Source organism: Carettochelys insculpta, chromosome 2 (assembly GCF_033958435.1).
Source record: "Carettochelys insculpta isolate YL-2023 chromosome 2, ASM3395843v1, whole genome shotgun sequence".
Lineage (NCBI taxonomy): Eukaryota > Metazoa > Chordata > Testudines > Carettochelyidae > Carettochelys > Carettochelys insculpta.
Genome location: NC_134138.1, coordinates 76,124,745 through 76,196,833, shown reverse-complemented (window position 1 = coordinate 76,196,833; position 72,089 = coordinate 76,124,745). Strand labels below are relative to the sequence as shown.

The window sequence follows — 72,089 nt, the reverse complement described above, 5'->3', positions numbered from 1 at the left end:
AGTCTTACACATTCTGCATCACAAAGAGAACGCTAGGACATTGAGTGGGAAAATACGTTATCAGAGGTGACTAGAGCAGGAATTCAAGGGGGCCATCAGTCATATGTCCCTGCCCTGCTCCCTTCCCAAAATAGCTCTTCACATGCCCCACACCTCCCTGCACATGTCCCTCCCCTTCCCCCTCCTGCTCCACCTATGCCCCACCCTCCCCCTCCTCCATTTAACTCCTACTCTACTCCCACTTCTAGTGAGTGCAGGGGCAGTCCCCCCATCCCCCAGAGTGGCACAGCTCAAGAGTAATGCAAGGAAGGAAGTTTACATGGCTCTAGGGTTGCACCACTCTGGGGGAGAGTCAGGACTGCCCTCACATGCACCAGAAGCTGTATGGCTCTGGCCATGAGTGCAGAGGCGTGGGTGACCATGCTGGGAGGGGGGCTGCATGTGAGCCCCCAGGCAACCCTTGCACTGCCTTATTCCTCCTCTTCATTTTACATAGAAGGATATTTTTATTTTGAACTGGATAAACACATATTATTTCCAGGATGTAATAAAATAACCACATAATTTAAGGTTACAACTTTTGTCTCTGACGTGCAAGCTGTGGCCACATTTATCAATTGCCTGGGTGACCTACCTAACTACTTGGGTTAAATGCACTGGTTTCATTAAAAACCCAATAATATTATAAACATGTGAGGTTTTTCCATTGAAGTCATCTTTGTGTTTTGAGACACGTTGCTTTTATTGCATCTTACACTCCAAATTAATTCTGATTGTCTTTGATGTGGATGACAGATTGTAGACTAAAAAATCAATTATTGCTTAGAGAAAGACGTGGTTTGGAAAGATTTATTGAAGCACAGGAGGTTATTTGGTGTGCAAGGAGTAGTTCAGTGCAGTCTGTTTTGGAAGGAAATCTATATAAACCTATAGGTACTGTACTAATGCTCTGCTATAGGGGACCTCAAGCAGTTGTCCTACAGTGACGGCTCAGACTAACTTTCAGCAGTACTAGGATTCTCAGATTCCAATATTTTGACCTTAAAAAGACACAGTTACACCTTTCCACTATGTTGTAGGCCTTCTGCGGACTATTAAAATAAACCTGAGTAGTGTTAGTCTCTTGCAAACTTGCAAGCTTTCTCTCCTGAATGTCATCAGCCTGTGGTGATAGTCAAAGTGTTGCTTATTCTCCTTTAACTGATCTGTCTTCAGAAGAGATCTGCTTTACAAAGGTTTCTAACAGATCACTGTAAATATGGAATCATTTTACTATCCATAGGTTTCTTGGATACATTGTGGTACACATTTTTTCTTTTCTTTTTTCTTTTTTTTTTCGTATGAAAGGCTAGTATGGAAAACTTAGCATGCGTTTGTCTTCCCAGTTCTACTCGTTCTCTGTTGTACTATCAGTGCACAGAGAATTTCTCCAGTAACTGTTTTGTTTTTCCTACTGTGTCATGTTTACTATGGCAACTTCATTTGCATTTCAAGGACTAAAATCTCTGCTCAGCTAATACAGCATACCTCTATTCAGTGAGTTTGAAGGAGAAAGACTGGAAAATCTTCATACACCTTCCTGCATTCTTTGTCAAGTGTTTCATTATTAATTTGTTTGAAGTGTTGAATCTTCATAGTGCCCTCCATCCTCCTCACTTTGGTTTCCAGTTTGCCTTGAAAGATGCCAACAGCATTCTTTCTTTGCACGAGAATATTCTAGACAGTACCGGTGGCACCTCTGAAGAGATCTTTCCCTTCCTGTTCTGCTTTCAGGACATCACCATTTGGACAAAATAGCATGCAACGATGTCGATGTGAGAAACTTACTCTGAATCAGCATTGCCTTCTCTTTTAGGCAGGGCCAGCACAGAGTCCTGGCCATTTTGCTGTATATCTGGCTTGACCACAGAGGATGGTTTCCCCGGTCTTTCTATTTAGGTACTCAGAGAGCCCCCATGGCTATTGCATGTGTGAAACTGTGCCGGACTTTGCTTAGATTTCAGTCAGATAGGCTAGCCACTGCACTTCATGTTTCTGATGTTACATGTATGACATCACCATGTGGTATAGGTAGGCAAATTTAACTTCGAAATGTGCTAATTATTCAAATCTCTGGGAGATTCTTATGCTCTGAACCTAACTAGGGAATTAATACTGATTTTGGAAGGTGTTCAATGGCTGGGAGATATTTAATTAGACTTTCCATTTCTCCAAAGCTGAGTCCTTGACTCTTTCCAACCAAATTATGATAGCTCTTTGTCACCCTAAGACAGGAGACACTATGTATCCTTCATAAATAGTCTTCTCAGTGGGGGCAAGGGGAGACAAATTTTAAAGACCTACCATGATCTTTGAGTGAACCTCGAAACATTTACTACTGACAAGTGTCTGTATGAAAATGACATTGGAAGGGGTGTCTGAACTGAGGATACATTAAGTGCATGCATACCCTTAAAGCAATATGTATCTCTCAAAACTGATGTCATAAAACTGGTGTTGTAGACCTCCATATTTATTGTGTTAACACTTTCCATACCAGCTGGGCACAGTTTAAACACAGAGCTATTTTTCTAACCTCCAGCCTTGAAATGACCTACACTTAATCTGAGTTATTTTCTTCCCATCAATAACAAAGGTCTGTAGGCCACATTTTCTCATATGTTACAGTTGTTCAGCTTTCAGGTCTTCAACTTTTTCACTGGTGTTTATAATTCCATTGCCAGAGAGTTGCATAATTTAATCAGGTCTGTAGTGCAATGTAGTAATTCAGCATGTTGATTTTTGCAAAAGGAAGACTGGAACCCAGCTCATTTTACCCAGGGTAACAGAATACGTTCTACAAATATGTTAGAAGCAAGAGGAAGACCAAGAAAAGGACAGGAGCATTACTCAATGAAGAGGGAAAAACTTTTATGGAAAATGTGGAAATGGCTGAGGTGCTCAATGACTTCTTTGTTTCAGTTCTCAGCATGAAGGTTGGTAGTGACAGGATGCCTCGCATAGAGAATACTGGTGAAAATGAGGTAGGTTCAAAAGTTAAAGTAGGAAAAGAACAAGTTACAATTACTTAGATGTCTTCAAGTCACCAGAGCGTGATGAGATGCATCCTAAAATACTCAAGGAGCTGGTTGAGGAGATAGCTGAAACATTAGCTATTACCTTTGAAAATTCATGGAACATGGGAGAGATTCCCGAACACTGGAAAAGGGTAAGAGTGCCCATCTATAAAAAGAGAAATAAGAGCAACCCAGGAAATAACAGACCAGCTACCTTAACTTCTGTGCCAAGAAAGATAATGGAGCAAATAATTAAGCAATCAGTTTCCAAACATCTAGAAGATAATGAGGAGATGAGTAATAGCGTGGATTTGTAAAGAATAAATCATCTCAAATCAAACTGATAGCTTTTTTTGACAGGATAACAAGCTTTGTGGCTAAGGGGGAAGCAATCGATGTGGCACACATGGACTTTAGCACTGCATTTGATACAGTCTTGCATGGGCTTTTCATTAAGAAACAGATGAAATACAAGATAGGTGGAGCATAAGGTGTGTGCGTAACTGTCTGGATACCCATTACCAGGGAGTAGTTCTCAGTAGTTAAAAGTCATGCTGGAAGGGCGGAACATGTAGGGTTCTGCAGGATCTTTTTGGGGACTGATTCTGGGGCCAAGTATATTCATCAATTTTATATATATATATATATAAAGTTTGTGGCGCGCCAGTGTGGAGCACTTGTCTAAATGATGCTTTATCCTATCATGAGTGCAGGGGACTGGATCTGATGATTCGCTCGATTCCTTCCAGTTCTATGAGTCATGATTTCTTAGTTCTGCGGTGCTAACTGGAGCAAGAAAGGGTGAAAATTTAGTTTTGTTACAAAGGAAGCAAATTATTTGCAAAAACTCCCTAGTCATTTTTAGAGTAGATGTTAATGATACTCAGTTATGTTTGTTTGTACTTTAACATTTTGATTCACGAGTGTGGTATATTTAATGTTTAGTACCTAGAATTTGATAAGTAAACTGAAGATAAATAGAGTACATACTATATTAGATAGATTTAAAATATCCCCTTAGTTTATTATAATTTATTTTAGTGCAGTAGCGTTATAACAAATATGTCCAGTGCACAGGTCAAATTGAGATCAGGGATATATAAAATATGTTGATTTTTTTCTTTAATCTAGAGATTGAGAAGAAACTGATTAGTTCAAATATAAACAAGACAAAAGTAAAACTGAGGTTCAGATCCTGCCAAGGTTTATGCAGTCCCTCTGTAACTTCCCTGAGGGGGTCCCATTGACATTATATAAAACTTCCTAGGTTGACTATACTCTTGGAATATGCAAGGGTTTCATCCATTTCTAGCAAAGACTGAACAGAGAAGATGACAACTTCTGAGCCACCAAATCATAACTTTAATGGTGAAGATTATGGGTGGAGTGGGGTACTTTTGGAGTATCATAAAGGGAACACTGGCAATTGTGGGAATGAGTCCTCCAGGCAGAAGAAAAGAGGTGATGTGGGTAGCAATGTCCAAACCTGAGCTTCAGAGGGGGAAAAAGCAGGCTCAAGAAATGAACAAGTGTTTGGTTAAGTATTTATTTCATCTGACTTACTTCTAGTCACAGCATTATATGAAGAGCTAATACAGTGAGCCCAGACATCACTGTCTGGAAGAGAAAGACCTTGTTCTGTTAATAAACAATGGAGATTCCTGCAAGGAGAACAAATATAAAGGAGCTTTTCCATTTATCGGGACTTTGGTGGGATCAGGCCCTCATTTCACCTCTCTCATTCCCTCATACTATACTGTGAGATATTATGTGGTTCTTTACAAGAAGAATTTTTTTCCATTTGATGGGGAACTCAAAATCACCCTATTTATTGTCGAATGATAGCCTAGAATTTAAGGATTGAGTCATTAGTCGTTCTACATTGTGAAAGAAATTGCATAGAAAATACATTCTGGGAAAAACAGATCAGCATACAGGATGGAAGTAATAGGATTTTGACTTCTGGCATGGATGCCGAATATAGAAAGTAAGTTCTTGTCATTGCAGTCATGAAAAGGTCATTCTGAGAACGACGACTTAAAAGTGCAAGATAAAAAAATAAACAGTTTGGAACTTTTTTCCAGTATGTTCTGAGAGCCACTGGTGAATATAAAGTTTGTAGCTGCATAGCAGAAGTGAAACCTGTCAAAAATATTTAGTTTTAGTGTCCCTTTTTTGGAAGCTTTCCTGTATAAATTGAAACCAGATTTAATATGAAAGCTTCTAAGAAACCCATAATAAGCACTCACAGAAATAGGTGAAAAAGCTTAAAATGGCGTGGAATTAATCTTGCTAGCATAGAATGTATTGTCATTAACTGCACTTTTATGAGAAGGAAAGCATGTGGAATGGTGAGAATATAGCATTGGATCAAAGATGCTGTATTTTATTCTAATATTGACATTTAGTCACTACACAGTCTTGCGCAGGTTACTTAGCATCTGTCCCCTAGTTCATACTATATACTCATTGGGTGTTGTGGAGCTTTATTAATTAGAGTTTGTATAATGCATTGAGATCCTGAGATCAAGTGTGTTATTAAAGAGAAAAAAATTAGTAGTAAAAGGAAGGATGGGTTATTGGGAGAGGAGATAGATTTGCCTTCAACTATTGTTATTTCAAAATAACTTGGCTGTCATCTACACTATACACATGTTATTTTAAAAAACATTAAAAATAGTGAGTGTGTTATTTCAAAATTGGTAAACCTCACTGCAGGGGGAACAATGTCTATTGTGTAATAGGCACTTTAAAGACACGGAATAGCACTATTTCAAAATACACTACAATAGTACTCAATGGCACTATTTTGAAATAGTGTCTGGAAATGCTATCTTGAAATAGCTGGCTATGTCTTTCAAAAGAAGTGCTTTGGAAGAGTGCATCCACACACAAAAAAAAAAGATCAAAAGAGTGATCTGTTGTTTTGAAAGAGAGCATCCACACAGCCCCTGTTCTTTGGAAAGAATAGGTGAGGGATTTTTCAATCAGGTGCCATGAGGACTGTTCTTTCAAAAGAAGGGCCCTGAGGAACATCTACACATGTTTTCTTCCGAAAGAAGATTTCAAAAGAAGGTATTCTTCCTGAAACGGGAGCAGAAATGGGCTTTCAAAAAGAGTGCTGGGTTCTTTCAATTTACTTTCAAAAGAACACTTTTTGTGCGTTTAGACGCTCTGCGGGATCCTTCAAAAGAGCCCTGTTCTTTTGAACAATCTTTCAAAAGAACTTTCTAGTGTAGAAGCAGCCTTTACATGTAGCTGTGTTATTTCGAAATGAGCTATTTCGAAATAACACGGCTTCATACAACGGCTGTGTCTATACTAGGGCTGTGGCCACACTAGCTGCTCATTTCGAAAACGATTTCACAATGAGGGGCAATTTCGAAATGAGCAGGAGAGTGACTACACAGAAATTGCTTGTTTCGAAATCAACTTCAAAATTAAAAGGCATTCATTTCAAAGTTGTTATTCCACTCCCGTGTTGGGATAACACGTCCTTTCTATGTTAATTTCGTAATGAAATGTGTGTAGCTGCTTCCTGGCCGACATTTCGAAATGAAAAGTCCTCCACAGGGCCAGCCCCTCCCTAGAGCACAGAGACACCCTGGCCAGCAGGCAAAGCTCTATGGCTGTCAGCTACGGGTGCCTTAAAGCTGCAGGGACACAGAAACCCCACGCAGGAAGCTGAGCATGTGCTGGCAGATACAGGAGCATGAGGTGGCCAGACAACACTCCAAAGCACCCCCAGAAAGTGATACCCCTCTGTGACTGGACCGATGGCCAGCAGCCAAGACCCCAAGAATCCCCAAGGAGCCAAGGGGTCTGGGCAGCAGGGCTCCCAGGGCTCTGGGCAGCCCCCCAAAGAGGAGGGGTGCCCTTTGGTTGGCAGCTAAGGTCCGGGACCTGCTGGCTGTCGGGGGGGATGAGGACATCCTGCTCAGGATGGAGGGGTGGAAGAGAAACGCGAACGCCTTCACCTTCCTCGCCAGCAACCTTGCCGCAAGGGACCACCCCCACCGGACCCTCAACCAGGTCCACTCCAAAATCAGGGAGCTGCAGCAGGGCTATGCCTGAGCAAGGGACTCAGCCAGGCAGTCAGGGGCAGCGCCAGCCACCTGCCCCTGCTTCAGGGAGCTCCACCAGCTGCTGGGACACAGGAAGACTGTGCCACCTAAGGATACCCTGAATACAGTGGAGCCAGAGGGGCAGGGCAAGGAGCCCCAGCCAGGACCCTTGATGGACCCCCCTACTGCAAGCCCTGAAATACCTTCTGGCACCAGGGACAGCAACAGTGGGAGCGAGGGACCACTGGACATGGCCGAGCCCTCTGAAGGCCCTAGCCAGGCTACCTCCACCCGGGCCTCCCCTGAACCACCCGAGGAGCCCTCAGGTAGGAGCGAGTGTGGGGCGCCCTGGTCATGCAGGGGGGCGGTCCCCAACACAGCTGGCACAGGCCTGAGCACGCAGCCGTGGGCCAGGGACCTGAGGATGGCCATCATCACTGCCAGGGGGGAAGGGACCCACATGGGGCCATGGGCTGCCATGAGGGTCAGAAACCTGGGGGGGCTGGGGCAGCCACTGTAATGGGCCTGCATTGATGGACCCACAGCAGACAGGCCACTCCAGAGCCCCTCACCACTAGAAGGGTGGGATGGCAGTGGGGACAAGGCTGCTGGCCCATGGTACCCGGGCTCATGACTGATGGGGCACCACCCTCCCCCCTTATGTCTTCACAGCCTTGACATCTGCCAGCCACCCCAGCCCCCTGGATGTGCCCGGGAGCCTTGCAGCAGCAGAGAAGGGCAAGGGGGCAATGCCTCCCTGAACCGGGCACCTTGGTGGGAGGAGCTGTTGCAGTAGCTGGGCAGATGATCTGGCGGCAGCCCACACGGCTGCCTGGCAGGAGCAGAACCGCTTGCTGCGGGAATGGCTCTCCATGGAGCGGGCAGCCCTGGATCGGGTGGCCAGGTATCTCAACACCCTGCCCGAGGCCATCGCCAACTGCCTGGCCCAGCCGCCTGCCCCATGGATGGCCTTTCCCGCAGCACCCTCCTCTGCCCCAGCCCCCGCTTCCACCCCAGTCCCCTCCTCTGTCATGCCCCCCCACCCCAGCCTCCCCCTCTTCCCCATCCCCATGTCTTCCCTGCCACCCCTCTCTTCCTCAGCTCCTCCCTGTTCCCCAGCCCCCCCATGCCACTTCCATCCCCCCCAACCCTTGCAGTTCTGCTCCCAGCTGACATGTCTCCAGCCAAGTGGCAGGAGCTGGCGCGCTGACTGTGGCTGGGTAAGCCCTGCCTGTCTGTGGCTCCCCCTCCCCCTGCAAGTCCGAGCCCCTAGATACCCTGGCAAGGCCCTACCTCCCCATTCTACCTGCCCCATCCCGGCCCCTCCGTGGTCCCTGGAGCCAGGGCAGTCACAGCTCCAGAGGCCGTCGTGGCTCCCAACCAGCCACTCTGACGGAGGATTGAGGCCCCCCCGCCTCCCCATGTAAATAGTTCACCCCGTCTCCCTCCATGTAAATAGTCACATGTTCTTTGTTTTCCAAAAATAGCAGTTGAATGTATTTAACGGTGCTTATGTGTCCTGCCTCAGGTGGGAATGGCAAGGGGGGTGCTGGTGGGGCAGGGGTGAGAACGTGGGGGGAGGTTGCGTGGAGTGAGCCAGGCCAGGTCAAGGGGGCCCCGGGGCAAAGGCCTCCCAGAGGGCCTCCCGCACAAGCACTCCGTCCCGGTGCACCTGATGACACGGGACTGCACCTGGCTGTCCATAGTGTGGCACGGCCTCAGCTGCCCAGTGTGCCACACAGAGCTCCTGCTTGCTCGCCACAAGGTTGTGGAGGGCACAGCAGGTGCCCAGGACCGCGGGCACGCTGGGCAGGCCTCTCTCCAGGCGCATCAGGAGGCACCTGAAACGTGTCTTCAGATGGCCGAATGCCCGGTCCATGGTGTTCCTGGCTTAGTCAAGGCAGGCATTGGAGAAGTCCTGGCTCTGATTGGGTGTCCCACACAGGGGCGCATTAGCCAGGCCTGGAGTGGGTAGGCAGCATCGGCGACTATGCACAGTGGGCATGGGCATATCCCCCACCAGCAGCTCCTGCAGGGGCAAGTAGGTGCCCTCTGCCATCCTGCGTCTGAGCCATGAGTTCCGCAGGACGCAGGCATCGTGGGTCCTGCCCAGCCAGCCCACACAGATGTCCGTGAAGCATTCTCAGGCATCCACAAGGGCCTGGAGGATGATGGAGTGGTAGCCCTTTCAGTTGATGTACCGTCCCCAGCTGTGTGGTGGGGCCTGGATGGCGATGTGGGTGCTGTCCAATGCACCGATGCAGCTGGGAAATCCCAGCTGTTGGAAGCCGGCCATAGTAGTGTCCACGTCCCCAGGGCAGATCAAGTGGCGCAGGAGGATCCTGTTGATGGCGGCGACAACATAAGAATATAAGAATGGCCATACTGGGTCAGACCAAAGATCCATCTAGCCCAGTACCCCTTCTGCCGACAGTAGCCAATGCCTGGTGCCCCAGAGGAGGTGAACTGAAGACAATGATCAAGCGATTTGTCTCCTGCCATCCATCTCCTGCCTTCGACAAAAGGCTAGGCACCATACCTTACCCCTTACTAATAGCCATCTATGGACCTAACCTCCAAATATTTATCAAGCTCTTTTTTAAATTCTGTTAGAGTGCTAGCCTTCACAGCGTCCTGTGGTAAGGAGTTCCACAGGTTGACTGTACGCTATGTGAAGAAAAACTTTCTTTTATTAGTTTTCAACCTGCTACCCATTAATTTCATTTGGTGTCCTCTAGTTCTTATATTATGGGAACAAATAAATAACTTTTCTGTATTCACTTTCTCCACACCGTTCATGATTTTATATACCTCTATCATATCGTCCCTCAGTCTCCTCTTTTCTAGACTGATAAGTCCCAGTCTCTCTAGCCTCTCATCATATGGGACCTGTTCCAAACCCTTAATCATTTTAGTTGCCCTTTTCTGAACCTTTTCTAATGCCAGTATATCTTTTTTGAGGTGAGGAGACCACATCTGCATGCAGTACTCAAGATGTGGGCGTACCATAGTTTTATATAGGGGAAGTAAGATATTCTTTGTCTTATTTTCTATCCCCTTTTTAATTATTCCTAACATCCTATTTGCTTTACTAACTGCCGCTGTGCACTGCGTGGATGTTTTCAGAGAACTAGCCACTATAATTCTAAGATCCCTTTCCTGATCTGTTGTAGCTAAATTTGCCCCCATCATATTATATGTATAATTGGGGTTATTTTTCCCAATGTGCATTACCTTACACTTACCCACATTAAATTTCATTTGTCATTTTGCTGCCCAATCACTCAGTTTGCTGAGATCTTTTTGAAGTTCTTCACAGTCTGCTTTGGTTTTGACTATCCTGAACAGTTTGGTGTCATCTGCAAACTTTGCCACCTCACTGCTTACCCCTTTCTCTAGATCATTGATGAATAAGTCAAATAAGATTGGTCCCAGGACTGACCCTTGGGGAATGCCACTAGTTACCCCCTTCGATTGTGAAAATTTACCATTTATTCCTACCCTTTGTTTCCTGTCTTTTACCCAGTTCCCAATCCATGAAAGGATCTTTCATCCTATCCCATGACCACCTAATTTACATAAGAGCCTTTGGTGGGGGACCATGTCAAAGGCTTACTGGAAATCTAAGTATACTATGTCTACTGGATCCTCCCTGTCCACATGCTCCTTAACCCCTTCAAAGAACTCTAATAGATTAGTAAGACACGACTTCCCTTTACAGAAACCATGTTGACTTTTGCTCAACAAATCATGTTCCTCTACATGTCCGACAATTTTATTCTTTACTATTGTTTCTACTAATTTGCCCGGTACTGACGTTAGACTTACCAGTCTATAATTGCCAGGGTCTCCTTTAGAGCCCTTTTTAAATATTGGTGTTATATGAGCTGTCTTCCAGTCATTGGGTACCGAAGCTGATTTAAAGGATAGGTTACAAACCACCGTTAATAGTTCCGCAATTTGACATTTGAGTTCTTTCAGAATCCTTGCGTGAATACCATCCGGTCCCAGAGACTTGTGACTGTTTAGCCTATCAATTAGTTCCAAAACCTCCTCTAATGATACTTCAACCTGGGACAGTTCCTCAGATTTGTCACTGATAAAGGAAGGCTCAGATTTGGGAATCTCTCTAACATCTTCAGCCGTGAAGACTGAAGCAAAGAAATCATTTAGTTTTTCCGCAACCTGTAAAGGGTAGAGGGCACAGGCGCCCGTGAGTGTGTGGTAGCATATGGAGGACACCCTTCCCAGGGACCCCACTTCCTGGAACCCCCCCTCCAGGATTCCATCATGGGTGTGTGGCCCTAGGTGCCTTACCTCAAGGAGGATGACCCTGACGGTGGCCTTCCCCACCCTGAATTGGTGGCCGACCGAGCGGGTGCTGTCCAGGGTGGCCAGCTTCCACAGGGCAATGGCCACTCATTTCTCCAGGGGGAGTGCGGGCCGCATGCAGGTGTCCTGGTGGCGAAGTGCTGATGCCAGCCAATGGCACAGCTCCATGAACGTGGCCTGAGTCATCCGGGAGTTGCGGAGCCACTGGTCATCGTCCCACTCTCCGAGGATGATGTCATCCCACCATTCCCCACTGGTGGAGTACTCCCAGAGGTGACGGCGGGGCTGGAAAAGGGGGTGCTCCAGATGCACCATGGTGTGGGGGGGGGGACCTGCATGAGGCTGACCACATGTTAGGCAGCATGTAGCCTCATATGGCAGGCTCTCAGGATGGCCATCAGGCTGGCCAGGGTGTCCAAGGTGTCCCTGTCAGTGATGTGCTGTGGGTCCATTGCAGGCAGTGGTGTGGTGGCTACCCAAGGCTCTGCCGAGTGCTGTGCTGGAGGTCACGTGCTGCAAGCAGACAGGGTCCTCAGCATGTGCATGGGGGGGTGTGTTTCAGCTGGGCCCCTTAAGTGGGCAGCTGGCCCATGCTCCAGGAAGGGTTTGTCGGCCATTCGACCCTGCCCTCGCTATTTCCTGCCCTGTTATTTCAAAATAAAGCTGTGGCTGTGTAGCCACTCCATTTCAAAATGACGGGGCGTCTTTTCAATGTTGCAGATCACAACGTCAATCCGCGTTTTGTGTGTAGTCACTTCATTTTGAAACAGCTCATTTCGAAGTGACAGCTAGGGATTACCCCTTTCGACACCGAGAGTGGGCACAGCCTAAAAGACTAACTATTTTGAAATAACGTATTTTGAAATAACTCTGTAGCGTAGATGTAGCCTAAGAGTCCTCGATCTAAACAAGAAAGGATTTCATCCTCACAGGAGCCTTAGGGAAGACAGCTTTCACTGTCTTCAAAGCACAGCCTCTCCAATCCTGACAAAGGGCTCCCATCATAGAATGCACCAGAAGGGACCACTGTGATCACAAAGGCCATGTCTGCACTACAGCAATTTTTCAAAAGAAGTTCTTCTGGAAGATCTATTCTGAAAAAACCTTCGTTTCAAAGAGCTCGTCCACACACAAAAAAGCAGATCGAAAGGTCAATCTGCTCTGTTGATGGAGAGCATCCACACAGCCCATGCTCTTTCTACAAAACAGGCCAGGGACCCAAAAATCTGGTACCAAGAGGACTGCTCTTTCAAAAAAAGGGCCTGCAGAGCATATACACCGGCTTTTTTTTTTTTTTAAATAAGCTTTCGAAAGGGGGCAGTGTTCCTGATCCGGGAGTGGAAGACGGCTTCTGGAAGAACAGCCACGTTCTTTTGATTTCAGATAGAAAGAGTACATTTTGTGTGTGGACACTCCACGTGTTCTTTTGAAAAAGGGCCTGATTTTCTGATAGAACTTGTTAGTGTAGATGTGGCCACAGTGTCCAATGTTCCCTACTCTGCACATGTGGTGAGCGGGACATTGCAGTATGGTGATTGGCTCTGAAGCTGCATATGGCTGTTGGAACCTTTAAATGAGACTTCTCCAAGCCACCCACATGGGTGCCATCTTCCTGCTCTGTACATGTGCCCCACCACTTGGTAGGACAAGCATGTGGCAGCAGCAGTGGCAGCTGCTCAGGACCCAGAGCAGCTCTTCTGCTTTCTGCCAGCGTGACAAGAACCAGAGAGAGGGTGAAGGAAAAGCCCTGTAACAGTTGGAAGTCAAATTTCCTATTAGCCAACGAGCATCCCCTTCTTTTCCTTATTTTCCTGCAGGTCAATTTGCCTTTTCTCCCTACATCACACTTACTACAGTGCAACCTGGTTTGCAGATTTCAGTGGGGCACATTCAGATTGCAGCATTCCGCAGCCATCCTTCCTTCAGCACCTCAGGCTCAGACCTGCTTCTGCTGAAAGGATGGGAACAATTCACTTAAAATTTGGCTCTCAGAAAGACTGTGCTTTCCAAATCCTGAGCTCTCACCTGGCCTCGGCATAGGCCCTTTAAAGAAGCAAAGGCAGCTCAGACATTCCTGGGGCTTGGCTAATAAATAACATTCATCTTAAATTAAAATTGCTAAGTTAAATATTTCAGTGAGCCAGCTCAGGTAAGTACAGTGTCAAAAAGGGAAACATTTCATTAATAACAATCTCTCCTCTTGGCTTGTGGCAAGAATAAGAGGCAAGACCACCTTAAGTTACAGGGGAGAAATGGTGTTCTGTTCCAAGGCATCTATCTAAAACTAGAGCTATGAATAACTTGGCATAGAAGGAAGAAAACTGGAAGGACAGCAAAGAATGGGAGAGTGAGACCAGTTCTACAATACCACTTACTTCATTATAACTTATGTTGCTCAGAGGTGTGAAAAACCACCCCTTTGTGTGACATAAGTTACACTGACCTAAACGCTGGCATACAAAACACCACTTTGGCAGGAGAGCTGCTCATGCTGTCAGAGCTACCACCTCATGAGGAGGTGGATTTATTACGCTGGCAGGAAAGCTCTATCCCATCACTGGGTGTCTTCCCAAGATGCACTACAACGGCACTGCTGCTAGTGTAGGCTAGCCCTAAGAAGTGTATTTCTAGTATTTCAAAAAGTCTTGAGGTGAAGGTGATGGAAGGAGCAGAATTTTTAACCTAGGCTGAGTTGAATTTTTTAGTTGCCTCTGAGCCTGGCTGGCTGAATTCCTTGCTTTGTACTATGGTGGAGCGGTGATTTTTCACTGGGGGAGAAAGGTTTTGCAGAAGTCATTTATAACTTGGCATAAGGATGCCACAGAATGTGAGGTTGAAAAAAAATGATGAAATGCTTGTGTGTGTCTTGAGAGTTCTGCTGTGGGTAAGATAGATATGATGGAGATAGCACAACACGATCTATTGCTTTATTGCATTGCTCTGACAGCAAAGTTATATCCTGAGATTAGTGATTAAACAGGATAAAAAGCAGTTTCAAAACACACTGAACAGAGCTTTCCTTGCAGTGTGTCACAGTCAGTTACCAATATATCCTTTTAGCCTTAATTTTCCACACTCCATTTTCAGAGATTGCGTCTGGAATTCAGCTCCTGTTTCAGAAGCAAATAGCTGGTTAGGTCTTGTATGTAACACGCCCAGATGTCCTGTCTTTAAAGGGACAGGCCTGTATTTATGCCCTTCCACAGGTGTCCCTCCTTTGTTCTGAAAAATGGGCCAGTTGTTCCATATTTTCTGCCTCCCTCTCCCATCAATACTAGTAGGTCCTGCTGCTGGCCAGATCCTTGTTTGCCAGCTGCCTGCCCCACCGGCGGGGAGAGGTGGCTGCAGTGGCTGATGATGGGGTTGGGCAAGGCAGGTGGTTTGGCACAGCTGTAGCGTGTGGGGCCAGCCACACCCCCGGCTGGCCCGTCAGTGCAATCCCTGCTGTGGTGTCTCCTCTTGGCCAGCAGGTCCCTTTATCCCTGTCCCCTTTCCTGCCAGCTCTGGCTGGTTGCTGTGGTGATTGGTGAGTGAGGGCTGGTACTGGCCAGTTATGTGTCACCGCTGCTGTCCATTCCTCAGCCCTTTACATGCTTCCCCTCTCTTTGTCCTCTGCCTGCTCGGCCCTTTCACACCCCCAGCCCTGCTGCCCTTCCGTGTCCCTTGCCCTCCCAGCAGGGTGCATTCTGCCTCCAGCACTGCATGAAAAACAAGACGCTGATCGGATCATTCGAGGCACCCACAGCCTGGCTGGCAGACTCCTTCCATCTCCTCCTCCCTCCTGCCTGGACTCGTACACAGGGAAACCTCAATATCCTACAGCCCAGGGCATTGACCCTGAGGAACCAAGTCCTGCACGTGCTAAAACCTCACACAGGGCTGGCATGGGGAAGCTTCTCCATCCTCAGACAAGCTCTGCAGTGGTAGGGAGGAAGCTATTTCCGGTATGTTTGTGCCCTAACCCTGCAGGCTATGCAACAGATGCCCCCTTCCCCAGGGCAATGGCATAGCACCCTCTTCACATGCTAGCCCTGCCCTAGGTCCTGCTCCCAGAGTGTGCAGGGAAGATCTGTCCTCTAGGCCACTCCACTGCTGAGCTATCTCTCTGGCTGGCTTCACTGAAGGCCCTGGAAACGAGAGCGTCCGAGCCCTGGAGCACCAATGTGTCCTTGGGGTTAACCCTTCCTGACCACAGTTTAACCAGGGGACAGGAGGTGGCTGGGTTATATTGCTTGTGCTGCATAGTTCTGATTGATTGCCATTGAACTCACCTGAGTATGAATAATTTTACCAGGTGTCCCATGTTCAGAATAGGAAAATATGGTCACCCTAGCTCTGAGTTATATGTACATATATAACTGGAAATACACATCTCCTAGAGCTGCAAGGGACTTTGAGAGGTCATCTAGTCCAGCCCCCTGCCCTCTTAGGAGGGCCAAGCACCAGCCCTGACATCTATTTGCTCCAACCCCTAAATGGCTTCCCGGAGGATTGAACTCACAAGCCTGGGTTTAGGAGGCTAATGCTCAAACCACTGAGTCTCTCCCAAGTCTTCTGCTGGCTTTGTCAAAATACTCATGGTTTGACTGATCCCATTTTTATGGTTGGGAACAAATTTTCAGTGAGAGATAGTCACAGAGACCTTGGGGGTTGGTTGGACAAGGTTGCTTTCCTCTGTAGCATGGGGCCTGGGTCACTCCCTGGTTTCAGCTAATGTAAATGGTAGATTCTCCATAACTTGACATCTTTAAATCATGTTTTGAGAACTTCCATAATTCAGTCAGAGACGGTGGGGCTATTACAGGAGTGAATGAATGAGGTTCTGCGGCAATGTTCAAAAAGTCAAACCAGATAATCATAATGGTCCCTTCTACCCTTAATGTCTGAGTCAATGAGCCTTGGGGCTTGCTCTTGGACTCCTGACCCCAGCTCTGAAAATTCTGGTTTCTAAAAGCACTGCTCCAACTACCAGGCATGATTGCCCAAGTTATGAGTCTAATGGGGGGCTTTGCCTGGGGAGATGGTGTTATTATGCCAACAGAAAAATTTATTCTGTGCATGTCAGCTTCAAGTGAGCTAGGGGGCTGTGCTGGCACAGCTTTGTCAACCTAGGCTCTGTAGTATAAGCACCTCATCAGCTTTCCAGTAAAAACTGTTTCAAGTCCTCAGGTTTGCATAGAAAAGGCTGAACACATGACCTGTGTGTGTTCTGCAGGCTCAGGCAGTCAAGAGACATAAAAGGACCCAAACTTGATTATTTATTTCTCTTTAATCTTGTTATTTTAAGCTAGTCTTATGATTTTTTTTGTTTGGCTCCTGATGGTGGTCTGCCTGAATTTGGCTGTGCTCCCAGGATGGAGAATTTTGCATTGAGGTAGCATCTCAGAGGCTGTGTCATTTTTGCTCTTCCAGGAAATTGAGGAGGAGGCAGCGGGTGGCAGGAGACTACAGAGTTGGTAGACAGTTGCATAAATTCTAGCTGATGCAAGTGGTGTGTAGACACCATATTTTGTTCCTGGGTCAGTAACAGGTTTCTTTGTACAAAGAAGTATATGGCTGCTTAATGTAAAGGATGCTGATGTTGGGCAGGCACGCCACGTATTTGGGTTTTCACATGGCCCACATTTAATTGATTAAAAGCTGAGTAACTAATAGGGTGTTCTAAGCTCTTCAGAGGGAGTGGCTGGTGAGCACAGTAGAGCTGCTATTTAATATAGATACTAGCTCCATCACAAAGTGCCCTTAAATCTGGCTTCCTCTGATCTCTCCCACCTGCTGAGCTCTGAGCACCTAGACAGGATGTCCACCCTCAGTGGGTGTTACCAGGATCACTGAAGTAGGTTTTGGATGCCTGCTTGTGAATAATTTTCAGCCACTGGGCCTTGGCCAGGTCTAAGTTCATTTTGCACTCAGAGCTGTCCAAAGTGTTGCTGGTCTCCCAGACAGTGTGGAGATCTGCCTGGGTTGAGCTCCCCAGAGAAACTGCCAGGTGTTAGCCCAGCAGCTTCTTTTATATGAGCCTGCTGGGCCCTGATTGGCTTATGCAGAGGCAGACATTCTATTCTGCCTGGAGGACCTCTGGTCTGCTCCTCTCACTTGGATGGTGTGCATCAAGGCTTCTGGCCTGCTGTAGGGGGCACCGGACTTAGTCTACCCCATTACAGTCACAGACCTCAAACTTTAACCACAACTGGAGATTTTTCTTTAATATATGTTTAAGGTACATGGGATTTTTGGAGCCAATGTCTGAATTCCGTGGATGTTGTTATTGCGAATTCCTTAGTGGCTACACTGGGCAGGACACGAACAATGCCTTCTTCCATAAAAGTTGGGTTCTGAGCAGTAGCAGCAGTGGCAGCCCTGAGCCCTCTGCCTGCTCGTTTGCTTGCAGCCAGGCGCTGGAGCATGCAGCTGCTCCATTAAGAAGCAGGTGGTGTTAAAATCATTCCTGCTCCTGATCTTGTACTTCACTGACCCCCTGAAACACCCTCATTTCCAGGGAGTGATCCTTGCCAGGCAGATGTTATAATCTAGGTGTAAATGCAGCTGGGCACTGGGTATTTTTACTACCACTTTGTGTGTCTGTGCTGTGCATCTGGTTAGACAGCACAGAGGTGAAAACCAGAGCAAGGCTGACTTACAGCTAAGGCACTTATTAATGTATCAGTCATGCCAAAGGATCTGCGACATGGTGTGTTAGGTGCTGAACAAGCAGAACATAAACTGTGCCTGCTCTCAAAGAGCACACAAATTTTAGTGGAAGGGCACCATACAGTTTCTGGGAATGCCTGTCAGGCCATTTGCCAAAATTCTGGGTGCTTGAGAGTATATCTCCAGGATGCGAGGGGGAAAGGATCTGTTTCTGTTTCTGTGATCCTTACCCACAGGTCTTTTAATCTGAACCTTTGGCAATAAAACTCAGTATCCTTTTCACTATCAGTCTCAGTGGTGTGATGCTCTGTTGGAGCTGGTCCTGAGATCAATCAGACAAATTGGGGTATGCTGTTCCTTTGAGGATGGCAGGCCTGGTTTTGCTGTGGATGTTTAGTGGATAAGGAGCTGGACATGACAAGGGAATGCTTTCAAAGAACACAGAGATTGGGGGAGCTCCTGTTTTTACCCTCCATGGGCAGAAGGAGTTCAGCCTCTAAGCCCAAGATTTGGCTCAAGCCCTCGCTCTGCCAAATGCCTGGTGTGACCAAGATCCCACCACTTCCAGCTCTGTGCGGTGGGGATGAAACATCCCCATCTCCTGGGTGATTTCAGATGGATCATTTAGTTCTCTGAAGGTAGGGGATGGGCTCCTTTGCACAGCCTTTGGTGCAGGGCGGTCCCATTCCCAACTCCTGCCCATTCACTGCATTCCTTCTCCGCCCATTCAGGTGCGTGACAACCTCAACAGCTGCCGTTGGTGATCCGAATATTTCTGCTCCCTGTGGTTCCCCCACAGCGAGACTGTCAGTGTCATCTATCAGGACCATCCCAACAAGGCACTACCCATCCCACTGCAGCCCCGATCCTCCTTCCACCCAGCCTGTGACAACACTGGCAACAAAGAGAAACCAGATCCAGCACCAGTTCAGACGCAGCACCAGATCCCAACAACAAGGAAATGACGAAGTCAGAGGCACCAGTCATGTTACTGAGAGGGTCAGGCTCAGGGAGTTCTGCGAGTCTCCCCTCCCAGAGCTAGGATCACCTCTCAAACTAAAAAGGATCCTGCCTGGCCAATGCGTAGGTGGGAGTCTTCCAAGGTACTCAAAGAAATGGTGTTGATGAGTCAGTGACATTCCAAGTCGCTCTTCCCACATCCCAGCCCCTATTCTGCCCCATTTCCAGCCAGCACTGGCTGCTTGCTGAAGTGGCTGGTGAGTATGAGCAGGAGGTGGCTGGTTATGTGTCACTATTGCTGAACACCCATTGGGTTTTTCCATGCTTCCCCACCTCACTGTTCTCCCCCTATTGTGCCCATTTACCCTCCTCCCAGTCTTGCTGCTCTACCATATCCTTCTCCCCACTCCTAGTGGTAGGTGGTGAACTAAGCATAGACCAGGTGATTCAGCTCACTGAAAACCTGGCTGGGAGGGTGCATCCTCCCCCCATGGCCTCTGGCTGGTCTGGCACCTCAAAAGCCTCAAGATACTCTCACCCAGGGTGCTAGTCAGGAGCATCCAAGCCCCACATAGCACTGGCATGGGGAAGCTTCTTTGTCCCTCAGCTAGGCACTGGAGTGGCAGGGAGGACGTGATTTCCATCTTGGTTTTGGCCTGGCCATGCAAGTCCCCAGGCAGGGACACTTAACACCCTCTTCACATGCTGCCCCTCAGCTTAGGTCCTGCTCCTCCAGGGAATGCAGAACTACTCTATCCCCAAGGCACCATCCCTGCTAAGCCACCACTCTGGCCTGGTTGGATGAAACCTGTGCAATCAGATCCAATCAGATCCTGGGCCCTGGGGCTCAATGCATCCTTAGGGATTAACCCCATCCTCCCACACTAATGTACATACCTCGGGTTGGCAAATGCCTGTTAAATGACTTCATTGCCACTTGAATGACTCTTGCTCAGGTTGAATGTTCTGCTCATAGGTCTGGGAGGCTATTTCGCTTAACTAGAGCCTCTCTGGAAGAAGCAGAGCCATAGAACAGGGCTAGGAAGAGGTGAGGATGTGGGCATTAAGACCCCCTGGTGCCCCAAATTTTCAGGTGCCCTATACCACTGCATATTCTGTTTATGGGTAAGGATGACGCTGCTTCCCACTATGTCAGTAATAGATGTATCTCAGAGTAAAGCTCACCAGAGCTTTGAATTCACTTAGTCCAGGATTCTGTTAATTTGTAACCAAAGTACCGTTCAGAGTCAGCCAATCCCTTTCTCTAGTCATCAGCCATTTGGATGAGAAGTACTGTCCGACTGTCAGCTGTCAGTGTGCCTGTTCCGTTCCTCCTGTGACAGCCTTTTAGTGAACTTTTGATTTAACTCCACTCCTGTCCCTCATGCGTTGTGTTCCAGAAATGATTAATACCAATGTCTTTTTCCTTTCTGTGCTATTTGCCCTTAGGATTCTCATTGCCCTAACTGGTCATCAAATAAACTGAAAGAGCTGGCTGCTCGGAGTCATTAATTTTCAAAGGCATTGGCTGCATTCTTCTGGCCAAAGTACAGGCTGAGCACTGACATCGCTCCCTCCTTACAATTCCTTCTCACTCTACTCTGCGCTGGTTAGACCTCAGCTGGAGTATTGCGTCCAGTTCTGGGCACCGCAGTTCAGGAAGGATGTGGAGAAATTGGAGAGGGTCCAGAGGAGGGCAACGAGAATGATCAAAGGTCTAGAGAACATGACCTATGAAGAAAGGCTGAAAGAATTGGGCTTATTTAGTTTGGAAAAGAGAAGATTGAGGGTGGACATGATAGCAGTTTTCAGGTATCTAAAAGGGTGTCATAAGGCAGAGGGAGGGAACTTGTTCTTCCTTGCCTCTGAGGATAGAACAAGAGGCAATGGACTTAAATTGCAGCAGGGGAGGTTCAGGTTGGACATTAGGAAAAAGTTCCTAACCGTCAGGGTGATCAAACGCTGGAATGAATTGCCAAGGGAGGTGGTAGAATCTCCACCACTGGAGATATTTAAGAAGAGGTTAGATAGATGGCTTTCAGGGATGGTCTAGAAAGTGCTTGGTCCTGCCATGAGGGCAGGGGGCTGGACTCGATGGCCTCTCGAGGTCCCTTCCAGTCCTACTCTTCTATGATTCTATGATTCCTTTGTAAACTACACAATAAGTTGCTACGTTACATTCATGGACAATCAATGTCTACTTACAGCATGTGCTTTATTAAGCAATTTGTGAAGCCATCTAGAAGAAAGATGATATGAAAAGGTACACTCATTATTTCCATTTTTTTTCTATATTCTGTGCAGTGGAAGGTGCATCAGAGAATGCCTCCTACAGAACACCACAGCACCCGTTCTGTCTACAGCCTAATTTTTTTTAAAAAGGTCAGGTTATTGAAAAATATCTCATTACATCCCTTCATCTGCTTTCCCCTGCACTGCTAAAGGAATCAGATGAAATAGCTATCCACGTGAATAGTCTCAGAGGCATAGCTGTGTTAGTCTGTAGCTTGACAAAACAAAGCAAGCAGTCCTGTAGCACCTCAAAGCTTGTGTTGGAATGTATGAAGGGCTATCCACAGTGATGTGTTAGAATTCTTTGTCCGTACGAGTCACTAAACATGTCAAAGAATTCTTAAACATCACTGTGGATAGTCCTTCATACATTCCAACATAGATTGAATTTTTCCTGTGCAGACCAGATCAAACCCTTTTTCAGTCTTTACCAGAATTCCCATAGGTAGATACCTAAAATTTAAGCATCTGCATTTATATTTCATTAGCTAAATAAGGGGTATGATTTTCAGTGGTGCTGAGTTATAACTCAAGTTTGCACTGGTTATAATACGGTCTTCCACTTAATATTGTTAAAGGAGTTTAATCCCATCTGCCATCAAGAACAAATGCAATTATATAAACCTGATCTTTAGAGGGCTATAGCATACGTGGTTATAATTAATTTTCGTTGTCCCCAGAGTTGACAGGTCAGACCAAATCATGTTATACATGACTGGAACAAGAGAAATTACTAACACGTAACTAAGTGCTCTTTGGAGCACTGGCTGTGCCTATTGACATATGTGAGATAAATGCATTTCCTAGCACGCCAACTCAGAATGACCTGGAGGGCAATGTAAAAAAGCAGGCCCTTAGCACTTTAAAGACTAACAAAATGATTTATTGGGGGATGAGCTTTCATGGGACAAACGCACTTCTTCAGATCTTGGCTTATTCTGGTGCAAAGCACCTGTCAACTAGCTGACAGGGGGGTTTACTTAATCACACCTACTGAGGTGGAGGTGATCACTGAGCTTTTGTTTCTAACAGAGTTGCTAAATGCTGCTGTGAAGAAAATGGGATTCTAATCTAAATTTGTACGTGAAAATGTAAGGCCGGGTAATAAGTTCCTGAGCCACACTTATGCAGCCATGCAGTGGTTCCCAGGTGTATATTTAAGCTCTCTCAACTTGGGTTCCCCCAATCATCCCACCACCAGCATTGCATCTGCTTTAGGAATAACTACTCTGAGTTGTCCTGTGCTTGAGTTTGGGGCAATTGCTGGGGTGTGGGTTGCCCTGGTCAAGCTTCCAGTCCCAAGCCTGTCTCCACTGCCCCCTGTGCATGGGGGTTCCCTGCAGACAGAGACAGGCCATTCATAGGATGGTTTGGAGCAGCCAGTCCAGGTTCCACGCTTTGGGGAGCCCCATAGCAGCTGCCTCAACTATCCTAGGGATGGGGCCCGGGGTGGGATTACCTGGGGGCTTGGCACAGGGCAATAGCAGTGGTTGCTCCCACAGCCTGCTCACCACAGTGGCAGTAACTGGAGTGACTGGGCAGCCTGCTGCATTCAGCCCCACTACTCTCTCCCAGCCCGCTGTGCTCAGTTCACCGCAGAGGCAAGAAGCAGAGCCCAGTGGGCTGGGAGAGGGTGGAGGGGCAGAGTGGAGCAGGCTGCCAGGCCACTTCAGCTCCTGCCCTCATGGTGAGTGCAGGAGGAGGGTTGACCCCTGCTGCAGCCCTGCACCAAGCCCACCACAGTAATCCAGTGGCTCCTGTTGCTCAGGGTAAGGAGCTTTGGGCAAGGGAGTGGAATGGGGTGAAAAAGGAAGGAACAGACCAGGGGTGAGGCTTGTGGGAAGGAATAGAGCAGGGGCTAGGCATGGTGGTACAGGGGTGAATCAGGGGTTGGGGCTTGCTGCATGGGGGCTTGTCCTGGGCTCCATAGCTGGGAAGATCTCAAACTCCAAGTCCTCCTAGGGATGCCTGCAGGTGACCCCGAGCCAGGAGAACCATCAAGCAATGAGGATTCTCTCCCAATATCTTCTGGTGCTCCTGACTGAGTAGTGGAATGCCTGTCACTTCCCAAGGGCTGTGGCTTGCAGCTACAATTTAGAACTCCCGGGTAGCCACGTTAGTTTGTATCCACAAACACAACAAGACATCCCATGGCACCTTATAGACTAATAGATTGGTCTATAAAGTACCACAGGACTTCTTCTTGTTCCTTGGGAAAGTACATTTTCCCCAATAGATAGTGTTGCCACCCCTCTTGTGTACAGGTGTTTTGGGGTAACGTGTTATCTGAAGGGGAAAAAGGACAAACCTCTCTGACACATCTCTGGCACTGGGTGGCTTTAACAATACAGCTGGTTGAACACTTTTCTGCCAGGAAGTGTCATTTGGTCAGAAATCAACATTTTCAGGGGAAATATCAATTTTCTCAAAACTGACCATAGGAAAAAAATGAAATAATTTCATATTGGTTATCTACACACATCATGTCATAGCTGGCCAGAAGAATGGAAATCACTTACCAATAAGTGCTCTTTGGGAGTACTGCCTGTCATGACAGCTTTTACCGGGATCTAAATTAGTTACAGAGAAAAGGCTTTTGCTTTTGCTTTTGCTTTTTTTTTTTTCTTTTTGAGTGGGGATTAGGTTGGGGACAGAAAGTGGAGAGGAGAGGAAAATAGAAAGGGCGGAAAAGAGAAATCCTTTTTTTTTTCAAACTAAATGCCTTCTGCAGTTCTCTTATCCATATATCACTCGGAATCATCAAAGCATTCTACATTTTCAGTTATACAAAACATTTTGGCAGCAAATTCAAGCCATTGCTGACTAGTGACAAAACTGAATCTCTTTTTTCAGATTTTTAGAATTAGTGAAAATGATATACTTGTTATATTTTTGTGTTCCCTTATGCACAAAAACAGCAGTGGCTAATGAGTTACATTCTTTGCAGATTGGCTCTGTGATAGCCTTCTGACTTTGATATTTCTGCTCAGGATGAAGTAGGATTACCCTACTCAAATTTTCCTAAAAGAAGACACCCCTGAGAAGGAGAGTATCTGCCTCAGTATTTACCAACTCAATACAGTGTGAGCTGGTAGATCTTAAACGTCTTATTTTTTGAAAGTTCAAATAGAGTAAGCCTAATTGAAGTAAGAACAGATTTTGCAACTGGGGGGATGGGTGCGGGGCGGTGGGGGCAGAGAGAGAGAGAGAGAGAGAGAGAGAGAGAGAGGCTATGTCTACACTAGTAAGTGTTTTTGAAAAAGCCGGGGCTCTTTTGAAAAATCCCATGGTGTTCTATACACAAAATGTGTTCTTTCGATAGCAAATCAGAACACAGCACTTTTTCCAGCAGCCCTCTTCCTTTCCCAAATGAGGAAGAGCGCCTTTTTCTGAAAGATTATTTTTCAGAGGTTGCACGTTTGATTCCTGCTGATGATGACTCACCCAGGAGTGTCAGCTTTAAGCAAACGCTACAGTAAATTCTGTACTTTTCACTAAAAAACCATTGCTCAGCCTCAGGACTGTCAAGAATCACTCTGCTTGTAAGAGGAGAACGTTTGCTTCCTTCTTAGCAAAGTCACACATCATTGCAAGCAAATAACTGTGTACATAGAAATCTTGGAGATCCATGATAAACATTTAATCTTTCTAATTACCAGATGCTACAGAATTGTGGGATAGCCTAAGGAAGTTCTTGAAGCTGCCAAATTCGGATTTACTTACCATAACAAGGTTCATAGTAATAGAGAGGTAACTATGTCGGTCTGTATTTTAACAAAACAAACCAGCAGTCTTGTAGCACTTCAAAGACTAACAAAATAATTTATTAGGTGATGAGCTTTCGTGGGGAGACCCATTTCTTCAGATTTCTTAATAAATACTGAAACAGATAGGCTGCGTCTACACTACAGTTCTGTTTCGAAAGAACGTCATTTGAAAGAGAACATTGAAACATGGTCTTTCAAAATGGAGTGTCCACACACACCAGCGGGGACCGAAGGTTCGATCCATTATTTTGAAAGGCCCCCAGCACAATTTCAAAAGATCCACACATGCCAGCCCGCTCTTTTGAAAGAGCAGGGGCAGGAAGTACTACAGGCAGGTTGCATGGTGGACAAGCCCTTCTGGGGCCTCCGTCTGCCATCCCCTTAAAGGTCACACCCCTGGACCTCAGCCTGCACGTGCTGACGGCCAGCAACCCTGTCCCCAGGCAAAGCGAGAGTAAGAGAGTGAGAGAGCAAGAGCAAGAGGCATTGGAGGTGGCATCCCACTCCCCCATGGATCCCGAACAGCGCTCCCCATCCATCGCAGCTATGGCCAGCGCTCTGGCCACAGTCCTGGCCACCATGCTGCAGCGGCTCCGGGTGGCCACCACAGTAGCCACTCTCCTGGATGCCATCCTCAGGGCACAATGCCCCCAGTTGGTCCCCTGGGTCATTCGCCAACTGTGGAGCTTCCCCACAAGCAGCAACTGGTGGGACTGGCTGGTGCTGGGGGACTGGGGTGATGACCGGTGGCTACAGAACTTCAGGATGACCAAGGGGACATTCCTGGAGCTGTGCCACTGGCTTGCCCCAGTCCTCCAGCACCAGGACACCTGCCTGAGGACAGCGCTCCCCCCTGCACAAAAGGGTGGTTATCACCCTATGGAAGCTGGCCACCCTGGACAGTTACCCATCTGTCAGACACCAGTTCAGGGTGGGCAAAACCACTATCTGGGCCATCCTCATCGAGGTAAGCCATGCCCACCTCACACGTAGACTGCATGTGGGGGCAGGGGGCAGCCTGGTGACAGGCACCGTTGGGAGAAGGGCGAGCACCGTGGGGCCAAGGACAGGGATGGGCACAGGTGGGCAAGCCGCACCCCACCCCATGCTCATGGGCATGCCCCCATATGCCCTGCAGGTCATCCGGGCAATCAACAAGGTGCTCCTGAGGCAGCTGGTGCATGTTGGGGACCTGAACAATGCCATCTGGGGATTCCAGGAGCTGGGCCTCTCCAACTACTTCGGGGCCCTGGATGGAACCCACTTCACCATCCAGGCCCTGGAGCACAGCTGTGGGGCCTATGTGAACCACAAGGGCTACCACTCTGTGGTCCTGCAGGCTCTCGTCAACACCAACAGCCGGTTCCAGGACACCTATGTGGGCTGGTCAAGCCACACCCAAAATGCAAGGGTCTTCAGAAACTCGGAGCTGGGACATTGTATGGCCAAGGGGACCTTCATCCCCTGGCAGGAGCTCCCCATCAGGAACATGACAATGCCGCTCTGCATTGTGGCAGACGCGGCTTACCCCCTGTAGGCCTGGGTGATGCAGCCATACACTGGGCACACCCAGCCAAGCCAGGATGTTTTTAACGAGCAGCTTAACCACGCCCGGAACACTGTGGAGCAGGCGTTCGGCCACCTCAAGGGGCGTTTTAGATGCCTCTACACCAGCAGGTGGGCCTTCCCAGTGTCCCGGTCCCTCTATAACCTGGTGAAGGCGAAATGCGAGCCCTATATGCAGAGGTGGGCTGCCAAGGCGGGGCGTGGGTAAGAACAGCCCCCTGATGCGCCATGCCACCAGGCCCAGCAGGACGGGGTGCGTGTAAGGGAGGCGCTGTGCCAGGCCTTTGAGTGGGGGACACGGTAATCCTCCCACCCACACCCTGCACACACACTCCCCCCACACCCGGACCCTGCATATACACACACACACCTTGCACACACACGCGCACCCACCAGCACCCATGCATGGGGGACACAGGGTAACCCATGAAAATAAACCTTTTATAAGGGAAAACTGTGCCCCTCATTATTCAGGGGGAACTGTATATACGTGTGCGGGGGAGGGTGAACAGGGAGAACTATATACATGTGTGTGGGGAACTATTTACATGGGAGTGGGGAAGGTGAATGGGGAGAACTATTTACATGGGAGCAGGGAGGGTTGCTGGGGGGACGTGGTGGGGGGGCCTCACCCCTCCAGGACACTCGATGGCTGGGAGCCCCATTGCTCGCACCTGCTGCTTCCTTTCCAGGTCTGGGAACCCCTCCAGGGCAGGGCTGGGGCTGGGGCTGGGACTGGTGGCACAGGGAGGTAGGAGTCTGTCTTGGGCACAGTCCCCATGCCTACACCAGGCTCAGTATGGGGGAGGCCGGGGGCTCGGCCTCCACCTGGCCAGCAGGCTGTGGGCCAGGTGGATGAGTCTGACCAGAAGGAGGTGGGGAGGGATCAGGGCCTCCAGGTTGGCCTCCTTGGCAGGGGCGGGGGGGCTGTGGGATTGGGGCAGGGGGGGAACCGCTGGGGGGGATGCACGGGCGAGGGGGGGGTGTGAGGGACAGTGAGGGGGCGATGGGGGGGGTGTGGGAGTGACCTGTGATGGAGGGGTGGCAGGGGCCAGGTGGCCAACTACGGCCTCGGTGAGGGTGTCCAAGTTGGACCCCACCCAGTCCCATGCCTGCCACTCTATGGCAAGCCACTCCCACATGATGCCCCTCAGCTCCGTCAGGGCAGCTGTGTGGGCTGTGTCCCCTGCCTCTTCCTCCCCGGTCTGGTGTTGCCGGTGGAGGGACCAGTGGTGGCCCTGCGCAGTCCTGGACCGAGGCCTGGGCCGCTCCCCTAATCCTGTGTAGTGGGGCTCCCTGGGCCTGTTGTGGGGCTGGTCCAGCTGCTGGCTGCTGGAGCTGTGGAAACAAAAGGGGGGAGGAACGGGCCATTGGTCCCGGTGAGGGACCCCCTGAACCCACCCCGCCCCCGTCACACCCGCCCCATCGCGGCGGTTCTGCAGGGACCACATCCAGGGTTCCCGGTCTGGGTTGCAAGAGCACTGGCTCTCCTCTGGCTCCCTCGGTCCTTCCACAGCCCAGCAGCCTGTGGTACTGTCCAGCCTGCATGGTGCTGGGTGCCACACGTCAGCCCTGTGAGGCCGGGACAGTAGGGCTATCTGGCCTGCCCATGCCGTGGGGCTGATGACCCTGAGGGTGGGCTGCGGCCGTCCTGGGCAGGACTGCACACCCCCTCCCCTCACCCCACAGCCACCAGCGTGAACGGTACTGGCCTGTGGGTCCCTCCAGGAACTGGGGAAAAGCGTGGTTGCAGAGGGCCCAGCTGGATGGGCCTGAGGGGACGTCGGTGATGAAGGCCCCCTCGCTTGAGCCCTCATCATTGCTGGTGTCCTGGATCCTTGGCGGGGCGTGGCACCTGCAGGTGTCTGGTGGTCCGGGCTGGTCCTCCCCCTCGGTCCCTGTCCCCATCTCCTCCGGCTCAGTCGGGGGTCGGTGATGTCGATGAACACGGCCGGCGGTCCTGCCTGCTTGGGCCCCAGGAGGCAGGTCCAGTTCTTGATAACAGTGGCAGCTGTTGGGCGCTGCCCCTGACTGCCCAGCTGTGTCCCAAGCCCGGCAGTGCGCCTGCTGGAGCTCCTTGACCTTGGACCTCACCTGGTCCGGGGTCCGAGTGGAGTGACCCCAGCCAGTGAGGCCCTTGGCCAGGCGCTCAAAGGCAGGTGCATTTCGGCACTGGACCCCCATCTGCTGAAGGACCTCCTCATCTTCCCATAGGGCAAGGAGGTCCTGCAGCTCGCCCTCTGTCCAGGACGGGGCCCGACGTTTGGGGGCTGGCTCCCCTCTTGGGAGGACTCTGCCCAGTCCCTGGACAGCCCCTGAGGTGGGCAGGAGACCCAGCTGCTGGCCATGGTGCTGGAGGTCCTGCAGCTTCCCCCGGGGAGTGGCTGGAAGCTGTGTGGGCGGCAGCGTGGGCTCCGTGCTGCCTGCACACGCCCAGCTTCCTGCCTGAGGGCTTCTGGGAGCCTGCGTGCTAGGATGCGGCCAGATGCAGGAGCCATAGAGTTCCGCTTTTGCTGTGAGTGTCGCGGTCGCCTGCCAGCTGATCGCGGCCACGGAGGACCCGCACTTTCGAAAGAGCAGGTTGTGGAGCATCTACACTTGCTCTCTTTCGCAATTGTCTTTCGAAAGAGGGCACTTTTCCCATCCGGGGAGCAGAGGACCAACTTCGAGAGAACGGGGAGCTCTTTCAAAGTTAATTTCAAAAGAGCGCTGTGTCCATGTAGACACTCCGCGGCTTCCTTCGAAAGAACTCAGTCTTCCGATCCTAATTTCGAATGTACTTGCTAGTGTAGACACATCCATAGAGACATAAAAATGGTTTTCCTTTTAATGTTATTGTGTGGCATTTCATTGCCTGTGTTAACATTTGTTATTAAAGACTGAACTTGAGCACTTTCTCTGAAGACAGAATAAGTTTCCACCTAAATACTGTTTCAAAGCATATTAAAGCCCACAGTACTGAATTAGCACAGAACACCTATTGCATACGTATATGTGGTTATGCACATGTAAATCTTGATAGATTAAGGAGTAACACGTCTAGATTTCCTAACACAAATGTTACATGATCTTTTGAGTGTTTTGGAGCGAAAATGTGTTTCAACCGTTTTGAAGATGTTGAGAAAATGTTTGCTGTTTGAAGATAGTCATGCAAAAATGTTATCTGAAGTCCCAGTTCAGCAACCTGCTTATGAATATGACTAATTTTTGCTACTATAAGGGTGCATCTACAGCTGCGTTCCTCTTGTGAAAGAGGTATGCAAATGAGGGGAATCAAAAATGCAAATGAGGTGCATATTTACATATTTGGCACCTCATTTGCATTATTTTTTGAAAGAGTTTCTTTCAAAAGAAGAAACCCAGTGTAGATGCTACTGTTCCAAAAGTAAACCCCATCTTCACAAGAATCTTTCTTCCCATTAAATAAAGGGAGGAAGGATTCTTTCGAAGATGGGGTTTACTTTCGAAAGAGCAGTGTTTACACTGGTTTTCTTCTTTCGAAAGAAGCTCTTTAGAAATAAGAATACACAAATGAGGTTACAAATATGCAAATGTGAACCTCATTTGCATTTTTATTTCCCTCATTTGCATATCTCTTTCAAAAGAGGAATGCAAGTGTAGATGCACCATAAGTGTTACTAGAGACAAGCACATGCTTAAATTCCTTACCGATCAGGGCCTGAATTTGCATATCCAATTACTTACATTTACAAAATTAATTTTCAAGTATGTGAAAGGATATTTGCACAACAGACTTACAAATAAATATTGTTTGTACGTACAAATACTGGTATCTGAATTTATGACATTTTGAGAATTAACGTCAATTAGTAAGTTCATTATGACCGCTAAGCATCTGTGATGCAAGGAAAAGGATTGAAACAGGAGAAGATCAGGCCATTATCTGCTTCTTTCACCTATACATCCTTTTTGTACCAAGTAGAATGGCAACAAGAGTTTTGGTAACGTGTGTTTTTAAAAATTCTGATTACAATCTATACAAAAATGTCTCCTGCAAAATAAGCAGGACAATAACTGTTCTTTTTAAATAATAGAATGAAAACGTCATTTTCTGTTCTTATATTTCCCCACATACCAGCTCTCCATTGTTCTGCAAGTACATAATGCCTTTAATCTCACACTTTCAAAAGGATAGGACATTAGTCCTAACCATGGCAATCTCTCTGGCTTGGCATTCATTTTGGGTTTTAAATCAAAATTGCTATCTTTAAAACCCTCATCTAATCTTTCTTTTCTTCCCTGTTTGTCTCAGACTCCTCTCTCAGCATACTCAACCTCATTCCTTGGGGATGGGGGGAGTGGAAATAGGGGAGGACAGAGTGATGGAAACTTCTTCTCTGAAGCCTGTGTTTCCCAAAACCAGCTTCCTGGGTCTGAGACTCCTTTCTTCCTGCCGGCCAAGACCATCCTTATGCAACCTTCTGCCAGGCAGAGCCAGCAGTAGCCAGGGCCAGGTTGACAATATAGGGCAGGGTTGGCCAACCTGTGGCTCTCAAGCTGCATGCAGCTCTTTGATCAATGAAATGTGGGTCCTGCTCAGAACTGTGTGCCTGGACTGCTCACTGCTACTCTGCACACACACCCCAGTGTCTGTGGGGAGAACTGCATGGAGACAGCTATGGTGAGTCCCAGGCATTGGGTTAGAGTAGGGGGGACTGGGTGTGTCTAGCTCTGGGGGAGTGGAGGGGCATTGGGTTAGAGTTGGGGACTGGGAGTGCCTGGGTGTGGAGGAGGGGAGAGAGATGGGGTTAGAGCAGAGAGGCTGGAGAAGCCTGGCTCTGGGAGAGAGGAGGGTGCTTGTGTTAGAGCATGGCGCTGGAGGTGCCTGGCTCTGGGGGAGGCAGTCACCTGCCCCTACTATAGAGAACTCTATAAGAAGGCAGCCCCAGTGAACCCTGTGAGCCGCGAACAGGAGCAGCTAACATAGAGTTTGCCTGGGAGTTCGCCTTTGGGAGGAGCCCCATATCCGTTTTCCCTCTCTTATACTGTGTTTCTCTTGTGCCCTTCAAGGTGGCACTAGAAACAAATAAGGGATCTCTGTAAAGGGAAAAAATGGAGAATGATATGGCTGGTGAAAGGTCTGTTGTTGTGATCTGCATGTCATGCGCCATGTTTGTCTTCCTCCCGAACTATAGAAAGGATTTTCTCTGTACCAAGTGCAAGCTGGTAGCCATTTTAGAAGAGAAGGTTGAAGGACTTGAGGCACAAATATCAACCCTCAGGTCCATCAGAGAGGGTGAAGACTTTCTGGATAGAAGGCAACAGATAATACTGCAGGAACAGCAGGCTACCCAAAACAAGGAGAACTGGAAGCATGTTACCTCCAGTAGGAGAAAACCAGTTCAAGTCTCTCCAGTTCCAGTGGAGTTAAGTGACCATTTTCAGCCTCTCTCCACGGGTGATAGGGCAGAGATAATTGGGGCTGATACAATCCCTGGGAGGTATCTGAAAGAGTACCCATGGTTTAGAAGGCATGGGATGCACAGTCCTAGGGATGGGAGTTCTGTGACCACCACCCCTAAGAAAAAAAGACGAGTGGTTGTGGTCAGGGACTCCCTCCTAAGAGGGACGGAGTCATCCATCTGCCGCCCGGACCTAGAATCCTGGCAAGTTTGCTACTTGCCTGGAGCTAGAATTTGGGATATTACAGAGTCGCTGCCAAAAATTCTTCAACCTGTCGACTATTACCCCTTCCTACTTCTTCATGTAGGAACCAATGATACAGCCAAGAACAACTTTGACGAAATCACGGCAGATTAGGTAACCCTAGGAAGGAAGATCAAGGAATACGGAGCACAAGTGGTCGTCTCATCTTTCCTCCCTGTGGAAGGAAGGAGTCCGTGTAGGGATCGTCGAATCACAGAGGTAAATGTGTGATTGCGTAGGTGGTGTAGCAGGGAAGGATTTGGTTTCTTTGACCATGGGATTCTGTTTTGTGAACAGGGATTGCTGAGAAGAGATGCGATCCACCTCACTAAGAGAGGAAAGAATATCTTTGCAGTCAGGCTTGCAAACCTAGTGAGGAGGGCTTTAAACTAGGTTTGTCGTGGGAAGGTGACACAAGCCCTGAGGTAAGTGGGGAAGGACGAGGGAACAATCAAGTGGGTTTCCTGGGTGAAGAGGGGAAAGTGGTCCAATCAGCCCCTTCTCTAAGATGCTTGTACACTAATGCCAGAAGCCTAGGGAACAAACAGAAAGAATTAGATGCCCTGGCACAATCAAACAAGTATGAGGTGGTTGGAATAATGGAGATTTGGTGGGACGATTTGCATAACTGGAGCGCGGCCATGGAAAGTTATAAATTGTTTAGGAAGGACAGACAGGTGAGTAAAGGAGGAGGAGGTGCACTCTATGTGAGGGAGCAGTATGATTGCTCAGAGCTCCAGTATGAGGAAGGAGAAAATCCAGTTGAGTGTCTTTGGATTAAGCTTAGAGGTGGAAGTAACAGAGGTGATGTTGTAGTTGGTGTCTGTTATAGACTGCCAGATCAGGGACATGAGATAGATGAGGCTTTCTTCAGGCAGCTAAGTGAAGCTTCCAAATCACAGGCCCTGGTTCTCATGGGAGACTTTAATCATCCAGACATTTGTTGGGAGACCAATACATCAGCACACAGACAATACAGGAAGTTCTTGAAGAATGTTGGGGATAACTTCTTGGTACAAGTGCTGAAGGAACTGACCAAGGGCCATGTGCAACTTGACCTGCTGCTCACAAACAGGGAAGAACTAGTAGAAGAAATAGAAGTGGGAAGGAACCTGGGCTGCAGCAACCATGAGATCATAGATTTCATGATATGGACAAAAGTAAGAAAGGTGAGCAGTAACATACAGACCCTTGATTTCAAAAGAGCAGACTTTGACTCCCTGAGAGAATGGATGAGCAGAATCCCTTGGGAAATGAAGATGAAGGGGAAAAGAGTTGAAGAGAACTGGTACTATTTTAAAAAAGTCTTACTGAAGGCACAGGAACAAACAATCTCGCCGCACAGTAAGAAATGCAAACATGGTAGGCTACCATCTTGGCTTAACAGGGAAATCCTTAGTCAGCTTAAATTCAAAAAGGATGCATACAAGAAATGGAAACATGGACAGTTGACTAAGGAGGAGTATAAACATACGGCTGGAGAATGTTGGGGAGTAATCAGGAAAGCGAAAGCACAATTGGAACTGCAGCTGGCAAGGGATGTGAAGAGTAATAAGAAGGGTTTCTACAGGCATGTGGACAATAAACAGGTTATCAGAGAAGGTGTGGGGCCATTACTAGATGAGGGAGGTAACCTAGTGAGAGATGATGCAGGAAAAGCTGAAGTACTCAATGCTTTTTTTGCCTCAGTCTTCGCGGACAAAGTCAACTTCTGCATGATGGTCCTAAACAATGCAGTATGGGAAGGTGGAGGGCAGCCAGCTGTGGGAAAGGAACAAGTTCTGAGCTATCTAGAAAAACTAGGTGTACACAAATCCATGGGTCTGGATTTAATGCACCCCAGGGTACTGAGGGAATTGGCAGAGGTCATTGCTGAACCTTTGGCCATTATCCTTGAAGACTCTTGGAGATCAGGGGAAATACCGGATGACTGGAAGAAGGCAAACATAGTGCCCATCTTTAAAAAAGGAAAGGACAATCCAGGGAACTATAGACCCGTCAGCCTTACCTCAATCCCTGGGAAAATAATGGAGGGAATCCTCAAGGAATCTGTTTTGGAGCACTTGGAAGAGGGGAAAGTGATCAAAAGTAGCCAACATGGATTCACCAGGGGCAAGTCCTGCCTGACAAATCTGATTAGCTTCTATGATGAGGTAACAAGCTCTGTGGACATGGGGAAGTCGGTGGACGTGATATACCTTGACTTCAGCAAGGCTTTTGATATGGTCTCCCACAACATTCTTGTCCATAAGTTAAGGAAATATGGATTGGATCCTTGGACTATAAGATGGATAGAAAGCTGGCTTGATGGTCGGGCCCAACGGGTAGCGGTCAATGGCTCAATATCTGGATGGCTGTCTGTTTCAAGCGGAGTGCCACAAGGCTCGGTTCCGGGACCGGTGTTGTTCAACATCTTTATTAATGACCTGGATGAGGGACTGGGTTGCACCCTCAGCAAGTTTGCGGATGACACAAAACTAGGGGGAGAGGTAGATTCATTGGAGGGTAGAGAGAGAATCCAGAGGGACCTGGATAAATTGGAGGACTGGGCCAAAAGAAATCTGATGCGGTTCAATAAGGAGAAGTGTAGAGTCCTGCACCTGGGGCGGAAGAATCCCAAGCATTGTTACAGGCTGGGGACCGACTGGCTCAGCAGCAGTATGATGGAAAGGGACCTAGGGGTTATGGTGAATGAAAGGCTAGATATGAGTAAACAGTGTGCCCTTGTAGCCAGGAAGGCTAATGGCATAGTAGGGTGCATTAGAAGGAGCATTTTGAGCAGATCTAGAGAAGTAGTTATACCTCTTTATTTGGCACTGGTGAGGCCACATCTGGAATATTGTGTCCAGTTTTGGGCCCCCCAGTATAAAAAGGATGTGGATTTGCTGGAGCAGATTCAGTGAAGGGCAACAAAAATGATTAAGAGTCTGGAGCACAAGACCTATGAGGATAGGCTGAGGGACTGGGCTTGGTTAGTTTACAGAAGAGAAGACTTACAGGTGATTTAATAGCAGCCTTCAACTTCCTGAAGGGGAGCTCTAAAAAGGAGGGTGAGAAACTGTTCTCAGTGGTGTCAGATGGCAGAACAAGGAGTAATGGTCAGAAGTTGAAGGGGGAGAGGTGTAGGTTGGATATCAGGAAAAACTACTTTACCAGGAGGGTGGTGAACATTGGAATGCGTTGCCTAGAGAGGTGGTCGTTTCTCCATTCCTTGAGGTTTTTAAGTTCCGGCTTGACAAGGTCCTGGCTGGGATGACTTAGTGGGGGTTGATCCTGCTTGAAGCAGGGGGCTGGACTAGATGACCTCCTGAGGTCCCTTCCAGCCCTGTGATTCTGTGAACGCCTCCAGCTCCTGTGAGCAAACGACAGCACCAAACACCCCATGCCCTTAGATAGCCCAGAAGAGGCTGTCCCACCAGCACAAGAGCTGGAGCAGCCGAGGTCGGTGACAGGGACACAGGCAGACTTGGACGCAGATGAGCCCAGCCAGGGGACACTCATGATTGCCTTGGATTCAGGCACCTCCACCACGGACATCTCTGGAACTATTTGGGGGACTGTCTGGGGTGTACCCCATGGGTCACACACCCTGAAGTAGAGGGTGTGGGTGCACAGGGGGCACATCACAAGTTCACTAGCACAGCCCAGGTGGGGCCCCAAGATGCAGACCCAACACATGTGCCCAGTGCCCAAGAGCGTGTCCCATCAAGTCCCAGCAGGCAGCCCCCGGGCACAGGCAGCTGCACTGGCCACAGGGCTCCAGGTGGGGGCAGGGTGGCATGCCCGCCCCCTACCAAGTCTGGGAGCAGGTCAGTCACACAGGTAGTGGCCCAACCCAGCCCCCATGACACCGAGGAGTATGCCCCCAGAAGGTGGCCACAGCTGCAGGCATCACCCACCCCCATGGATGATGCTATGGGTTGCATGTGTGCAGGGGCACCCCACAGAGGTCCAGGCTGCACCTGGGCCATCCACCAGCGAGGGAGGGACTGCTCTGTTGCCAGACACCTCCTTGAGCCATTAGCCCATCGGGCTTGGGGTCTAAGGACAGGGCATAGTGGCCAGCCCAGCCCCCAAGGCCTGTGAGGTCAATGTGCGGCAGGGTCCACCATGCAGTCTATGCATTGCTGTGCTCATGGGACAGTCACACCCAATGTGGCGGGGGCAGAGGATATTGCTTGTTGTTGGTGGGGGGCAGTGCTTTAGAGGCCATGGGGTGGGGATGACTTACCATCTAATCCTCTCCTCTTCCATACAGCTGCACCATCAGAGGGCTATGCCAGTGCCACAATGCCACCTTGACCTGCCAGTCCCACCCACCACCCGGAGCCTGCCAGTCCCAGACAGTCACCCACTGCAGCTGGCACCCCAACATTCCAACACCACAGATGCGGGCGCACCACACCATGGGAGAAGAGGCTCCACCTCTACACAGCTAACCCGGTGTACCAAAACCAGCCTCAGGAGTAGATGGTGGACTTGTGAGCATGGTCCCTGCAGCAGCAGGAGCTGTCCCTGGAGCAGTGTGAGTGGTCATGGCACCAGCTCATGGTCGAGGTCTGGCACATTCAGGTCAGCTGGGAGGCAACTCTAGCCCAGCGATACCCATCTACTGCCCTTACAGCCCCTGTTCCACCCTCCCCCCTGGCCTGCCCTCTCCCCAGCTTCCCTGCAGTCCCCTGCCCTCCTGTCCTCCCCAGCCCCTGGTTCTACTGGCTCCATGCCTGAGGCTGTGCTGCAGGGACTGCAATGGGTGATGGCGTGGCCAGCACCAACCTCCCTCACCAGCTTCCCCCACCCGTGCTTCCCCATGCTTCTCCACGATTGTGGCAGGTGCGGTATGTGGCCACCACTTCAGTGATGCAGGTCTCCCCTGTGTCCAGGAGGGTGAGAAGGCAGCAAAACCTTGCCTTTACATGCCCCAAAGTGTACTTTAGATGCTAAAAAGCACAGTCAATGAGGTGACATGCCCATTTTAGGTGCCTGTTGAAGAGTTCCTTGCTCTGGTCCAGGTGGCCAGTGTATGGGCACATCAGCCACAGCATGAGGGGACATGCCGCATCTCCCACCATGCAGAGGGGCATTTTGATGTCCCCTACAACCAAGTTGCATTACGGGATGAACATACCCACCTCCATCCTATGGCACAGGCAAGAGTAATGGAATACCCTAGCATCATGTGCCCAATCAAACCACCCAATGTACACATTATTGAACCAACCACGGCACTCCAGCAGGGCCTGCAGGATGACTGGGGTACCCCTTGCAGTGTATGTTCCATGCCACACCGTGGTCTGGAGCACGGGATTGGTGTGTGGGTCTCATCTGTCATGCCAAAAGAGTTTGGGAATCCCAGGGCATTGGAACCAGCCACCACTGCTTCCTCAGCAGGATTCCATTGATTACCCTCATGACCTGCAAGAGGAGAAGACAAACACACAGGCTAGGGGCTGTGGAAGGCAGGCCCTGGTCCCCAGCAGGTTCTCCTGCCCCGTCCCATTCTCCTTCTCCACTGGCCTCTTCCAAGGCACCCCCCCATATGGCCCATCTGTCCCCACTCCCCCAGCAGCAGGTCTCTGAGAGGGTGAGATGGCACAGTCCCGTGGGGATGGGGCTTCCCCAACTCTCCCTCCAGTCTTCCATCCCCACTTCCGGGGCCTGCCTGCACCAGGACCCCATCTTTCCGCCTCTCTCCTGCCAGGATTGCAGCCTGAGGGTGGCTTGCCTGCATCAGGATGACTCCAGCCATGGATTTCTCCACCCTGAATTGATTCCCGATGGAGCGATAACTGTCTGGGGTAGAGAGCTTCCACAAAGCAAGGGTCACTTGCTTCTCAATGTAGTTGGCTGCATGCAAGTGTCCTGTTGCTGTGGTATAGGGGTAAGCCAGATGCAGAGGTCCTGGAAGGTTTCTCTTTTCATCCTGAGGTTCTGGATTCATTGGTGGTCATCCCAGTCCCCCAATACTAGACAGTCCCACCTCTCTTCACTGGTGTTGAATCATCACAACCGCCTTGTCATCCGCAGGAGCATGGGTAAGTGGTGTCATCATCGGCTGACTCCAGCGGGTCATCCCACAGGCGGGAAAAGAGGGCCAGCAGTAGGTTGATCAGTGTCTGCAGCAGCAGCAGCTGAGCAATCAGGGGCCAGCCCAGGGGCTGCTTGCAGTCCATGCTCTGCTGAGCTGTTGCATTCCTCTCAAGGGCAGGGTGGCTACCCTGCGCTATGCTCTCTGTGCCTCGCAAGGGTAGGCAGGGCTCAGTGTAGCCAGGCACTGGCCATTGTGGGTGGGGAGGTGGGCTTTAAGGGTGCACCTGGCTGGAGGTCCTGGAAGAGACTGCCGGCTATGTGACCCTGCTTACTGGCTTCCAGGGCCCTGTTCTGTCAACTTAGCAGCTGGGCAGCCTAGCCACTCTCTGGTCATGTCTACAGTATCCCAAAACTTCGAAATGGCCATGCAAATGGCCATTTCGAAGTTTCCTAATGCATCACTGAAATACATATTCAGCACCTCAGTAGAATGCCAGCAGCCGTGGCACTTCGAAATTGCCACAACTCGCTGCCACGTGGCTTGTCCAGATGGGGGTCCTTTTCGAAAGGACCCCACCAACTTCAAAATCCCCTTATTCCTATCTGCTTATAGGAATAAGGGGATTTCGACAGTGGTGGGGTCCTTTCAAAAAGGAGCCCTGTCTGGACGAGCCGCAGCAATTTCGAAGTGCCACAGCCACCAGCATTCTAATGAGGTGCTGAATATGTATTTCAGCGCTTCATTAGGAAACTTCGAAATGGCCATTTGCATGGCCATTTCGAAGTTTTGGGATAGTGTAGACATAGCCTCTGTCAACAAAGGGGATTGACAGAGCGATCTGCTTTTGTGTGTGGCCATGACTGGTCAACAGAGGTTTTGCTGGAAGATATCTCCCAAAAGTGACTTCTACTGACAGAGCATGCTAGTGTAACCATAGCTACAGAGATTAGGGCCAAAAAGATCACCAGATCATCTGGTGACATCTGACCTCATATAGAATACAGGCCACCAACATCAACCAGCCACCTACACCTTAACCCAAGAACTGGTATTGGACCAAGGTATTATGATCCTCAGAAGATGAAACTACTGGGTGCCACAGGTAGTAAATAAGGGAATGATGTGGACCAATATTCAAGGGCATTTGATTAAGTGAGATATACCCAGGTGATCCTAGCCAGCAACCCAGATCACACACACCAGCTACGGCCACACTTGGCCAAAATTTCAAAAGGGCCATGCTAATGGCAAAATCGGAGAATACTAAGGAGGTGCTGAAATGAATATTCAGTGCCTCATTAGCATGCTGCCATCCATGGCACTTTGAAAGTGCCACTTTTCACTCACGCATGGCTCGTCTATGTGGGGGCGAAATGCGGCACTTTCAAAGTCCTGCGGCTGGCAGCATGCTAATGAGGCGCTGAATACTCATTTCAGTGCCTCATTAGTATTCTCCAATTTGGCCATTAGTATGGCCATTTCGAAATTTTGGCCGAGTGTGGCCACAGCCACCAAAAAAAGGCAAATTTTGGCTTCCAACCCCACCTTCCTCACACCAGGCCACTGAGAGAGCTAACCATTGTATCAAAGAAGGGATGGGCCTAGAAGATAGAAATATGGAATACCATGCTGCCAGACCTCTCTCCAGTTGCTGTGATCCCTTTATGACACAGAAGTCTAGATGAACTTTAGAAAAAAGAGACTAAGCCTATGTCTACACTAAAGAGCTTAAAGCAGCACAGCTGTACCAATAAAGCTGAGGCACTTTCTCTCGTGTAGCTGCTCCATGGACATAATGAAACCACCCCCAATAAGTCGCAGTAGCTATACTGTGGGGAGAAACTATATGGTGGGGAGAAACCCCACCAACTTAGTGCTATCCACATTGGTGCTTATACTGGTGTAACTTATTTTGCTCAGGAGTGTGCTTTGTTTACACCCCGAGTGACATAAGTTATACTAATCTAAGTTGTAGTGTAAATATAGTGTAAGTGTACAAGTTCCAACAAAATTCAGAAATAGCCACTTGGAATTGTATTTTCTGGCATCATTACCAAAACTTTTCAACTAGTGCACTGGATTTTATAAAAAATCAAATTTTTCATGTTTCTTCTAAGAAGTGTTGTAGCCTTGCTACACAGTGAAGTAAATGTTTTAGGGTCAAGTCTGCAGCTCCTGTACATGAATGCCAATGACTTTCTCAGCCTCCGCAGCGTTATCCACGCTGTTACATCTGCGCATCTTCCCAGAGGAAAAAACAAACCTTCAGAACATTTGCATGATTCTACAGCATGTCTAACATTTGCATATGATACAAAAACTATTAGGTATTGATACTTTCCTCCAATAAGACTCACTCATGTGATTTAAATAAATAATCAAATGAAAACATAAATTTGATTATTAGAATTCTATTTTACAGTTAAGAGCTACATTCATTTTTCATTACAAGGCAGGGCAACGCACATAATGCAGAGACTAACACCTCTATTTAAACAAACATACCTGTATACAGTACACAAGCAAAATGTTAACATGAAAAAAATCTTATAGGGTTAAATTCATTCATTCCTCTCTTTGAGCAGTTCTCCATATGATGCTATGAAGATAGCAAATAACCCTATGTTTATTTTATATAGCTGGAAGATGCTTTACCATTCACTTATAATTCACTCCTTTGACTAGGGCTTTTAGATTGCTTTCCAAACATTTTCATTGTCCTTTTTGCCATAGTTATACATTGTTAATGACTATGTACCTGTTTCAGATTTACCCTATGGCTCTCTAATCCACAATGTGGAACCTAATTGTGTACTTGGAATAGGAAATATGCACTAGTTGCAGGTGCCTGACTTACATCTGCAAATCACAAACATGCAATGCAAATCAAATCACAGAAGTGCAATACTCAAAGGGACCTCAGTAGGTCATTTAGCCCAGTAGCCTATACAGAAAGCAGGACCGAGTAATAAGCAGACTATTACTAACAAGAGTTTGTCTAATCCAGGGGTTCTCAGACTAGGGTCATGACCCCTCTAGAGATCACAAAGTGGGGGTCATGAGCTGTCAGCACCATGGGCCTGAAAGACCCAAGCCTCCATGAAGTTAAATTAACCCACCTGCCATTTTTATCCAGGACTTGGTGGTGATAAGGGACTTCAACTACCCAGACAACTGTTGAGAAAATAATACAGTAGGACACAGATTATCCAAAATATCCTGGGCATGCATTGGAGACATTTTTTTTAATAAAAGGTGGAGAAAGCAACACATGGGGGAGGGCGGGAGTCTGTTTTAAATTTGATTGTAACACATAGGGAGGCACTGGCTGAGAATTAGAAAGTAGACGGCAGCGTGGGTGAAAGTGATCATGAAATGATAGTATTCATGGTTCTAGGGGTTGTAGGAGGGAAACAGCAAGCTAATGATAATGAATTTCAAAAAGAAAGTCTTTAGCAAATTCAGCAAGTTGGTAGGTAAGATTTCATGGAAACAAAAAGTTTGAGGGAGTCGGCCGTTTTTTTTAAACAGACATTATTAAGGGTAGAAGAGCAAACTATCCCACTACATAGGAAAGATAAAAATGTACGATGAGAGACCACCCTTGGCTTAAGCAAGAGTTATTCAATCATCTGAAACTCACAAAAGAATCCTACAAAAAGTGAAAACTATCACATTAAGAAAGATGAATATAAATTACTCAAGCATGTAAAGACAAAATGAAAAAGGTCAAGGCAGAAAAGGAGAGTAACCTACCTAGAAACATAAAGGGCAATAAAATCAAATACATTAGAAACAAGAGAAAGACCAAGGACTAGGTATGTCCACTATGCAGGCTGTGGCCAACTAGCCCCTCCTGTCGAAGGGCTATGGTAATGTGGCACTTTGGAATATGCTACTGAGGCACTGCCGGGAATATGCAGTGACTCATTAGCATAATGGCAGCTGTGTGAACTTTGCAACTGCTGGTTTCAAAAAACACGCTGCCAGATAGGAAGGGGCTTTTGAAATCAGGAGGCCATTTCGAAAGGCCCCTGGATATACAGGTGGTATGCATTTAGAAACCAGCAGTTTTGAGGTGTGTGGCTGTCATTATGCTAATGAGGTAATGCATACTCATGGAAGCACCTCATTAGCATATTCAGAAGTGCCACGTTACCATAGCCCTTCCACAAGGAGGGGCTAGTGTGGCTACAGCCTCAGTGAGGCAGGAAAGACAATATCAGAAAATGTAGAAATGGCCAAAGTACTGAATGTTTTTCTGTTTCCTCTCCAAGTAAGTAGAGATCAGACATCTAACATAGCGACCACCAGGAAAAATGAGGTAGGATCTGAAAGTTTAAAAAGGGAAAGAACAAGTTAAAATTATTTAGACAAGTTAGATATCTTTAAGCTGGCAGGGCCTGATGAAATACATTTTAAAATACTCAAGCAGCAGACGAAGGATATTTCTGAACCATTAGTGATTAGCTTCAACAACTCACAGAAGACAGGAGAAATCCCAGGGGATTGGAAGATGGTAAATATTGTTTCCATCTGTAAAAAGGGAAGTTTGGACAATCTGGGGGATTACAAACGGACCATCTTTACTTCAGTAACCAGAAAGCCAAAGGAAAAAATAATCAAGCAAACCAATTCTCAACGTCTGGGAAAATGAGTAACAGTCAACATGCATTTGTCAGAAATACACCATGTCAAAATAGTTTTCTTTGACAGCTTAATAATCTTTATGGATATGGGGAAACAGTAAATGTATATTTTCAAGTTAGGAAAGCTTTTTTATGCTGTTTTGTGTGATCTTATCATAAGTAAACTAGGAAAATATAGCCTACATGGAGCAGGTGGGTGCATAAGTAGGTGAAAAACTATTTCCAGAGAGTAGTTATCAGTCGTCAAGCTGGAAAGGCACATCAAGCAGTGGCCCACTGGGATCAGTTCTGTGCCTAATTCTGTTCAGTGTCTTCATCAGTGATTTAGATAATGACATAGAGAGGACACTTACAATGTTTGCAGATGACATCAAACCAGAAGAGATTGCAAGAGCTGTGGAGGATAGGATTAAAATTCAAAATAATCTGGATAAACTGGAGAAGTAGCCTGAAGTAAACAGGATGAAATTCCATAAGGACAAATGCAAAGTACTCCACTTAGGAAGACACAATCAATTACACACATCTAAAATGGGAAATGACTGCCTAGGAAGGAATACTGTGGAAAGGATTCTAGGGGCTCATCCTGCATCACAAGCTAAGTATGAGTCAACAGTGTAACGCAGTTGCAAAAGAAAGTGAACAAAATGACGGCTATATTAGCAGGAGTGTTGTAAGCAAGACATGAGAAGTAATTCTACTCTATTTCATGATGATAAGGTCTCAGCTAGAGTAGTGGGGCCAGTTCTGGGTGCCACATTTCAGGAATGATGTGCACAAATTGAAAAAGATCCAGAATAGAGCAACAAAAATTTTGGTCATAGAGACACACTCAAAGTGCTAGATGTAACCAGATATTGTGATCAATATTTTCAAGAATAGGTCCTTAAAATCTGGATAAGTGGCATGTATTTCAAAAATGCTTCACATTCAGCAGTCTGTGGACTCTTCACTCATTTAGGTAACTAAACATGGACATAGGCACCTACACTTAAACACCAGCTATTGAAAATGTTGGCATGTGTACCTATTGGCATGCGTATCTATCTCTACTTGGAGTTAAGAAACTGCTTAATGCACCAACAAAACAAACTTCAATTGAATTGTGTACCATGCAATTGGTACACAATTGTACATGGTACACTATACTGAAGGATCACTTGACTTTGTTATGAGTGATGAAAATGATGAAAGAGTTGACAGTCACCTCCTGTCTAATTCTGCTCCCAATAAACACAACAGCAACACTCTCATTAACTTCAGTGCAGTAAGATTAAGATCCTAGATGGTATGTGTGATGGGGTTCAGGGGTCCCCCTGCACTGCACCCCGTCCGCTGGCAGGAGAGACTCTCACTCAGCAGGTACAACAGCAGGTTTATTAGGCAACAGATGTCCAGTTTTTCACAGAAGCAACAGCATAGCAGCCAGAGACAGTCCTTCCAACCTGTCCTGGGGGGAAGACCCCGAGGGGTGTCCCTCTGGGGTGTAGCTTTCCCCCCTCCTCAGCTGGCTGCCTTCCAGCTCTCCCTTTTCCTCGCCTCTCTGCCGCCCCCGACTCAAAACCCAGCTCAGCTCCTCCCTGCTCTTTGTTCAGGCAGAGGTGTTATCTGCCAGTTGTAGCCCCAGGGTCATCCTTAGCCACTGGGAGCTGCTGCTTGCCTCGGACATCCAGCCTGACTCACCCATGCACTCCCCCCACTCCATCACAGTATGATTGTCTTAGTAACTAAAACACAGGCAGGGGAGACTGAAATCCTGCTGTTTAGTCTCAGCTCTGCCATAAATTTACCTTAGACAAGCCACTTATGCTCTCTTTCCCATGGCTTCCACACCTTTATTGAAAAATCAGTGTTGTATTACTTTTCAATTTACAAGACTGAATTGAGGCTAAATGTATCTGTGACTAGGTGTACAAAGAAACCTCTCTCTATCAGGTGTCATAGTGTGTACTTATAAATACAATTAACTCTCATGGATATTTGTGTCAAATTACTACTGTTTTTTTAGTAACCAATTCCCATATGCATTCCTTGTTTTTAAAAATTTGCTTAAATGGTGTCAAGTAGCAGAGGGGTAGCCGTGTTAGTTTGTATCTCCAAAAACAATGAGAAGTCCTGTGGCATCTTACAGAATAACATACTTTTTTGGAGCAGAAGCTTTTGTGGGCAAAAACCCACTTCACCAGATGCGTATATCAAGTACAGCTAATATAACGTTAATTTAATCCATGCTTGTTTACTCTTTCATGGCTAGGTCTCATGTTAAACTTTTATTATTATTATTATTATTATTATTATTATTACTTTACAGTTTAGTGACCAGTCAAGAATTCTTTGCACTTTTCTAGCATAAAACAAGTTGTGGAGAGACATACTGGAATATCCACAATCAATATACATCTTTTGGAAAATCTCAGATAAAAACAGTAAGCATTATATGTGATTTAACATGTGCTAAAATATATTAAATCTTCAAATCTTGATGTTTTTAAACATTGAAAAGTTTTCACAATACACAGACACAATACAAAATTTTCGGTCTAAAGGCAGATCATGCTTCAGTTGGACCTCCACACTAAAGACTGACATGTTATTTCACACAAAGCAGTTAATGAGAATTTTGATTCCATAGCTCTGCTGTGTTTGGTAGGCTCAGAACTGAGACCATTCATTTTAAAGCAGTAAAATAAGTTAAGATGTCTTCCTTTTGTTTCTGGATCAAACATTTGTAGGTCAAAATAAGAGGTTCTGTCATAACTAGATGCAGTGTAATCACCAAATTATGCTTGATATACCCGAGGTGGTGGCAGATACTTATTGTAGGAAATATTCAACATTATTCTAGTACAAAGTCACCTGCTATGCTATAAAGCTCTCCCCTGCAGCTGAAAGTGGGTATTTTACCAGACGTTCAGCTCCATTGCAAATATGGCTCCAAGCTCTGGCAGTCAAAGTCTTCTTTTTTTGTTGAGTGTGTTTGGGGTATTTCCTTGTCATAAGCAGTTAATGTATTTTAGTTCAAACTATGAGAATTCCTAAATGCTATCAGAAAATGTCTCAAACCACACTGGATATTTGAGTTAGTCCCAGATCATTTGATTCTCCTGTTCCTGGATGACAATAAGATGACATCTCCACGACTAGTCATACTGGTTTGTTTGTCCCATCCACTTCCCTCATGTAAGCAGCATCTTGAACTGTGTTTCTGACTCTGCTGGTGCTCTGCCTGTCCATCCTCATCTTAAACGGAAAGCAAAAGTCCTTGAAACAGCGCTTGAAGTTTTCATCCAAAAAAGCATAAAGGATAGGATTTAAACTACTGTTGGTGTAACCCAAAGCAATACAGAAATAATAGCTGGAGATTGCTGCGGTGCTGTCGGGCACCTCCCCAAGTGCCATAACCAGCACAAAAATGTGAATAGGAGTCCAACAGATAATGAAAACTGCTACAACTACCAGAACCAACCTGGTAATCCGACGAAGGTTTCGGTCTTTTTCTCGAGACCCCGAGAGAAGTCTCACACTCTTCAAGCGCAGGATCATCAAAGTATAGCAAACAATTATAATGAGAACTGGAATAACAAATGCAAAGACGAAGACACAGATTTTCATGAAGATGTCCCACCACATATAATCAGTATCTGGAAACTGCAAAGAACACTCAGTGCTACCAGTATCTATAAGTGGAAGAGGCAAGAAGATGAAGAAAATTGTTTTATTATTAGGCATTCCAACAGCTACCTGCATTACAGTATACGTTTGCAAAAGTAATTAACAGATAATGTGATCCAAATAAATGGATTTATCATTAAATCACTCCAATAATTGCTCTCATTTGTCATTATCTTCCAGGATTAGTTGGAGGAGATTTTGAAAATGTATTATATTACACACCACCATTAGTATATGAGAAAGGCATAAAAGCCTATAGAAGCACAAGAACACAATCTATAGGGATGGGCTGAATAGCTGTTAGGCTCTGGATCTCAGTTTGATGTGAGGCTAGGTTTCACACACTGGCAGAGCCAGATTTTGCAACTGGGGCAGTGGTGATGGTTTGCTGGAGGGGTGGAGGCCTCAAACTCACTGGAAAGCAGCAGCTCCTGTCCCACAGGACCAGCTGGGCTGACTACCACCACAGACCCAAGGGCAAGGTGGGAGGTGGGGCCTGCCCTGCCATGGGAGGAAGGGGTAGGACTTAAGGTAGTCAGCGCTGGTAGACCCCCATGCTCCCTCAGAGCCATGCACAAAGAGGTGGCACAGCACTGCAGCAGCATTTCAAAGAGGCCCGGAGCTCCAGCCACAACTGCTGCTACCTCAGCAGAGGTGGAGGACAGAGCTCAGGGCCCTTTGAAATGCCAGAACCCTGGGCAATTGCCCTCTTCCCTGCATCAACAGGCCTGCACAGGACTATGGCTTGCTCTTTACTCTCACTATTGCAGCCTGGGCAATAGGGTTGCAGCACTGTTTGGCTTTGGCCTTACTACCTCTTCATCATGAAAAAAGGACAGATGGGCCACATGTTAATGAATGGCATTATGACCTGGAACATATCCCCACTGAGGAGGTTTGCCAGGACACCTCTCCATTGTCATGGAAGTTTAGATAGGCCAAATATATATTTATATGCACATAGGAGTCTCAGCACCATACTGCCCTGCAAACACTGTCACAGCAGCTGGCACGGACAGCTGGGCCCAGCTGTATAGGACAGGAACCGTCACTACTCAGTAAGAGTGAAGCAGATTCAATCTCCTGGTTGCCAGACCACAGGAGGTCATTATTGTCTAGTAGCATTACCAACACTTTCAGAGAGCCATCCCCAATGACTCCAAGCTCTCTTTTTTGAGTGGTTAAAGCTAATTTAGACCCCATCATCTTATAGGTATAGTTGGGATTATGTTTCCCAATGTTCATCACTCTGCATCTATCTACATTAAATTTCATCTGCCATTTTGTGGCCTGGTTATCCACTTTTGAGACACCCTTCTGTAGTTCTTCACAGTCTCCCTGGGACTTAACTAGATCATCAAGACTCTTTTGTTCTCCTAACACAGAATCATTCCCAACAGTGTGTTTTCTAATACAGGGTGAACCTCTCTAGTCCGGACCTCTCACATCCAGCAACATCCGTAATCCGGCATGATTTTAGTTAGCCTGACAACCACATCCTAGGTGTGGCTGAGTTTCCTGTGGCCCCACAAAATTTATTTACAGACACCAGTCCTAGCTGTCAGTGTTTTGCACTGTTATTTTGCTGTTGTTTACCCCTAAATATCTTCTAAGAGCCCAGTAAGCAATGAGAGTGTTGGTAATGAGCTAGATTATATTGACCTCCAATGGCACAGTAAATTCTCTCATTTGGCACCGGTTCTTAGGGTACCAGATGGGAGAGCTTCAATCTGTATGAGAAATATGAATTCTTACAAAAGTATTCCACTGTTACATTTTTCTTGAGAAAATGTGACTCTTTTTAAAGTACAAATCAAATGATGCACAGATTAGTAGAGCATGACTCACTAAAGTCTCGCTTTAGGCTGTATTCCAAGTTACAGTTTATATTATTTTAGAAGCAAAAGAAATTAAAGGAATCAAGATCATACACACCTTCTCTGACTTTGGTGCCTCCCAGGACAATGGCGGATATACCAACAGAAGAGGACAGTAACCAGATACAGATATTGATGATCTTTGCCTTCAGAGGAGTGCGGAAGTCCAGGGCCTTCACAGGGTGACACACAGCAATATATCGATCAACGCTCATCATGGTCAATGTGAATATGCTGGTAAACATGTTATAATAGTCTATTGAAATAACTATTTTACACAGCACATCCCCAAATGGCCAAGAGTTCATTAGGTATTCAGTGCTTTGAAAAGGCATAGTAGTGGTAACTAAAGCATCTGCCATGGCCAAATTGAAAATATAAATGTTGGTTGCTGTCTTCATCTTTGTATACCTGAAGTTCAAAAAACAATAAATCTTAATTATCACAACACATTCACACATTAAACCAGTATATTAGGGAAACTATGTTGTAACAATGTTTGGGCCAAAAATGGAAGCATGTTCAAGATAGTGGGATTATATTAAATATATTTCATTTAGTCTCTCGGCTATATTTCTGCTGCTGCATTACCAATTAGATTTATTTGCCAGAGGCAGAAATGGCTTTCTAAGTAATATTAATGGGATCATGTAAATTAGCCAAGCTATTATAATAATGCAAGATTTACTTTCATCCTCTAAAATCCAGCCACAACTAAATGATTATAATTTGCTTCTTTTGCAACTGATGGAAAATTCTAGCAGTTCCTTTCCTTCTGAGCATCTGAGAGTACATTTACACTGCAGTAAAAGATCCTTAGCATGGCTCTGGTTGGCCCAGGTCAGCTGATTTGGCACTGTGGGACTAAATATTGCTATGCAGATAGTCGAGCTTGGGCTAGAGCACAAGTGAGGGCGTTGGGTCTCAGAGCCCAGGCTTCGCCTGGAGCCCAGACACCTACATTGCAATTTTTAGTCCCACAGCCTGAGCTCTGAGAGCCTGACTCACTTGACCTGTGCTCTGAGAATAGGTGTCAGGGTTTTTTATTGCAGTATACATGTGCCCTTTCTGTCTGTTGCTGGATTTTTTAAGAAGTAATTTGTACCATCCTCTTACCAAGCTATGGCATGAATAAATCATTAATCATTACTTTTACAGGGACAAATCATCAGCTGGTGTAAATTAGCATCTCTCCATTGATTTCAGTGGAGCTATGCCCATTTACACCAGCTGAGTGACCCATAGAATGTAGAAAGAGCTGCCGGGTTAATAGGATACTCAAATCCTTAAAAATTGCGTCCATTGAAAGACTATTTTCTCTATATGCATTACATTGGAACTGATATTTTACTACTTTGTGTAGCGCCAATTAAGAAATGTGGCCTGTAATATAGCATGCAAAACTATTTCACACATTTTCAACAGTGGGCCCTTAAACTTTCTGAGGTGACACATAAAACAGAATACTGATTGCTTTTCATCATTGCCGTTGCGAATTTTGCTGACAAACACAAGTCAGGCACTATTATTCTAGGGAAGTTGTGGCTATTCAGGAGACTGGGCCTCAGGATATTGAGCTTTGAACTCTACTGCTTCTCTTGGAGAAAGTACTTTTTCCTCTATAGATCTGAAAATATTATACTCATCCCTCACTGTATGAGCAGAATTGGTTCCCAACTTTCTGCTTGTACATGAGAACTCGTAAGAGGGACACTAAATTACCATTAAAATACATGTAAAAGTCTCTGATTGGTTCCTAGTGTTCCTAACTCGGGGAAGCAGTGGCAGCATATGGCACTGCTTTGAAAACATAAGTGAACCTTGGGGGGTTGCAGAGGGTTAAAGGCTGGGGGCAGTTTGGGACCATGAGCGGGAGAGATGGTTAAAATCTGGTGGGGGCTACAGTGGAGGAGGTAGTGGCTTGTTCCTCCGGGCTGCACCAGTGGTACCTGTGGTGGGTACAGCAGTCAGAGGGTTTGGGCACTAGGCAGGGGTGGGTGTTGGGAGGAAGTGAGGCCAGGGGGTTTGTGGGGAGCTGAGGGCTGGGGGAGTGTTGGAACTGGGCCAGGCAGGGTGTGGGCAGGGAGTTGCCTGAGCGGGAGTGTTGGGCACTGGCCGCACTGGGGCTGCAAATCTTCTGCCCCGCCACCCCCCACCCCCGGCCAGGGACCCTGCAGCTGGAGCAGAGACAACTACTGACTTCAGGTCTCCCCACCCCCTGGCCAGGGACCCCGCAGCTGGAGCTGAGCTAGCTGTGGGTTTGCAGGTCTGCCTGCTCCCCGGCCAGGGATCCCGCGGCTGGCTCAGATAAGTGGGGGAAGTTCTCTTGCATCGTGAACAAAGGTAAGTGTGTGTGTGTCCCTTGTATTAGTGAGTACTTGTAAGCAAAGTACTCGTTAAATGAGGGATGAGTGTGTAATATTCACTACGACTTTTCCTTGTTCAGACTTGTTCTATCCAGATCTTAAATGTCTGTCCAAGCTGGTCTTCACGTGCTTAACTACCTGTGTGAGTGTAGAATTAACTGACTGGTATGTGAAAACCTAGGATCTGAAAGCACTACACTTTTGTGGTGGTAACATTGCCACTTCCTTCTAAAATCTTACACAAAATTGCATGTACAGAGCCTAATAAGGAGCAGCCTTTCATGAGCCCTCTCACACAACTCTCCACAAGCGCTCCCTCTAGGTAAGACTTAGAGTTACGGTAGCAGACGTTGTAAGAACAGTTATCAGGAAAAAAACGAAAGAAACACGGAATGGAGTTAGGTTCATTTTAATTCTGTGACTGTGTGCTGGGTAGATTCAGAAATGCTTCTACTAGAAGCAATGAAGACTGATTTGGAGTCGGCTTCTTGGGAAGACATTTTGACAGACAATTATAGTAGAAGAAACCAGAAGGATGCCATAGTGTGCTGGTTCAGTTTTCAAAAGTCATATATTACTTAGACACTTATTTTGACAAAAGACAAAGGAGTGAATAGATTGCTGGTTGACCAGCTGTCTTCCCCCTTGCCACGCACACCTAGTTTTGTATGACCTCAGACAATGGGAGTCAGTGGAAAGCTGATTTCCCAAGTACCCAGCTTTGTGCAGGCTTCCAATTGTATAGATGGACAGTATTGACTTAAAATGTCACGTTTTCCTTAAAAAAATAAAAAGCAGCCCAGGGATGCTGCCGAAAAGAAAATTATTGATCCAATAGTTTCACTTCACCTGTGACAAAATGCCAGGATCTGTTTTAAAATGTCGAGAACAGAACTAAGAGCAGAGTTGGATTTATTGTCTTTGATCTAAAGTTCTCAAACAGACTTAAGAAAATATTTATAAACTATGGATCATATTTTACCCTCAGTCTTTGTACATACCTCTGCCCTGTCCCCCATTACATCAGTGGAAGCTCTGTATACAGAAAGAAGGTCAAATATAACCCATTATATAACGGGAAATGTAACAAAGTGGCAGTTTTGATAATTGTACATAAAGGGGAAAGGCTCCTCTCCTCACGTGCTAGAAGCTTGTATGGAGATGTGGAAAAATTTCTGCCATTTTATGTTGTAGGTAGATCTTATTGTCTCCAGCTAACACATAAGAAATGGGGCTGGAGCTCTCTGTTACTAATGAACCTGGGAAGAACAGAGGTACCTCACAGAAAAAAAAAACTTCACCTAAAATTTATGTTTGGATATTATTGTTTAAGTTACCAAACCCCAGGAAGTAAGGGTATCTTAAGCACATCAACTTTGTAAGGAGCAGAGTAGAAATGCCATTTGTCCACTAACAGGGTATATGTAAATTCTCAAAATAATCCAAGCAACTTTAGCAGTTGGAAACCCCAGACCTACTGACTTCTAATGACTTTAAAAGAACTTTGGTTTCTAAGACATTCAGGCACTTTTGAAAAACTTACCCCGTTTCTTATTTCTTACCATTGCACTCACTTCTGGAGAGGTATGTAACAGATGTTTAACGAAACGCATTGGCCGTGTCTACACTACACCCAAACTTCAAAATGGGCATGCAAATGGCCATGTCAAAGTTTACTAATGAAGCGCTGAAATACATATTCAGCGCCTCATTAGCGTGTGGGCAGCCGCAGCACTTCGAAATTGACGTGGCTCGCCGCCGCGCAGCTCGTCCCGACGGGGCTCCTTTTCGAAAGGATCCCGCCTACTTCGAATCCCCTTATTCCTATCTGCTCATAGGAATAAGGGGACTTCGAAGTAGGTGGGGTCCTTTCGAAAATGAGCCCCGTCGGGACGAGCCGCGCGGCGGCGAGCCACGTCAATTTCGAAGTGCTGCGGCTGCCCACACGCTAATGAGGCGCTGAATATGTATTTCAGCGCTTCATTAGTAAACTTCGACATGGCCATTTGCATGGCCATTTTGAAGTTTTTGGCTAGTGTAGACATAGCCATAGAGTTATTGAAAAATTGGAATACTTTCCAGAAAAGTATCAATATATATTACTAATATATAGGAATTCTTTGAAAATATTATTGTAAGCAGTGACAAGAAAAATTAGAATTTAGAAATTATAGTACTGCACCAGATTTTAGTCAAAGCTAAGAAGATGGTTCAAAATCAGCTTTCATCCAGGCATAACATTTATAAAACAATATTTTTAGGATGAAATGTTCCCTTTCAGTATGAGGTCAATTTGTTTTGAAAGAATGACAAATATACTATGACAACATTTTACAATCGTGGTTAATATGTGATGTACAAATGCATTAAATAGAATGAGGCATAGCAAAGAGGTGGTATAGGAGGCCAGCTGTTGAAAACACATTTCTATAAACTACAGATGAATGCTATCTTGCCACGTTCCCCTATGTGACATTCCCATGGATAGCAGCAGCAAGTGTTGTTCTAATGAGCCATAACTGGGAAAGGTGCCATAGTTCAAGGATAAACAACACCACCTGATTCAGATTATAGTGAAAGGCTGCAGACATATGGAAGCAGAATGGATCTAATGTTTTTATAGTCTTCAAAGCCAGAAGAAACAACACAGAGGCAGCACAGAGTGTAAAAATCATTATGTCCCAGCCTCCACAGTGACATCTTAGGTCACGTGTTATCACTATATCCTGAACTCATGGAAGTCTAGATTTGTCAGTAGCAGGGATCTCAGAAAACAAATTAACACTTTCATTGTAATCACTATAATTACCAGAAAATTCAAGAGTTGCCTGTCATTGAATTAGCTTTAGTACAATAATTATAATCTGAGGGGTTTTTTTAATAGTTACCCAAAGCCAGATTCCTAGATCTGATTCTAGGAACATAAATAAGTGGCTTGATTTTTCAAGTGTGGTGTGTCCAACAGCTCCCATGGACCCAGCACTTCTGAATAATCAGGCCATTTATTTAGGTGCCTAAATATGGATGTAGAAGCAAAAATTAAGACACTTATTTTTAAAATCTCTGTCATAATGTTTACTTATGTTTATTATAACTACTATTGTAACCAGTTTAATTTTTTATAAACATTTTTATTCAAATATTAAGCTTGAATTGCAAAGGACTTTTAAAATAGATCAGTTCCCTTCCAGTATCAGTGCTAGCCAGTCGTCCGCAAAGAGTCAACCTGGGAACTCCGGATCAAAAAGCACCAAGCTTAGCTATAATTGCTAAAGGACTAGGGCTAATGGTTCATATGGAATAAAGGACTTAAAGCTGTATAGTAAACTCTCAAGATACACGAAATCAAGTTACGCCTATCTCGGGTTAATGCAACTGCCAACTCTGACAGGAGAGGAAAACCACTCCCGTCAGGGGCAGCAGCAACCTGACTCTTGCCACCCCTGACGGGAGCAGTTTCCTGTCAGGGGCAGCAGCCACGAGTCAGGCTACTGTTCCTGACAAAAAGCTGCTTGTGCTGCCGGTTCTCCCAGCTGGGAGAAATGTGCTGCTAGCCTCTGTCTCCATGTCAGGCTCACAGCTACTTGCAGCGGGGTTTCTCAGAAACCGCAGCACAAGCAGTTGTGTGTCCCCCTAGCTGGGAGAAGCCAGGGGCCACATGGCAGCCCAATCACTTCCCCCAGCTGCCTGCTCCCCCAAACCTCCCTCAATTTAGGCAAAATTCAATTCATGTGGCAGTCGCCCAGGACACAACCTCCATGCAAATTGAGGGATTATTGTATATACGGCATGGCCTCATAGGAGGATAAAGAGACACACCATGCCAAAAGGAGTTGCACATATCCCTGGCAATAAAAATTCATCCCATTCAAAGGTCATCAAGAGATACAATTCTCACAATCTTTCCTTATGGGACTCCTGAAGGTTGGGTACAAAGTGGTAACATAGCATTCGTGGATGATATTGGTCAAAACCAGACCTTTCCTAGAGACCAGTTAGACTTCCCCTTCTCGACAGTGTTTGCCAATCTAGTTATTCTGGAACTACCTCTGGAAGGAGGTCCTGACATCCCAAGGGCAGCTGCTTCCCATAGTCACTGAACATTAACTGAGAAATTTTAAAAAATATCCTGCCTTGAGTGAGGAAATTGAAAGGGCATATTTGAATAATTAATTGTAAAGTAAAATGCTGCAGTAGTCCAGAACTGAACATCCACCCCCGTATCCACTCTCTATCACACACCCTGAAATAGCACTGGTAAGAGGTTCTTTCCTCCTGAAATGTCCTGAGCAGGCACAAAGGCTATGGCTGTCTGAGGGATCAATTAGGGTTGGAAAGCATAGTTCAGCAAGTGCACTTAAACTGTATGGGTCTTGGCACAGAGATGAGGAGGGCAATAGTGGATATACAAGGCCTTCACATCCTACATATCCTTGACAAATTGAGAGCTCCTGGGTCTGCTTGGATATGTGTAGTGGGGGGTGGGATTTGACCTCTTGCATGCCTGAGCAGCCTGAGGAGAGCTCTAATTTGTAATGACTTACAATGACTTTTTATGCCCTTACATGTTTGCCAGAACTCAGCATCTTCTGGCCACTCCCGCTTTCCTCCCCAGCACTCTTCTGGATTTAGAATTAAATGTTGCCTTTCCCATTTCTATTCCCGATTAATACTGACTTTGTAGGAATGCCATCCTCCATTTGAGAAGGCAGCACTACATTGCAACTCCCTCCCAATTCCAATTCCCTTAAGAGCGTACTGTAAAATCTTTTCAGTTTTATAATCTGCCTCTCTCATACATGAATCTATATGGAATGCAGTTTCCTTTCAGGAAATTAAGCTTCATTGGGTTTAGTGTGTGCCAAAAATTACTCGATACAGTCAAGATGGGGCTATGGCAGAAAAGGAGGCACAATAATAAGTAGATGAAGTGATAAATATTTGGTCATTACCTTGTTTAGCCACTATATTGCTGGGACTCTGTATAATCTTGCACAGACCTGATGAAACAGGTTTCCTCTAATAGTCAACCAGATCTGGACGAAACTTTCTTCAACAGAGCCTGGTGACTCTTCTCAGCCTGATTCTATGAGCCCGTTGATTATTATTCCCACATCGTTCCAGCACACATAGAAAGGGGACTCCGCCCAGGAATGGCTCCTCACAAATAATTCATTTAGGAAAGAAAAGTTGGACTTCCTAAAGTATCTGTCCATGGGAAACAGCTGTGTGGAACAGTCACAATCAGCTGCTTGTGTGGAATTGAGTTTTCCTGAAGAGCCAAAGACAAGGTGTCATAGATGAAAAAGGAAGGAGAAAGGAGGGAAAGTGTACCAGCTAGTGAGTAGTAGATCATTAATACTGATTTTGAAATGTTTCCAAACTTCTCTGATTAAAGGAGCAAATATTGTCGGAACAAGACCTCCAGATGAGTATTCACATTCCTTGCCAGTTCATGGTACTGTCTGTCCCCACCACCCGAGATTTTCCCTCTCCAGTAGGTGATAGCACCAGGACATATTTTTTGAATCACTCCAGTGACTATTTTGCAGCACTTTCATTAAAGTTATTGAAGACCATCATTCTTATGGTGACAAATGCATTGATGATTTAAGGGGAATGAAGGGTATTTTTGTTTCACTCAACCTGAAAGGTAACATAATGTGCATCACTTAATGACCTGCCTAGCAAACAGCATGTAATGCCCCCGCCCAGCCCTTTTCCACTGTCAATACAAATCATTATGCAAAGGTTATGAATGCGCTAACTGACCAGGTGCTCACCATAGTCCAAGAGTGCTTTATCCAAGAGCAGATTTGAGATCTCTTCTGCGGCTAAATACACAAGATTTGGAGAAAATACTTTAAAGACACTAAGAAACTCTGAAGAAACACATAAGAATTAAGAAAAGTAAAATGTTGATATCTTCCTACACGTACAGCCAACCACACGACACATAGAAGGAGGTATAATTAATTTGAAGTGCATTCATGCAGCAGAAAAGTTACGCAGTGAAGCAGAGTGCCACCATAGAACGCTGATCAAGTTCTGCAGGAGTAAGTTAATGTCAAAGCAGGGCACTTATTTCAAAGCTGCTCCCATCTTCACTGTTAATCTGAAAATCTAAGTTTGTTTGCGCAGCTGCCGTTATGCTAATGAGGTGCTGAATATGTATGTTAGAGCCTAATTAGCTTGCTTCGAATTGCCTCATTACCATGGCCCCTCCAATGGGACCATGGTAGTGTAGCAGCAGCCTTATTAAGGGAATGGAGCACATGAGTTATGAGGAGAGGCTGAGGGATTTGGACTATGTGGTCAATAGAAGAGAAGAATGTCCGGGGGGTGAGGGAAATTTGATAGGAGCCTTCAACTACCTGAATGGGGGTTCCAAGGGGGATGGAGAGATTGTTCTCAGTGGTGACAGATGTCAGAACAAAGAGCAATGGTCTCATGTTGCAGTGGGGAAGGTCTAGGTTGGATATTAGGAAACATTATTTCATTAGGAAGGTGGTGAAGCTCTAGAATGGGTTACCTAGGGAGGTGGTGGACCAAGCTCTAAGCGGGATGATTTAGTTGGAATTGATCATGCTTTTAGCAGGAGGGTGGAACTCAATGACCTCTTGAGATCTCTTCTAGCCCTATGATTCTGTGAACATCTTTAGAGCAGTAACACAAAAGTAATCTGAGAAAGAGAGGACATTTCCTAATAAAGTATTCCTGTTACACAGGTTGCCTTTAAATTCAATGAATAGCAGAAAAGAACATAATACTCATGCTTTGTAAGATATTAGACAAACCAGAGATGTACCAATTCCTCTTTTCCCTTAGGAATGAATGCACCTAACTGTGACACTGACTGTTGTTAAAACTGTTTTTAATTGTAGAGAATTACTCAGGCCACTAGAGGCTTGCAGAATAATTTTCAAAGAAATTCAGGATTGGCTGTCCTGGAGTTTGATGACTGCTGTTTTTCCAAGTGGATGACGTCCTGGGGAAATCAAGACAGAGTACACTGAAGCGGTGAATCCAGAATGAGTGAAATGACAGACACATAGCTCCCATGGTGGCTGTGTACAACATTGTGATAGCAATTCTATAATTAAAGTTGTAATTCAGTTTTCATTACAAATATACCTTTTCGTTCCCTCAAGCAGCCTCAAAAAAACACTGTATTGTCTGATCAATAAGTAGTGTAATGAAAGACAAGGTAAAAAGTAAATTGTGTGTGGTCAGAGTAGGCTGTCCGGGGTTCTACAAAGCAACCACACCAATCTCAAAAGGTTTGAGGGGGTGGTTCCACACTCCTGGAAGGGTTGGGGCGTCAGGTGGATATGGGCTGTGGTGGGAGCAGCCAGCCCTCGGCAGAGCCTGGACTGTGCTGGATCACTTCCCCGCAGCCAGTCCTCAGTACCGCTTGGAGTGCAGCACACACTGCTCCAGCATCAGTTTAAAAGGCTCTGGGCTCCAGCCACCACTGTTGAACAACTGGGCAAGGCACAACTGTCCCCTTTACCCAACCCCTGTCCACAGGCCTGCTAGGGAGAGAAGAATGTGGAGATGCCCTAGCCCCCCAGGGACATTAAGGTCCAGCTGGGGAGGTGGGAGGAGGATGGACATGGAGTTTCTGCTCCCTTTTCCTTCACAGAGTATCTAAGCCTGGAGCAAATCAAGGCTCAGGAACTTCCCCTGACTGCAGGAAGCTCTGCATACCTGGTGCCTGGTAGGGGGTAACAGGTGGGAATGGGAAGGGAGTTTTGCACGAATGGGAGTCTGGGCAAACAGGGAGAGCATCTCCTTGCATAATGACACCACCCACACACCTGAGACCCGTTACAAAGCCCTCTCCACATCAGCTGCCCCACAGCACTCAGACCCCTGCTTCCAGAGAACCCCCAAACTCCCCTCCCCACTGAGCTGAACTCCATGAATCAGGAACCGCCCATCCTTGGACCCCCTACACACACTGAGCCCCAACCAGCTGTACCTTGGTCCTACATCCCACTAAGCTCAATGACCTCCTAAGGTATCTTCCAACCTGATGATTCTATAAGTCTGATCCCCTTCACTGAGCCCTAACCACGGTCACCTTATCCCCCTCTTGCAGTGTCCCATTCCTCTGCACCAAAACCCCTCACTGAGTGCCTGTGCGCACTAATTTCTCCCCATCTCATTCAGACTCCTCAGCAAGCTGCCTGCACTCAGATCGCACCATGCTGAACCCTGGTACCCTTGAAGGAATTCCGCACCTAAAAATTTAAAATTCTGCAGAGTTCTCATATTTTAATTGTTAAAGTAACATAGACCCACAATCATATAATCACACCTTTTTCAGATTGTTTAGTAATTTATTTCAAAATAGTTGTCAGAAAATAACTGAAAAGGGTGTGCTTATATTGTTTTATGACAAATACAAAACGCAGATTTTGCAAAATTTTTAAATACTGTATTGCGCACAGAAGATTTCGATTTTTGGTGCAGAATTCCCTCAGGAATAATGTGTGGTATGCCTAATATGCCCCCCACATCCCTTCTGCTTGCCTCAGTGTAGCTTTACAGTATGCTAAATAAAGGAATCTAATAGTACCTTTTCACTACTGGCAAGACCGACCCTGCCACGGCTGATCTTCCAGAGTTCAATTTAGTGTGCCTGGTAGGGACAAACTGAATCAAACTCACAGGGCACCCCCATCAGTGTTGGTACTCCTGCCCCTTGTTAGGTGTAAGGGAAGATGACAGGAGCTTTCACTCTGTCCTCCTCCGGCAGTAGGTAGCACGGATGCTCGAATTAAGGTACGCCAACTCCAGCTACGTAACTACCTTAATTCAACCTTCCCCTTTAGTGTAGACCTGCCCTAAGTGATGAGACAGACATAAAATAAAGTTCTTGGGGAACTGAGTGGAGCAGGTAAAGTTTACATCCCTTTAGCTACGTCTACACGTGAAGCCTACATCGAAGTAGCTTATTTCGATGTAGCTACATCGAAATAGGCTCGAATAACATCTACATGTCCTCCAGGGCTGGCAACGCCGATGTTCAACATCGATGTTGCGCAGCACCACATCAAAATAGCGCTGCGAGGGAACGTCTACACGCCAAAGTAGCACACATCGAAATAAGGGTGCCAGGCACAGCTGCAGACAGGGTCACAGGGCGGACTCAACAGCAAGCCGCTCCCTTAAAGGGCCCCTCCCAGACACAGTTGCACTAAACAACACAAGATCCACAGAGCCGACAACTGGTTGCAGACCCTGTGCATGCAGCATGGATCCCCAGCTGCAGCAGCAGCAGCCAGAAGCCCTGGGCTAAGGGCTGCTGCACACGGTGACCACAGAGCCCCGCAGGGGGTGGAGAGAGCGTCTCTCAACCCCTCAGCTGATGGCCACCATGGCAGACCCCGCTATTTCGATGTTGCGGGACGCGGATCGTCTACACGTGCCCTACTTCGACATTCAACTTCGAAGTAGGGTGCTATTCCCATCCCCTCATGGGGTTAGCGGCTTCGACGTCTCGCCGCCTAACGTCGATGTTAACATCGAAATAGCGCCCAACACGTGTAGCTGTGACGGGCGCTATTTCGAAGTTAGTGCCGCTACTTCAAAGTAGCGTGCATGTGTAGACACGGCTTTTGTGTGAGAGCTGCAACATAGCATTAAGGGAAATGGCAGTGTAAGAGTTTAAAAGTTTAAATATGAGACAGCACCACAATGAAGAAGTAGTTTAACCTAAGAACAACCCCTATGGAGTCCCCAAAGAAGCATTCAGTTAACAAAGGAAATCCAAACAGTGATATTAGATTTTTTTTAAAGAAGGCTTAGCAGAGCAAAGCAGAGCTCAGCTGAATGTCATAAAGATCTGCTGAGTGCCACTGAAATGTTAAAAAAATAGAGCCCATTGTCAGCCCTGCTAGAAAAACAGTAAATAGACTTTTTTTTTTCATTTTGTTTTGCATTCTGAGCCCAGATTGATGTGGCTACAATTTTAGAAGGATTATTTGTGGTGGCTAAATCCTTGCAAATGAAATATACTACCCAGGAAGGATGAACAGAAAAGAATGAAGAATAAATCAGAGTTACAAAGAAGGAAATGGAAAAAGTTCCAGAGATGACAGCAAGAAACCGATGTCTGTTCTCTTTTTTGCACAAAAGCTAAAGAGCAGCTGGACTCCTTTTCCAGGGGTGTATTTAGCGAGTACAGCTTTTGAGGCAAAGAGCATTTAAGTTAAGGAATAAGTGCAAATAAAAAAATCAGCTGAATATGTGACATTTTGAAAAATAAATAAGTGATTTAAAGAAAAAGAATAAAGAGTTACAAAGAGCTTTTGCACAAGTTGACACTACAGAGCTCAGAAGTGACTGGATAGATGAGGTAGTGCAAGTAATGGAGTGGTAAATAGGAGATAGAATGTGTTTTTTGCATTTGCTTTTTTTGAAGAAAGAGAATGGTTGGCTTAAGAATTAAATCTAGTTAAAACAGTAATAAGTTGTTGCAGTCATGTCTGGTAAAATCCTTAGTTACCAAACAGACAACGCAAAAATGAGTTTAGGTGGTGACAACTACCATCACTATAACAGCAACGAAGGGTCCTGCTCAGAAATTTCTCTTGGAGTCTGGTCCTGAAATTTCTTTCTGAGCTACAATTCATCTGCAAATTCGACGCCCTCAGCTCTGGCTTAAACAAAGACTGCAAATGGCTGGCTAAATACAGAAGCAGCTTCCCCTCCCTTGGTGTTCACACCTCCAGATCAACTGCTGGTAGTAAGCCTCACCCTTGCTGACTGAGCTAACCTTGTTATCCCCACCCTTGCTCTGGCTTATTTATACCTGGCCCTGCAGATTTCCAAGACCAGCATCTGATGAAGTGAGTCTGTGCTCACAAAAGCTAATGCTCAAAACTTTTCTGTTAGTCTATAAGGTGCCACAGGACCCTTCGTTGCTGTTACAGATCCAGACTAACATGGCTACCCCTCCGATACTTGATACCATCACTACGTTTCCCCAGTCCCACCCTACCAAGAAGAGTTTATGGCCCTTCTAAAGGAAAAGGGCCTTTCCCAACTAATGTGTTTGCAAATGGTCATTTATGCTGGCTGCTGCAGGCACAAGGACAATCTGATTTAAATGGTTTAACCCCGGATGATTTGTTAAAATCACTAAAAAGAAAATAGGGCGTAAGTGTTACCACATGTACTAATAGGAAAGTATCTTGGTCACAGAAAAGGGTAACAATATATTATAGATCTAACTTAATGGAAAAATTAACAGCAGCTGAAGCTACCTGTTGGAAAAATTTCTAATGAGGTAAAAACTAAGCTGTGCATGGACAGAGCATGCTGTACAGAGAATCCTTCCTGTAAAGTAAACCAGCCAGTCCCAAAACACGTGATGCAATATATACAGTATGTCAAATAATGTGTGAATACATATAAAAGAAGCTGTTTTCTGTGTAACTGTGGATGTGTGGTACATGCTCTACTTACCCCCATGCTTGAATCTAGTCAATTTAGCCTACTTTTGCTGCATGCTAAGAGCTTGTGTTGCTTTATTAGCTGTATGTCTGCTCATTGAACCTGAGAGACGAGTGGAGTTGGGCTGAGTTCTTGGGTAACTGAGTGGAAGAGGATCCGAGGGAACCCCGACCATTTACAATAAACAAAGTTTTTATGTAGCATTTTTCATCCACTGATCTGAAAACACGTTGTCAGGAAGGTAGATCTCATTAGCTGCCTTCCACAAGTAGGGAAGCTGAAGCACAAGGAGGTGAAATGACTTGGTGATGACTCCATAGCACCTCAGTGGCAAAGCCAAGAGTACGACCCAAGTCTCCAGAGAAGACCAGGGTAGATAACACATTTTCCCGCTTGCTGGCAATTTTGCACCAAAAAAAAAAATCCTCAAAGGTTAAACTTCTGGTCAGACCTATGTGATATTTTTCAACAAACTGAAAAAGTGAAAAAAAAATTCAAGTCAAAACAAAATATTTTGGTAAGGTCAAAAGGAAACCTTCCATGTTGCTTCACCCGCCAGCACTCCGACAAAGGCCAAGAAAAGGTGACCGGCGGAAGAAGAAGCAGTGACGGTGCTACCCTCTCCCTTATAAGCTTTAGCATAGTGGTTAGGGTACTCACCTGGGATTTAGAAGATCCCAGTTTAAACCACCATGGGGTGCAAGTGTAGAGGAAAGAGGGCAGTTGTCCTGGGAACCAGTAATACAAAAGGGCCCAGTGCTCTTGGTCACCATCACTGCAGCAGCAGCTGGAGCCCTTTAAATTGCTGCTGGAGCACTGCACAGTGATTCCGGACAGCTCTTAGGACTGACCGGGGAAGCTGAAGTACCACACGACACTCTCCAGACAGTGCTGAAGGTTGGAGGGAGAGGAGCGCACAGCAGTCTGGGAGGTTCTGAAGGGTGGCTTCTCCTGCACCGTCCCTTCCACCTGAGGCCCCGCCCTTTCCAGGGATGAAGAGCAGGCCCCTCCTGCCTTGCCCAGGGGTCCAGTCAGGCTGTCAGCCTTGCTGCCTGCTCCAGTGACTAATAATTTATACAGAGCACAACAGCTACAAGACACAAGACTGAGAAATCCCCACATCAGAATATCCTGTCAACCTGCACTTAGGACAGTCTTCTGCAATGTAGGAGAGCCATATTCAAACCCTGCCTCCTCATCGAGCAGAACTGGGAATTGAATATGGGTCTCCCACAACTCAGCTGCCTACCCCAAAACTTAGAAGGGGGGAGCAGCTGCTTACTCTTCCCCAGTCTTCTTATCAATTCTTTTCTTTGTTTTTGTCCAAATGAAAGTATAAGGGAAATGTTTGGGTTGAAAGGAAATGTTTTGTTTCAATATTATTGAATATTTTGGCCATTGCAGTTCAGTCAAAACTAAATCAGCAAACCTGACATGAATTCACCAATAGTTTTAATAGACCCAAAACTGCATTTTTTTACTACAATTACTTGTCATAACATTTTGCCCAGCTCTGTTCCTGAGTCCAAGGCCACATTCCTCCAACAGTCCATCAATTTCTTGCTCTTTCTTCTACCTCATTTCTACCCGTACCCTACCAGGGATGGAAGGGCTGAGTTGGTGTTCTCCTTCTTCTAACTACCTGGAGTAGGAGACAGGCTTCTCCAGCCACAGTGAAGGGGTGAAGGGCCTTTCTTTACTCTTCTGTCTGGATTCTGATATGGGTGCTGTGGCAGGGTCAGCTTCCCCACCACTCTTTGTCCACCATTTCTCTTAGAACATCCAAACCAGGCACCGAAAAAGTTAAACAATAGTCCCAAAGGAAATGTAAAACAAATTAATCTTCCAACTTTCCCTAGCTACCCTTCTACCTTGCTCTTTCATAGAGTACTGACTCTTGGTACTTTTGTTTTGGAGGTCTCACTCGTATCCAAATCAAAGATTATGGGTTTGTTCCCCACAGGCACAAAGACAGATTTCAAAACCTCAAACATTTGTATGAAACAAAATGGACAGTCTCTGGAGAGCTTGACTAGATGTTCTTTCCCATTGAGCCATTTAGAAGCAGGGATGGGTGAGACATCTAGTGAAACATAGTCTCACTTCCACCGCAGTCTGCTCATAAGCCAATTAATCCAGTCTTCTGGGGGTGAAGAAAAGGAGCATAAGAGACTCCTCCTTTTCTTTGCGATTTAGCAAAAAGCTACTGTACCAGCTCCAAGGAGTGTCAGAAATATAGCAGACCTGCCTACTCCACAGCTTCTAGCTGGATTTCTGCAATTTTATCAAGCCCTTCAGATTGTTCCCCACTTCTTCTGCCCTTCTGCAGGTCCCTGATGCTTCTGTGGCTTTCCTTCATGTGGTATAATATTGCCAATTTTCACAATCACCTCATGAGTCTCCTGACATTATCTGCCTTATTTAAAGCCCCACTTCTTTTAGGCAACTCATAGGAGCGCAGATTTCATTTTTTTTTAAAAAGTAGTAAGCCCAAGAAGTTTCCCGATCTGGCTGTCAACACCTAGCAACAGTACTGATGTTAGGAAGGGAAGAACAGCACTAGCCTGAAGGGTTTGTGGGGAGTAAAGAAACAGTGGTGAGGGACATCACTTCCATTCCCCATATGACTGGGGAGTAAAAGAAAAAAAAAGGAGGTGCAACAATGTGTCATCATCCTCCCCTCAAGAGTGCAAGAGGCATCAGGGAAAGGAGAAGAATAAAGAAATGAAATGGCAGAGGGAAATGACTCTCTCACACCACTTTCTCAAAAGCTTCCCACAGAGCTGGAGTTTGTGGAGAAAAGGAATGTATTTTGCACCGAATTATGAAAAAGTCAGATAGGGACCCTCAATGCAACATCGACTGAAATATTTTAAAATTAGGTTTCATATTTACTCATGATTCCATTTGCCACAGAGAAATACGGGGAGGGGAAGGGGAAAAATATTGTGAAAAAAATCTCAGGCTTTTCCATGTAAAAATGTAGGTAGGGGAGACACAAAGAAGAAAAGACAAGAAAAAAAGGCTGAGGGAGAGAAGAGAAAGAAATTTGCAAGTAGCAAGGGAATGCCAAAAAAATAAAAACAAAAATAAAACTCTCCAGGGGGAAGAAGTAGGACAGCGATTGGAAATATATGGTAGTATAAGACATACTGGCTTTGTTTTAAAGCTAGGGCTCTGCCCATCTAGTTAGTTGTCACCATCAGACTAACAGCCTAATGAAGCTCTCCCCTGATGTCTGGGGATGTGTCATGGAAAGAATCATTCCTCCCCATGCATTAGGGGTTTGACTTCCTACTGTATGTAAAGGACAGAGCAGGCAGAAGTAGGAGTATAAAATTTCCAGCCTGGAGCAAACTTATGTATTTCACATTGACATATGGGCATCTTATGAACTGTGTTGCTTTTTAGAGGGATTTTATTTTTTATTTTCAAGGGGCTTCACCTGACTGTAAGTGTTCTTCCTAAAGAACTTTGCAAATCACTACATTGTCTTCAACTTTTCTTCAATCTGAATCAATCAGGACATTTTTTTCTCATTTTGCTCTTGCTTATAAACACAAAGCCAGTTTTATTCACCAGAACCTTTTGAATTCATGTCAGTTTCATTTTCATATATGAAGTTTTTACCAAACCACTAAAACACTCCAGAAAGTGAATGACATGGTATTTGCTCTGGAGCTCAAGTACATTATGAAGCAGGAGGCCAAAAGGTTGAATGATTTCTCTCACCAAGAAGCGAGTTATAAACCTGCTGAGCTGCATTACGTGGCATACTGTGATACAGTAATTGTAAATGGAAATGATAAAAATAGAGAGAAAAAGTCACACCCCTAACTCGACGTACAAATGCAAACATGAATGCATTTAAATAAGCTGTTTAGCATGAGCACCAATTAGTGCAAATAAATATGTTTTTTTTCCAGTTATTTGGCATACGAAAAGCAGTCCTATCAATGCTTACTTTGATTTCATCAGGCCTAAAAGCAATGATAGCATTTAAACCTGAAAACTGTTCATAATAGTCTAATTTAAAGGAAAACTATTCCCATCTTCATAAAAATAGGAAATTCTGACTATGCAGTAGAAATATATCTTTAAAAAGTCAGTAAAAGATAATATAATGCAAACTGGAACCATAAACAAATTCTTTCTTTGTGCCCATCCCAGGAAAAGGATGCCTTGTAGAAGAAGTTTCCTCATTCTAGTGCATCAGATTCATTTTCTGTAACACTAACTGCTTTTGAACTCTAGGGAGGGCTCTCTCCACATATTTCCAACGCGCAGGCAGGCAGCACCTCCTCTCCTCCAACTCACAGGCTACAGAATTTATAACTTTTTAATCCATACCTCCTTTGGGGCTTTTAGCCATAATATTAGACGTAAGTAAATAATGTGAATAACCACCCACCAAAATAAAGCAATTGGACTAAGCTCCATCATAGTCCTATAGTTCCGAGAGTTTGCAACTTGTATCTTCTAAAGAGCTTTCTCCCCTCCCCATCCCTTATATCCCTTCCAATGAAGTATCATCTGAAGCCTTTTTAGTTTGATCCCCAAAAGTTTGGTACTCAAAAGTACCCTGCAAAACCTCTTACCTTATGATGACAAACATGACCAGAGAGTTGCCCACCAGGCCAACCACAAAGACCACAGAGTAGACAGCTGTGATGATAATGGGGATAGCTGGGGAAATGTTGGTGTGGTTCTGCTGCAAGTCATCAAAGCCATCGCTGGTGTTGTTGCCATACTCAGCCCAGCCCAGGAGCCAGCTGCTGCTGCTGGGGAGAAGGCAGGGGCCTGGAGAGCAGGTGGAGCCTGGTTCTTCTCGGAAAATATGTACAGGGGGCTCCATGGGGTTCACTGCAACCACAAGCAATGAGTACAGGACAAGGATGGAGGCAGCAGAAGGTAAATGTGCTATCAAGAGAAGAGAGGGAATGAAACATAGTGTAAAAACCTTTCTATTCAAACAGATCTTTGTTTCAAAATCCTATGTGGAGGCAGACATGGGGAGTTGCATTTAACTAAATGACATTTTAAAATCTCTTAGTGGTTTAAGGTAACAGGTAAGAGTTGGTAAATGCTCCATGAGATGCATGGCTGAAGTGTTCTCAGCCACAGAGATTACAGGTTAGGAATAAAACAGAAGAGATGTCATAGCAATGTAGAAACAGCTCAGTTCCACTCCTCCGGTTTCCCCCACACACACCCTATTTTTTAAGTCAAACAGTACCCTAATCTATGGGTTTTCTTACTGCCTTGACTACACTGATGAGGAGTGGGGAGTTTAATCCACCTCTTTCACCACAACTAGATTTCCCACTCTTCCCTGTTTTATCCACATTCAGATGTGACATCTTTAAATAAGAGAAATAACATTTGAAACATTACCTCTTGCAGTCCTGAAAAAGGAGCAGGGTTCCCAAACAAAGGCTTTTAGCAGCAGTAGAGAAGCATCCTTTTAGCTCTTTTAGGTGTCACTGATCTTCTAGGACTTTTCAACCTGGAGCATCTCTGCCTCTGGAGAGCTGAAATGTGCTGGAGATGGAGCCGACTCGGACTCATTAGCTCTGAGGTGGCTGCAGCTGCTGCTGCTACAACCCCCAGTACTTCCCCCTCTTCACTCACTCTGTCTCGGTCTCACTCTCACTCTGCCAGGTCTCCAGCAGCATGCTGCACTAATGCACACATTCTCCTGTACCTCAGTCTGTACAGCTGAAAAGCTCACATGACTTGTACCTAGACACTGACAGGCAGACACATGGAAAGGGAAGATAGATAGATAGAAAGTTCTATACGAGATGAACCCATCATTTTCCTTCCTATACAGTTTTTCAAGTTGTCTTTCCTGCTCTTTTTCTTTTTTTTTAATCTCCTGGGCAGTTTAAAGGCCTTCAAGCAATAGCACTTGGTCCCTTACTACATATTCTAAATGTTGCTAACTGGAAAACATTGGACAAAATAGAAATCTCATATGAAATCCCTTTGACTCCCTTCCCATCCCCATTTCCTATTGATATGCAGGTCTGTTTGGCAAAAAGCAGCTCTTTGTGATTCTTTCACATTGTCACATGACACCATAGCAGTGCATTCCATGAGAATTTAACCTCCCAGGGAGCTGGTATCTGTTTAGAGGGATTCCACCATAAACTATGTCCCAAAGAGGTAGCCATGCTAGTCTGTAGCTTCACAAAAAAACAAACAGTCCTGTAGTCCCTTAAAGACTAACAGTTTTATTTACTGATAGGCTACATCTACACTAGAAGCATATGTTAGTGTCGGAAGAGAGGTTCTGACAAAACTTCTGTTACCAGATCACGTCTACACATAAAAGTAGATGGTTCTTTCGATCCACTCTGTCGACAAAAGGGCCCCTGGAGCTGTCAATAAAACACATTTTGTGTGCAAAACAACAAGAAGTCCTGTGGCACCTTATTGACTAACAGATATTTTGGAGCATAAGCTTTTGTGGGCAAAGACCCACTTCGTCAGATGTGTGTAGATGCTCTGCAAGTTTTGTCTACAAAACTCTCTAGTGTAGCTGTACCTTAGTCTTTAAGGCTCTATAGGACTGCTTGTTTATTTTTTTTGCCTTTTTTTTGTTTTTTTGGTTTTGGTTTTTTGTTTTTTTTTTGGTATATCCCAAAGCAGCACCACATGTGGGTAAGGATATAGAATCCAAATCCCTAAAATCCCTGAAAGCAGAATATCGAGAGAAACTATCTAGTTATGCAATTATTTGGAACCTGAACATCATTTTGTATGTTATTTAAGTAAACTGACCCTTCATGGGGGTGGAGAGTTCCACCAGGGTTCCCTCGAAATACTACAATAGTGAGTGAAACAGTAAATCCTCCAGGCATTTTGGTGGAGTTCAACAGAATACACAGAAGCACGTTACACTCAGTCACCCACTGTTGTCTTCTTGTGGTGGAAGACTTATTTACCCACTGTACGGCCTTACAAAGACAGCTAGTCTGCTTCTTCTCTCTGCTGCATGGCGTGAGCCTAGAGGATTTACCATTTCACTCATTATTTTTGGTGGAGTTCAACAGAGTTGTGTGTGTGTTCCTCATGCTGCTTTTGTAATGCAGGGATTTTACTCCCTGCTTTGACTTGAAGACTTAGAAGTGACTAACAAAATCTTAGAAAGTAACATCAAACCCAAAGGCAGTTGTGGTTTGAAAACCAAGTCACAACGCTTGATGGTGTGCCAAAACCAAACCATGTGTTGTAGCATATTTCTCTGGCCTCCAATACACTGTGGCATACCACAGGCAGGACACTTTAAGACCCTAGTCCTACTGGGAACTGGGAATGTGGGTGGGCATAAGCCTGATCACAGCTAAAAACATGGTCCTCAAATAAATTTGGGGGATAGCTACAAAGAAAAATAGGGATGGGGAGGGAGGTCATAGGGCCAAAATAAGCAAGCCAGAAGGGCATAACGAGCAGAGAGCCCCGGACAGCACCCACTGCTTCCCGAGGGCATTGAGGGAGCCAGTGGATGCTGTCCAGAGAAATTCTGCCTGGATTTGTGAACAGACTGAGGAATGAAAATAGGCTCTACGGTCACAGTCCCACCCCCCGCACCCCCCAGCCAGGCTCCCCTTCCTGGTCCTCTCACTGGCTACCTTGGCCATAGCCAGGAGGAGGCCGACAAGGAGGTCCCGCAACTTTGTGGATAGGATGTGAGAGGATCAGGAGGTGTGGGGACGAGTGCAGCCAGAACCTCAACAGGAACAGAACAGGGCTGTAACCTGGCGCAGTCAAGGAACACAAAAGGAACAAGTGTCAGGGACAGGGTGAAGCGTGCCAAGTACATTCCCATGCTAACTGTACCGTGGAGGATCCTCCAGCTGATGTCCCCGGTGGGCCATGGGGCTGGTGGAATACAGGCTGGCTCCCCAGCTCCTGCTGCTGGTAAAAGGTCTCACCACTTGGTGTCTGGGTGGGACTTGAGGGTGGTAAAGTGCAGCGTGTGAAGCACAAGTGTGTGCAGGTGACGCCTCAGTCAAAAGGGGACTGGCTGCAGCACATGCAGCCGGCTCAGGTGATGAGGGGGAGGTGGTCAGGAAGGTACACTGCGCTGGGGGCCTATAGAGAGATCTGAAGGGCCGGGGTGGAGGGGGCAGGGTGCACCTTCTCGCAGGACCTGGCTGAGGTAGACTCAAGCAGCAGGCAATAAAGCAGCTCTCACCTCAGTGACTGAGCACTGGGAGGGCCAGCCAGTCTCCCCAGTCTTAGTCCAGGAGGTCTCCAATCTTGGTGACTTCTGCCAGGACCAACCTCTGGCGCACCGAGGTGGGTCTCCACCACCTGTGCATGGAGGTATGGATTATATAGCAGGGGCTCTGCAAGAAGATCTGCCCCCACGGTGGCCCACAAGGACCTGGTTGCTGAAAGCAGCTTCCAGATCCAGAGGAAGACCTGGCAGAAACTGACAGCTCAGTGAGATCTTGTGGAAGATAAAGGAGCTGCCTGTCATACGGGAGACCCTCAAAAGTGGCAGAGGAAAGCACAAACCTATGTGCTCCACACCAGACTATCTGCACTGCTGAGAAGCCCATGCAGGGCACAGAGGTGGAAGACATGGACCTGCATGACCAAACACATCAGGCCCTGCCCTCCCTCCTCCAGGGAAAGATGGAGGAGGGAAGGCAGGAACCCAGTGCAGTCCTGGCCAAAAGAACCCCACAACCAGCTTCTGGAGGTAGTCTAGAAAACCCAGAGGCAGGGGGGACCAGGAAGTTCAGACAGTGCTAGAGCATGGACAGGACCAGCAGGTTGAATACCAGTGCCCTCCCTCACAGGCAAAAGCACAAGAGTAGCTCTGTCTTCTTCCACAACTGCTCAGCCGCCCTGCCCTCCAAGCCTTGCCAGTTCTCTGGTGGGGCAGGATGCATGGCAGAAAGAAAGAATTTAAGACAGAACAGTGGACCCACACTCCACCCAACAGCCTGAAGCATGTGTGGGAGGCAGATCACCTGCCACCTGGCTCCGACCATCAGGCCAGAGCTGTTGACCCAGTTGATCTGGATGGAGGAGACCATTGAGTAGATGGCTTGGCAGGCCTCCACCCACACCAGCTTGCCTGGCTCCTGGAGCACGAGAAGCATGTCATTGGCATATGCTGACAGGACCAGCCGCATCTCTGCCTTGCAGAGCACCAACCCTGTCAACCTTTTGCTAAAGAGATGAAGGAAAAGCTTAATGACCAGAGAGCACAGCTGACCCAAGAGAGAACAGCCCTGGCCCACTCCCCATCCCAAGCTGACAGGTGCAATCAGGGTCCACTAGAATTTGACCAAGCACTCAAAAGAAGTATACCGCAACTGAAGAAAACCCACAAACTGTGATCTGAAGCCAAAGGCCTGCAGAATACCCAGGAGGTATCCGGGGTCCACCCTGTCAAACACCTTCTCCCGATCCAAGGATAGGAGGGCAGATGACAGACCATCCTGCACCCACACACTCAGAGATACTGGACCAAATAAAGGGACTTGTCACAACACAGACAAAGCAATAATATTTCAGATAACTTTGAAACCACCAAATACATAACAGATGCAACAAATACACAATAAAGATGTCCCTTAGTGAGTCATACCTATTTTACAGGTGTAGCATTGGCCTATGTTCTGCCCTGAAAGAGGCTGCTCCCCTCTTC

The 72,089-nt window shown here is 46.4% G+C and overlaps 1 protein-coding gene across 1 annotated transcript; it reads right to left on the bottom strand.

Annotated features, from left to right (window-relative positions):
• Positions 1-46,179: 46,179 nt before the first annotated feature.
• On the bottom strand, positions 46,180-67,292 carry OPRK1 (opioid receptor kappa 1). Its single transcript, XM_074985795.1, has 3 exons — positions 67,015-67,292; positions 48,643-48,995; positions 46,180-46,712 (listed from the first exon to the last, which is right to left on the bottom strand). Exons 1-3 carry the CDS (start codon positions 67,269-67,271, stop codon positions 46,180-46,182), a joined length of 1,143 nt encoding a protein of 380 aa, XP_074841896.1. The 5' UTR covers positions 67,272-67,292.
• Between the last annotated feature and the right edge of the window lie 4,797 nt (positions 67,293-72,089).

What these genes read in the sequence shown, in the direction of transcription:
- OPRK1 (XM_074985795.1), bottom strand. Translation starts at nt 67,271, where the DNA reads ATGGAGCCCCCTGTACATATTTTCCGAGAAGAACCAGGCTCCACCTGC. An exon ending in GTCATGTTTGTCATCATAAG is followed by an intron (nt 48,996 to 67,014) that starts GTAAGAGGTTTT and finishes TTTGAACTTCAG; the next exon opens with GTATACAAAGATGAAGACAG. An exon ending in AGGCACCAAAGTCAGAGAAG is followed by an intron (nt 46,713 to 48,642) that starts GTGTGTATGATC and finishes TTCCACTTATAG; the next exon opens with ATACTGGTAGCACTGAGTGT.